Source organism: Salmo salar, chromosome 18, assembly GCF_965601325.2.
Source record: "Salmo salar chromosome 18, fSalSal1, whole genome shotgun sequence".
Lineage (NCBI taxonomy): Eukaryota > Metazoa > Chordata > Actinopteri > Salmoniformes > Salmonidae > Salmo > Salmo salar.
Genome location: NC_138308.1, coordinates 24876954 through 24949042, shown reverse-complemented (window position 1 = coordinate 24949042; position 72089 = coordinate 24876954). Strand labels below are relative to the sequence as shown.

Below are 72089 nucleotides of genomic sequence, written 5' to 3'. Positions count from 1 at the left end.
ACAGAGACCACACATGGACACACACACAAAAGCACAGTGAGACTTTTAGGCAGAACTCTGTGGCTCTGGTTGGTCTAATCAGTCCAAGTTATTTTGTTTTGTTGTTTGCGTTGCTAACCTGAACAAAATAGGACACTTAAACAGCTTAGCTGGACTTCTATCCCTGTCACAACACAAAAAAAAACGATTTGTTTCTTTCATTGAATTGTTTGTAATTGAGTCTAATGTGAAAATAGTGTGGGACCCAATATAGTGCCAGGAGGTACCCACTGCCATCTGCTAGCATTGGCAACTCACAATGGGATGTGTGTTGTCTGTGGACTGTGGCCACTGGCTACCACATAACACAATGGCTTACAAACATAGCAACTCTGGACCAGACAGATAGTATTTCAATTGACTACCACACTGAGCTGTCTCATGAAGATAATCTCAATCCAACTATGGATAAGAAAGTCATGATAGAACCACAGATAAATAACATTGTACTTTTAGATTTTTTTCGGGGAACTATTTCTAAACATCCACTTATTACTGTAGTCACAATACTGATTTATTTCACGGAGAGCATGCAATAAATTGTGAAAATGTGGATATTCCATGTGTCACAAGAGGAGACATGTCAGTATCACCTCAGAAACGGACCACAACAGGTTTCCAAGATATATTTTCAATTAACTCTTTCATTATGTCTATTCTAAGTTCTGTTCACGAGGTCTCACAGACGTGACCCTACGTTTCACTACTTACAAAGACTTGAAAATAATCTGTTGATTAGCAGGGTTGGCCATTTTTAAGAACTGCATTTCCTGTGTTATGTTGACATAGTTTTGGTAAAGAAAAATAAACGATGGCTGGAGAGATGATTTATTTTCTGGCAACTAATATGTAGCTGGGATTGCAACAATTTCAAGGGATGAACTAGGTGGAAAATACATAAAAGGTTCTCATGATTATCCTATTCATGCTGATTACAATTGATTTGTTATTATCAAGTGTATACACTACAGCACAAAGATCTTGTCAATATTATTGTGATTTTGAATACAGTATTACCGTATTTCCCCAGCTCCTGGAATAGCACTTAGAAATACAATAGACAATAGAAATACCAGGCAACTATATCATCCACATAGTCCTACTAATTAACAACTTGTAAAAAAAGAACCATGTCATCTGTGTTGATTTATTAAATGAGTCGAACAACTGTTAAATGGTTATATAGTACGGTATGTTTATTCACAGGTAGAATTTTGTATGCTGTGTTAAAGTTAAAAAATATACATCTGATACAAGTCTAGTGACTACAAATGAGCAATAGCAAATATTGTCTGTAGAAAATAAGATTAGTTTCACAATAAAATAAACACAAATAAATCTCTGCAGCCTATATTTAGGCTCTATATCACTTTATACAAAAACATTTTTGTTTACCTAGCAAAGAAGTAAGCCCGGATACAGAGGTGAGTTCATCAGCTTTGTCCCTTTTTTACCTTACAAAAACCTTACAAAGACTTTAACCTTCAAAAAAACTTACAAAGAATGAGCAGACAGAATGCCATCCCTCGGCACAATAATTCTCCACTGGCTCCATGTCGTTCACCTCTCCATCCCTCTCCTCTAACAACGGAGTCCTATCCTCTTTCTTCTCCTCTTTCTTCTCCTCCTTCTCTACCATTTCCGGATCCAGGGGCACTGGATCCTTCTTTCCTCCGCCTTTCCCCTTCTCTTTGAGCTTCATGTGCGACTCCATGGGGGCCTTGCATGAGCGGGTCTTCAGCACCTTTTCACCGTCGCACGCACTCCTCCTCTTCTTCAGCTTGCCCACCAATTGTTTCCAATGCCTGACCTGTGCTTTCCTGTCACTGTAGGCTTGGCACAGGTCTGGCTGTCCAGCATAGCGGCACCAGTAGGTCTGCTCCTCGGATCTACAGCTGACAAGCAAGTTCACTACGCCCTCCCCGGACGTATCCCAGGTACAGTTGTGGCCAACCTTTGTGCTGAACCCTCCTGAGCTGGGGACAGAGTTCTTGGGCTTCTTGTCTGCCGCTGGTGGTGGTGGGGGCAGCGACATCTTGTTGTCGGAGCTCTGGCGTTTGGCCTCAGTGAAGGGAAGGACAGGGAGGCACAGGAGGAAGAACAGAAGCCACAGGAACCTCATGACTCGGGGTGATTACTGCTACTTGAAGGGTTCTTTATTCAAATGCAGCCAAGCATCAGTAGCACGCCCGAATGAAACGAAAATATCGGACGCGCCACAATCAAAATACCTGCAGGGAGTGAAACAGGAGAGGCAAAACAAAGTGAAACATATGTGAATTAAACACACCTTACATAGATAACCCATTCTCTTTCTTTTCATAAAAACACGAGAAGTTTCACTACATTTTGATATGTTCCCTGTTTAGAATACCCCAAAAAGCTGTGCAAAAATGAGTAAATAAAAACACATTCATACCAAATGTTATGTTTACCAACTGTACAGCACATTTACAACATCTATGTTTGTTTTCAGTGCACCTTTTAAATTAATCATAATACAATTTGTTTCTTTTTTTACACCGCATTAAATCAATAAGGGAGGAAAGCTTCAGCTCTAAGCTATAGATAGCTGCGGGCACACTGTACCAAGGGAATCCTCTCTGGAGCAAGGCTGGTACACGGGACTAATCCGTATAAAAATCACCTCTGCAAACATTTTTGAGTAAGAATCAGCTCATGCTTTTTACACAGGACTAATCTGAAAATCCTTACTTTGAGTGTATCCTGCCCTGCGAAGGAAACCATATTGGAGTGATCAAATATACTGCTACAAAACAAAGACATGCACCAAAACAAACACCCCCAAGTCGGCTCAGAATTTTCTGACTTACAAGTAACATGAAAAAGAATTGCATGCACAGCAAGCATACAGTACACCTTCCTGCAAAAACAAAATGTACTAATCAATTTATTTCCAGTTTCAACATTTGGTATTTGGTATCTAAAGGTTGCACTTACCATGTGGAGACCCAGTGTTTGCTGCTATTGAAAATGTGGGGGCCCGGGACGCTTGCATAAAAAAGGGTTATAGAAGGATAAAGGAGAATGGGGAGGGGTAGAGAGGGGAGTGTTCAGGGCATAAATGGGTCTGCCCAGACCTCCCTTAAGCAGGCCCCCTCCTACTGTAACAATACCCCTCTCAACCCCCTGCCTAAAGACTGTATTATCTGTGTGTGGGGCTGGGGTGGGAGGTGGAGTTTGGGTCATGGCGTGTTGCCTCACACACACCCATACCCAACACACCCCCTCTTCACAGCTAAGAAGACAATGAAGACAATGTACACACTTGCCAACGTTTCCTCGCAACACACAGACTTCTTAAGCAGCTCTCACATTGAGTGACAGTACAGTGAACAATGTAGAGAGAATGTAGAGAATGCATTTGTTTGATTATGTTCAGCATAATGTATTTTTAAGAGCATTGAAGACCATGGTGACTGTACTGGGATAATGGCATTTTATTTTGTACAATAATTCAGTATACTTGTATATATACAGTATGTCGGCAGAGCCCACTCTACCAGCATACTGTATATATGATTTCATTCCAGGTCTTAATTCCAGGTCTTTTGACAAGAGGATATTCTCTGTTTATCAGTATGCATCCAGATTAACCTGGTGAGAAAAAGTCACTTGTGGGGACTTGGCAAATGAATGGCCAAAGGCTTAAAAGCTCACACTAAGTGATAATGTGTTCCACTCCACTGCCAGAGGCTGAGTCCATGCCAACCGGCCCTCGGTGGTACTCTGCGTATACTTTGTGCTCCCCTCTTTGCTGACACAGAATGAGAGGTGGCAGTTACGTTGGCGCAGAGAGAACAGCTATGTGGTTATTGTGTGTATGTCTACTGCGTCCACCCTAGCATGTACGATACATGATAATGTGTGTGTGCCCAATACAGTGTCCAAGTCCAATCCTTTTTCTAGGTGGCCAAATGTACACAACAAGAACTTGTTTGTACGTCCGTGAGCCCTTTCTTCCCCTCAGTCTCCTCATAAATCATTTGACACATTCTAATTGATGATTTTTATTTAATTGCTAACAAAGACATCTATCCAGTTCATTCAGTATGTAACATAGGCTATTGACTTTCCCCAATACTCTTTTCCTGTATTTGTCAACAACCAATAATCAGTCTTTAATCGAGAGATAGTGGGGGATAGGGAATAGCAGTATATGGCAGCTGAAGACAGAGCAACACTCACCCCCTCTAGTGGTGTGTTTATTCTTGAAAGGTGAAAGGGATTCAGTGTCTCAATATTCCCAAGCAAGACACCATATTGAATCGGGGAAAACAGCCACCGCTCGTTGACACACAGCAACACAGCTAGGCCTACACGTGTGGGTTTGAGGAGAGAAATTGCGGACGCCATTACTGCATTCACACGGTCACACGTCGGCAGAATTCTGCGAAAACAAAATGTGTGAACAGGGTTTTAAGTTGGCCTACAAGTTACGTTTCTCTAGAAATGTGATTCTATTAGCTTTTTATGTCCTTCCTTCAAGCTTAATCTTTCCCTTCACTCTGCTGATGACACTGAGAGAGTCCTTGACGAGGCGGGAGGATTGAGAAGACCAATCTCCATTAAATTGTTGTCGAGAGATGTTCGCAATCAATGTGCTGCTAGCTGACTGCCTTTAAGAAACCATTGACTGTGATTAGACACTGATTGAGGCGCCGAGCAATGCCTCTGTCGTCACCCCTCGGACCGTAATGACAGAGGGAATCTAATTGTGAAGCAGAGGAGAAGCACCATGCTCTGCAGCAAAGTTACCATAGTGTATGTAAATACAATGAAGATTGCCCTCAGCACCAATTTCCATTGCGACACCTAGTAATCAGTGTTTCATTGAATTGCATAAAGAACACAGACATACTGACTGATGGCCTGGCTTTGCTATCCTGTCACGCGTCTAGACAAAAGTGCACTGGTATGGTGGCACTGTCAATCCATTCTATGCTCATAACATGAGACACTTCACTTTGTTCTTTTTGAGTGTGTGTGTGTGTGTCAAGGGCGAATAAAAAAAAACACACTTCCTGCAGTTCTACACAGTTTGACATGACTTATTATGCCTCTCTTAAGGGTTATATGGAGGGGTATTTGAAAGAAACTGTATAAATGGAAGGATAAGTGGAAGATCCCTCAACCCCACCATTTTTTTTTTTAAATCAATATATTTTGGGTGAATTTTTATATGAACTGTAACTCTGCTAAATCATTGAAATTGTTGTATGTTGCGCATATATATATATATATATAATATATGCGCAACATACAACAATTTCATATATATACATATATATATATGTATTTATAATTCAGTATAATTTTGTGCTACTAAATACATTTTGCCACTAGGCTGAGAGAAAATGTTGCAGTTTTAAAGTATCTGTACAGTGAAAATCTCAATTTCAAAAGTTAATTTTCTGTTAACTCATAGCCAAATAATGTTGTTGACTCTTCCTATGTTTGTATTTGTGGCCATAGCATAAATTGGAGAAAAAACTACAACTTAAAAAAACCCTACCTCAAACTTCTCAAACAGACCGTTTCAAAAATGCTTGCTTTTTCCTCATAGAGGATGATGTCATCCTCCTGAAGAAGATGAGCTGGCCAATCAGCAGTCTACTCGCATGGATATTTTTAATGAGCGGTATGCGCCCACACCATACTGGTGTTGGGGTACGCCCACACCATTGCAACACAGAAAAGCTGCTTTTCAACATACCTAATAAAAACATGTGGGAAAGAAAACTATTTCACTCATATTCTAATTAATTATAGGTCATATTTCAGAGAAATCTGGAAACACTGGATAGTTACTTTAAAGGTCAACTTTGGGAAAAACGCACAAATAATGACTTTAAACTGTATAACTGATAAATGCACCATCATACCAGGTTATTCAGCATTTGAAAGGAGCCTTTGTGAGCATAGAGCCCTGGGAAAATGTAAAAATCTCAACAGCTTGAAAATATGTCTGGAAAATATATCATTTACAGATGTTGAAAATATGTATTTTTTGGTATAAATGTAAAAACAAACATTTGCAAAGCATGCTTGGTATTATTCTGATGAGCTCCGCCCCCAAACAAGTACAAATTTGGTCGGTGCAGACCAGATCCAAATCTGAACGAATCATAGACGTCTAGGCTATATTTTACAAGTTTGAACATCACACAGTTTAGTACAGTAGAGCACAGTATAGTACAGTACAGTACGGTATGGTACAGGACAATCTAGTTTTATTCAGTAGAGTAGATGGTACAGTACAGTAGAGTTTCATTCAGTAGAGTACAGAACAGTTTGGTTTAATTCAGTAGAGTAGTACAGTACAGTATAGTTTAATTCAGTAGAGTACATTAGGGTACAGTAGGGTACAATACAGTACACTATACTTTACTTTTCTTTACTGTACTCTACTGTGCCCTTCTGTACTGTTCTGTACCATACTTTACTTTTCTTTAATGTACTGTACTGTACTGTACTGTAATCTGCTGTGCTCTACTGTACTGTACTGTACTGTGCCGTGCTGTCCAAACTTGTGAAATATGGATGTCTATGATTGGTTCAGATTTGGTCCGGACTAGACCAAATCTGAACCAATTATAGATGTCTATGTTTGGGCCAAATCAAGGCTGGTCTGGACTGGACCAAATCTAAACCAAACATAGACGTCTTTGATTGGTTCAGATTTTGGTCAAGTACACCAACAAAAAATACCCCAAGAAACAAAAAAAGACATCCGAACAGGACCGAAAAAAACATCCAAATGACATCGCCGTCGATAAATGCTTAGTGGGGTTCCTGTTGATTCACTGAGTGTCAACAGTCTGAATGGCCCAGCTCTTACATTCTCCTTTATACATTATCTCAAACGCAGGATCTATGTTCATTTCAGGTTTGATGTATCATTAGAGTTTTATGATTGGAGTTCCTGAGTGCAAATAAAAGCATTGAACTTGGCATAATCACATGAGCTACAGGATCTTGTCAAGTTACGCTTGGGGTGAAATGTTACTAAATTAATGCAGTGTCTTTATTTAGAGATTCTTATTTATCTGATTAATATAAAACAGACTAGTTTTCCTGGACCCAGATTAAGCCTATTAAAGGACTACTAAAGCACAAATAGATTCTCCATTGAGCATACTCTTTAGTCCAGCAGTCCTTTAATAGGCTGGCCTCAGAGCCATATGAAGGATATTATTATACATATGTTTGTGTACCTCCAAGGTATGATATGTAGCCTACTAATGGTCTGGGCACAGTTTTCCCATATCATTTTAAAGTTAATTTCATCATTGAAACCTTCATAGGAGAATCGTTAAATCTCTGAGCTGTCTCCAAAAACCACTGTTACTAAAGTTGCACTTCAAAACGCTTGTTATTTACCTACCGACTGCCTCAAACCACTCGTAGAACAGCAAGTGCGTCGATCGATGCTTTTTTGCCCTCCTGCGTAATTTTACACACAGCAGATCTCCGCTAAATATAGAATCAAATGGTTTCTCTTTGTGACCACTGATAACCTCAGAACAAAGTTTGTTTTAATTGTATTTTTTACCCCCTTTTTCGAGGTATCCAATTGGTAGTTACAGTCTTGTCTCATCACTGCAACTACCAGTACGGACTCGGGAGAGGCGAAGGTTGAGAGCCGTGCATCCTCCAAAACACAACCCAACCAAGCAGCACCGGTTCTTGACACAATGCCCACATAACCCAGACCAATGTGTCAGCGTGCACTGCGCCCAGCCTGCCACAGAAGTCGCTAGTGCGCGATGGGACAAGGACATCTCTCCAAACCCTCCCCTAACCCGGACCAATTGTGAGCCACCCCATGAGTCTCCTGGTCGCAGCCGGCTGCGACAGAGCCTGGACTCGAACCCAGAATATCTAATGGCACAGCTAGCACTGCGATGCAGTGCCTTAGACCACTGCACCACTCAGGGGGCCCTACCTCAGAACAAAGTTGACTACAAATACAAAGTTGCCAATTCCTTTGCAAATGTTACAAACAAGCGTAGTATAAAAAGATGCTTGAAATTAAACCCGAGATGACTGCATTAAAATATACAGTAGGATAATAGGCTGTATAGGCCTATTTCAATCATACTGAAATCAATTTCACGTTCAATCAATTTAATCATATTTTGCAAATTGTAGGCTACTGTCTGTAATTTTTGCTTCAGCATATGTCATGATGTGTAACAACATGTGCGCAAAGATGTGCCAAATCTGTGATTAAGTGTATTATTATTTGGTAAGCATTAGAATAAGCCACCTCAATATTTGCAGTGGTATTAAGGGAAAGGGGGATACCTAGTCAGTTGTACAACTGAATGCATTCAACTGAAATGTGTCTTCCGCATTTAACCCAACCCCACTGAATCAGAGAGGTGTGGAGGGCTGCCTTAATCGACATCCACGTCCACGTCTTCGGGACCCAGAGAACAGTGGATTAACTGCTTTGCTGCTCAGGGGCAGAATGACAGATTTTTACCTTGTCAGCTCAGGGATTCGATCCAGCAAACTTTCGGTTACTGGCCGAATGCTCCTACTCGCCAGGCTACCTGCTTAACTCTTTAGAAGCAGATCCATCATCAGTATTGTGAAATAATTGTAATGTTAAAGTAAGATTTGAATGGTGAAAGCTGATTCGAGAGCAGCGCTGCCTTCCTTTCAATCCTATCAGTATCAACACACACTTCAATGATGCGCTTAAATAAGGTTCTCTCTGCATGTTTCACTTGTAAGCCTAAATTGAATCATTATCAGGAAACCGGGCCCTGATTACATAAGACAGAAATGAAAGTCAGAATGTTGGTCGAGGAGGATGAGTGTCCTAGCGGTTAAGAGTGTTAGGTCTGTAACTGAAAAGGCTGCAGGTTCAAACCCCAGAGCTGACAAGGTGGTTAAAACTGCTGTTCTGTTCTTGAGCAAGGCAGTTAAACCTCAACAACTTATTCCTGGGCAATGATGATGTCGATTAAGGCTGTCTAGCAAGCCAAAGGTCACCTGTTTGAATCACATCGGGGACAACTTTAGTTGATTAGCAACTTTAGCTAACCACAAGCATTTTGCTACTACTTAGAAAATGTTAGCTAATCCTTCCCTTAACATTAACCATAGTAGCCTAATCTGATATGTTAGTTTCACCTAACCTGCTAGCCACTAACATTATCCACAAATGCTAACACAACAAGCAGCCTGGCCTCAGAGCAAGACGTCCTCCATATTGTATGGTATTGTACGACCGGGTATAACGGATGATACTATACATCCTTCAATTCATATGACCGCTATTCCATTCATAATGTAACACAATGTAATATAACGTCACATAGCATCATACTAAATGGAGGGGCAGAAATAATGTCCCAAATCATACGAATTGTCCTGAGACCAGGTTGGCTTTACAGATATAATCAACCACACCCACTATCTCTTGTCCCAGCAGACCACCTGAGAAACAATTTGTCATCATTATGGAAACAGAATGAGGCTGGCCATAATTAGTGGCTAACAAGCCTCTGATTAACAGCCTCTGCGGGAGGTCACATGATGTAAATGTCAAATAAACATGACTGAAGTCAAAGATTGTGGATTATGAAGATTTCTCTAAATGGCCTTTTACCATTGAAAACAATGGTGACAATTCCAGTCTACATAACGGGTGTCTCTGCCATAGGCACCAATGCAATAGCTAATTCCTATTGGATTCCATAAAAATACGACACCTAGCGTTGAGGAAAGTAGGGCCTAGCTACCGGAAGTGTTGTTGAATCCAATGAGTCGCTTTAGAATTAGCTAGCCTAGCATGTGGACGAAAAAGTCAGGTTAATAAAAAAACTAGCAGTATTTTAATCTTCTCGATTCATCATTTTGGGATAATTAGGAGTACAGCTCCATCTCCCATCCCCTGATTGAGGTACATTTTCTGAGCCATATCTCGCACGGGCTCCGTGGTGTCCACATTCTGGCATAGCACCGTTCCGACTACAGAGAGAAGTAATGATTGTCTAGTCGGGGTCTTTTGGCTAGGAAAGGGGTTAATGCCCCTTCCCATTCTGACACGGAAAATAATGCACCAACAATGGGTTACAACAATAACGTCCTTTTGCAAGTTTGCACATCTAAAGTATAGTATCTATGGTATTTTATGGAACTACATTTTCTGATGAGGCAACGTATGCAAGTCTCTCCTCGGGCTGAAATCATGTCGCCCAGTATTAGCTGTGTTTGGTCACAACAGGGACCCTCTCACACATGGCAATTTCTGGACTGATGGAATTCAGTCAACAAAGCCATAATAATGTTGAATCCTTACTCTCCCTCAGGTATGGGTAAAATGTATGTGGATGATTGCCTGTATGAGTGTGTGCATGTGTGTCTAAAACATTTTCTACCTTGAAAACAGAAATTAAATAATGATTTCATACAGACAGTGAATGGTCTAGTTGATAACAAGATGAAAGAATATTTCTGGACAATAGTCACCTTAATTGTATTTTAGTCATCTTCCATAGAGCCAAACAGACTGAAAATAACATTGTGGCTGTGCACCATCGTGATGGACTGTCTAAATTGATACAACCTCATTCAGAGACATGATCAATACTTTGCATTCATGACTGGCCTGAGATGTTTCACCAATTAAATGTAACATTGTTCAAATGCACAGGCACTTTCAGAGTGTAACTCTACAGCTGATTAACCTTTGCAGCAAATAGCACTTTAGTTTCTATCCTCGGGCAGAATTTCAGCTCATTGATCTGTATGTCATTTCGGGGTGGGATGGTGGGGGGTCACCTTTTCTGATGCAGGCAGACATCCTGTGCTTTAGTATAGTAAACCTCAGACAGGTACCATGTGAGCTGTGTCTTAAAGGTCAGTGTTCTTGTGAAAAGATAGAAATATCACATATTTACAGTCAATGAAGAAAATGGAGTGAGAGAGAGCAAGAGAGAGAGAAAGTTTGGTGGTAACTGTTAAAATCACACAAAGGACTGGTTAATTTTAGATTTGTGAAATACTCAGGTTTATTATAACAATCATAAATTGGACCTGGATTATTTTGCAGATGTTTTTACAAATTATGTGTGTGTGGGGATTCATTAGACACAAATGGGCACAGAGAGAAGTGTGTGTATAATAATAATAATAATAATAATTTGGTGGGTGCTTATATTTGTCCTGTGTTTTCTGCATATCCCAACTCTCTCTTGAGACACACTCTGAGTGGGATCACGGCCAGGGTCAGCTATTATCAACAGCGACCCTGGAGCAATTTGGGTTAAGTGTCTTGCTCAAAGGCACATCGACATATTTTTCAACTTGTCAGCTCTGGGATTTGAACTAGCAACCTTTCAGTTTTGTATTTGTATTTATTATGGATCCCCATTAGCTTCTACCTAGGGCAGCCACTACTCTTCCTGGGGTCCAGCAAAATTAAGGCAGTTATACAATTTTACAAACATTACAATACATTCACAGATTTCACAACACACTGTGTGCCCTCAGGCCCCTACCCCTACCCCACCACTACCACATATCTACAATACAAAATCCATGTGTACGTGTCTGTATAGTGGGTATGTTATCGCGCGTGTGTGTGCATGTGTCTGTGCCTACATTTCTGTTGCTTCACAGTCCCCGCTGTTCCATAAGGTGTATTTTTAGCTGTTCCTTAATCTAATTTTATTGCTTGCATCAGTTACTTGATGTGGAATAGATTTCCATAGAGCCATGACTACATGTAGTACTGTGCACCTCCCATAGTCTGTTTTGGACTTCAGGACTGTGAAGAGACCTCTTATGGGGTATGCATGGGTGTCCGAGATGTGCGCCAGTAGTTCAAACAGATAGCTTGGTGCATTCAACATGTCAATACCTCTCATAAATACAAGTAGTGATGAAGTCAAGCTCTCCTCCACTTTGAGCCAGGAGAGGCTGACTTGCCTAGTTAAACAAAGGTTAAATTAAAAAAAAATATTAATGTTTGCTCTCTGTTAACATTCAAGGGCCAGCCGTGCTGCCCTGTTCTGAGCAATTTTCCTAAGTCCCTTTTTGTGGCACCTGACCACACGCCTGAACAGTAGTCCAGGTGTGACAAAACTAAGGCCTGTAGGACCTGTCTTGTTGATAGTGCTGTTAAGAAGGTAGAGCAGCGCTTTATTATGGACATACTTCTCCCTATCTAGCTACTGTTGTATAAATATGTTTTGACCATGACAGTTTACAATCCAGGATTACTCCAAGCAGTTTACTCACCTCCACTTGCTCAATTTCCACATTATTTATTACAATATTTAGTTGAGGTTTAGGGTTTAGTGAATGATTTGTCCCAAATACAATTATTTTAGTTTTACTAATATTTAGAACTATCTTATTCCTTGCCAACCACTCTGAAAATAACTGCAGCTCTTTGTAAAGTGTTGCAGTCATTTCAGTCGCTGTAGTAGCTGACGTGTATAGTGTTGAGTAATCCGCATATATAGACAGACTGGCTTTACTCAAAGCCAGTGGCATGTCGTTAGTAAAGATTGAAAAAAGTAAGGCGCCTAGACAGCTGCCCTGGGGAATTCCTGCTTCTACCTGGATTATGTTGAAGAGGCTTCCATTAAATAACACCCTCTGTGTTCTGTTAGTCAGGGCACTCTTTATCCACAATATAGCAGGGGGTGTAAAGCCATAACACAAGTTTTTCCAGCAGCAGACTATGATCGATAATATCAAAAGCCGCACTGAAGTCTAACAAAACAGCCCCCACAATCTTTTTATCATAAATTTCTCTCAGCCAATCATCAGTAATTTGTGTTAGTGCTGTGCTTGTTGAATGTCCTTCCCTATAAGCGTGCTGAAAGTCTGTTGTCAATTTGTTTACTGTAAAATAGCATTGTATCTGGTCAAACACAAATTTGCCTGATTGGTCAGCTATTTGAGCCAGTAAAGGGGGCTTTACTATTCTTAGGTAGCGGAATTACTTTTGCTTCCCTCCTGGCCTGGGGGCACACACTTTCTAGTAGGCTTAAATTGAAAATATGGCAAATAGGAGTGGCAATATCGTCTGCTATTATCCTCAGTAATTTTCCATTCAAGTTGTCAGACCTCAGTGGCTTGTCATTGTTGATAGACAACAATCATTTTTTCACCTCTTCCACACTTACTTTTTTGGAATTCAAATTACAATGATTGTCTTTCATAATTTAGTCAGATATACTTGGATGTGTAGTGTCAGAGTTTGTTGCTGGCATGTCATGCCTAAATTTGCTCATCCTGCGAATGGAAAAAGTATTAAAGTAGTTTGTGTGTGTGTGCACCCTTGTGTGGTGTGGCTATATACGCTCAGGTATACATGTTTGATCTATTTCTCTTTGCCTAAGTTCATTTTCCACATGCTCTTCCTAAATATAAAATATCAATGGTAATTCAAAATTTAAAAAAATGATTTTAAAATTCTATATTTTGATCAAGTCACTGCATGAGTCCATGCTAAAATGTCAAACTGCAAAATGGTAAAACTAATTACGGTCTCTGAAATGTCTCATTAAATGTCTGCAGCCATTTGGAAAGCTAAATGAAGGGGAGGTGAGAGGAGGATAATGTCATATTAATATGCTGAAATACCATCACTAATAACATGAGATGGTAGTATGACATTACAGCAACTGAGGCTTTTGGGGGGGAAATACAGGCATGCACTCAGACTAGCCCCCACCCAACCCCCCCACTCCACCACCACTACCATTGGCTAGCTTGTGTATCTATGAAACACACTCATGTGTGTGTGTCCAGTCCACTCCACACACCTGCCATGCGGTTCACCAGGTCAGCCTCCTCAGTGTCCTGGATACTGCTACTTTTGTTTCTCAACCCTTTGTCCTGTGAAGATGAAAGGGGCGCTGGTGTAATTTGATGCTCTCAGGAATCTGAAGTATTTTTTTTTTTTTAAACAGATGTGAAGTGAAATGTACTCATTTTGGAACAGTAGGCTACAGCGCCTATAAAGATAGGCCTATGTATTCATATTAGATTCATAGGAGGCAATGGCTTTGAGGGGAGATAATTTAGATCATATTCCAAATTGTATTTTGATAACATTTGGGAACATTGGAGTTTGGATTAGGGCTCACTATACTATTTTCTATCTCCCAATACTGCAGAGCAGCTTAAGACACTAAAATAATCATAAAATAAAAATAGATGCAATTATCAGAGGGGAAGATGTGGTTCAGTTACCATGGGTTACATGGTGTTGTCAGGAACTATACAGAAGACAGATGCATCATACAATTATAGTGAAGTGACTTGGCAAGAACATAATCTGTTCTACATATTTTTTCGAATTATATTAAATTTACAAATGTTGTATTTTATATTTTGTCATTAATTTTCTCTAGAGTGTTTTGAGACATTGTGAAATGCACTTTAAATAAAATGTGGCTTGCCTTGACTTTAGTAAGAGGTAAAAAGGTGGCAAAGAGATTGCAAGACATTTTTACAGCTATTTTCACAACATAATAATGTCAAGTTATGTTTCCAATATTATATATCTGATTAAACATTTCAACTTATACCAAAATCATTGCCTTTTTATGAATAATGATTTTACCAATATTGCAGATAAATAGATTACTCCCGTGTTTGAGAGCTACTTGACTACAGAAATACCACCACCATTCTCATGAATTAAAGCAAGTATTTTTGCATGAATATAAAAAGCATTCACAAACAAAATGTCATGGATATCCTCTCATACAATACACAACATCTCTTATTCATTCAATTGTGTCCCATAATTAGAAATGTGTGTACTGGCAAGACTAAAACAAGGCTAACATTTCTTTGTGAATTCCTTCATTTATCAAGACATGCCTATTTAAAAGAATCACAGCATAAATGTATCGATGACGATCAGTGAGATAATAAAGATATTATAACATTACGCACGGACTTACGCACGGCATAAAATAAGTTAATGATCTTACAATAAAATATAATTTTAAATAAACAAATCAAGAATGCAATACTTCAATTAATCATAACCTACAATTAATTGGGCAAGATTCTAATCGTGGATTTGACCAGGGATTGAGTCGCATTCCATGGCTCCGGCTGAAGTAAATGGCGTTATGGTATCCAGTGATATTTCCCCGTCACACTGGAATTGGACGATGGCTGGCAGCAACGTGTTCTTGTGATTGCGAGATGCGTTTGAGATAAGAGAAACTTTGTCGGACAGTGGGGTTGTGTCCTCTCCCACGTTTGGGATTGCGTGAGGATGCTGTGTAGCCATCAAGACTTGTGCGTCTTTTTGGAGCGTTGTGTCGTGGTGATAGGAGACCAATTCATTGCTGAAATTAACAGCCTCCACTGTATTGCTTGAGCAAATTTTATTGCAGCCCAGAATAGTTGTAAAGGCTTTTCTGAAATCCGCGTTAAATGCGTAAATGACAGGGTTTAACGAAGAGTTGGCCCAACCAAACCAAACGAAAATTGTAAACGTGGTGTCGCTTACGCACGGAGGGTCACAGAAAGGTACCATGCAGTTTAGGACAAAAAAAGGCAGCCAGCAAAACACAAAAACTCCCATGATAATGGAGAGGGTCTTTAGCACCTTTGTTTCCTTTTTAAAAGCAGTTTTTAATGCGTTTTCGTGCGCGCAAACGTTTGGGTGTTGGTTATTTTGCGCTTGCTCCGCGGCTCTTTCCAAGGAGGATATCCTCCGTATCTGCGTTTGCGCAATACGGTAAATCCTCGTGTAAGTGGCAACCATGATAACCACTGGGATATAGAAACTGATCAGTGATGAGGAAATAGCATAGGTCTTGTTCAAGTTTGCTATGCAATTCTCAGAGTGGTTGCTAAAGTCTCCCGCTGACGTCTCCTCCTCGGCCATGTGCCAGTTCAGTTGGACAGGTATGAAGGAGATGAGAATTGACAGCGTCCACGCCACTCCAATCATGATAAATGCAACTCTGTGGGTCATTTTCCGTTCATATCTAAAAGGACTAGCTATAGCCCAGTATCTGTCCACGCTTATGATACACAGATTAAGAATAGATGCCGTCGAGCACATTATGTCAAAAGCTATCCAGATGCCACAAAATCTACCAAACAGCCAGGTGCCAGTCACCTCAGATATTGCCTCCCATGGCATCACGAGCACGGCAACGAAGAGGTCAGACACTGCCAGAGAAATCACGAAAAAGTTGGTTACCTTGGACCGGAGGTGCCTGAATTTAACTACGGCAGCGCACACGAGCATGTTCCCCAGCAGTGTCGACACAATGAGGAGAAACAAAATGCATCCAATTAGCGCGCGCACGCCATTCCCGCCGGTCTCCTCGTCTGTGCCGTCCGATTCCGAACGAACTTGAGTTTCATTTCCAGTATAGTTTTCCATTTGCACTTTTCTGTCTTTGGGTAGAAACGCTTCGATTTCACATTGAACCATGTATTTGTTCACTGTCTTTATTTTCATATAGCGGACAGCTTCCAAACCCGGATCAATTCAAATGGTCTAAAGGAGGCTACAGAAAACGTCCAAAACTATCGGTTGCTTCCCTCTCTCGTGATAGGCTATGATTCATAGAAGGTGAGACAATTGAAAAGTCTAAACGGTATCCTTGAAACGTCACAACTCTGACGTCACCCGATTGAAGTTGAAATGTAAAGGGGGTTGGGTATGGGTAAGGATGGACATCTCAAGGATGACACTAACCGTGAGACAAAATTAGCAGCAGTGGTCAGCTCATCCAGTAAATTGGCAGACATATCTGTAGCCTACAACAGGTTTCCCAAACATTTCATGCAATTCTACATCATTTTACATATTAGCAGAATCTCTTTTAATACCACACAAATTATCGAAATTACAGGCTAAGACTGGACAGAGAGATAGGCCAATGTGTTCATCTTATCATATTTCTCCAATGCAAAATCAGTGTGTCATGTTTGCAATGAAACTGTCCCTGTAGGCAAATAATTACATTTGAGAAGTCATTAGGAATCTAACATTCAAAAGGTAGGCCTACCCTTTCACCCCAGACAGAGTAGGCCTACCAATGAAAAAAGATGTAAGCTTTAACTGCTAGCTAATCTTCGTCTGTGGCTTAACCCAACGAGAGAAGGTCACACGTGTTTCCCTAAAAGCTGTCTGGGTTTTGACATCTTCTATTGTACAGAAAGTGAATAGCTTAATCAACTGATAGGGACAGAATTAGATGACTTTCCAAGCAAAGTCAATGTATTTGTCTCCTCGGATATAGAAGGTTGTAGCTCAGCCTCTGAATGTCAAAGAAACTAACTAATTATCCCCATGCATCTGAGTCACATCTTTCCCTGGTATTTTACAGCTTGTTTCTAGCATAAAGCATCGCGGGCAAAGGTGCTGTTAAAGATCACTTTATATAATCAGAACTCTAAATCTGATAAGGTGCAGGTGTCTTCTTCTTTTTAAGTCCATAACCATGTGTGTGAGGTGTATACTTTTGTTTCAAAGTAGATAAGTTTAAGACTACCAAGAAACACTGTGTGAACCTGATTTGGCCCACTGCAGTTAAGGTTAAATTGGAAGAAATAGTCTCCAACACAAAGCCCTCTTGTGGTTAGTAAAGTCTAATTAAAAGGAAGATGGTTGAAATTAATTATTCTTACTCATATTTGCCTACTTTCAGCACCATGAGCTGTTCATTTGATTGTGCTGTGTCTTTTTTATTTAACTAGACAAGTCAGTTAAGAACAAATTCTTATTTTCAATGACAGCTTAGGAACAGTGGGTTAACTGCCTTGTTCAGGGACAGAACAACAGATTTTTACCTTGTCAGCTCAGGGATTCGATCTTGCAACCTTTCGGTTACTAGTCCAACACTCTAATCACTAGGCTACCTGCCACCCGAGTTTCAGCACCACAATGTAATCTGGTTTATTGTAAGGTCAATAACTCTGATAAATGCACGATGGGCAAGAAAGATCAAATCAAATCAAAATGTATTGGTCACATACACAAATTTAGCCGATGCTATTGTGGGTGTAGCAAAATGCTTGTTCCTAGCTCCAACGGTGCAGTAGTATCTAACAATATACAAACATCTAAAAGTAAAAGGGAATTAAGAAATATATAAATATTAGGACAGAATTGTTTTTAATAAAACATATTGTTTTTAATCAAATCAATTATTGTAGTAGCAAGTTATCAAAGTGAACCTCCGGGTCCTCCTTCTCATCTTTGTACTCTCATTCTCAAACTGAACAGAACAGTGCTTTTTTGCACTAGGCATAATCAAAAATTATTTTCGGAAAAGAAGCCTCCTGAAATGCCACTTAAGGCTTATACAGCACAGCTATTGGTTAGGCAGCATACAACTGTTTTTGATCAGCAAAAGCAAGGCAGGACGGGGCTCAGGGTTGGAATATTTTATTTACACCATTCAAGCAGCTATCTTAGAAATATAACTGTGCTTCTCTGAGCATGCACTTCATAGCCTATAGGCCAGGGGTGGGCAACTCCAGTCCTCGGGGCCTGATTGGTTTCACACTTTTTCTCCATCCCTAGCAAACACAGCTGATTTAATCAAATTGCATTCTAAACTGAAGATCATGATTAGGTGATTATTGTAGTCAGGACTGGAATTTCCCAGGCCTGCTATAGGTTATGGATCATTTGATTAAGACCACATGCCGCCATTCACATCGACAGGGCTGTAGTGGAGCGGATCGAGAGCTTCAAGTTCCTCGGTGTCCATATCACTAAGAAACTATTATGATCAACAAAAATTAATTATACAGCTGCACCATTAAGAGCATCGTGACTGGACTCATGACTGAATTTTTTTAGGGCCTTCCTCTGACACGGCCTGGTATAGAGGTCCTGGATGGCAGGGAGTTCGGCCCCAGTGGTGTACTGGCTTCACCGCTTGGTATGGCAACTGCTCGGCATCCGACCGCAGGCCGCTACAGAGGGTAGTGTGTACGGCCCAGTACACCACTGGGGTCAACCTTGATGACAGCTTTGCCCACTCTTGGCATTCTCTCAACCAGCTTCATGAGGTAGTTACCTGGAATGCATTTCCATTAACAGGTGTTCCTTGTTAAAGTTAATTTGAAGAATATCTTTCCTTCTTAATGTATTGGAGCCAATCAGTGGTGTTGTGACAAGGTAGGGGTGGTACACAAAAGCTAACCCTATGTGGTAAAAGACCAAGTCCATATTACGGCAAGACCAGCTCAAATAAGCAAAGAGAAATTACAGTCTATCATTACTGTAAGACATGAAGGTCAGCCAATGCATACATTTCAAGAACTTTGAAAGTTTCTTCAAGTGCAGTCGCAAAAACCATCAAGCGCTGTGATGAAACTGCCTCTCATGAGGACCGCCACAGAAAAGGAAGACCCAGAGTTAACTATGCTGCAGAGGATAAGTTTATTAGAGTTACCAGCCTCAAATTGCAGCCCAAATAAATGCTTCACAGAGTCCAAGTAACAGACACATCTCAACATCAACTGTTCAGAGGAGACTGCTTGACTAAGGCCTTCATTGTCGAATTGCTGCAAAGAAATGACTACCAAAGGACACCAATAATAATAAAAGACTTGCTTGGCCAAGAAACATGAGCAATGGACATTAGACCGGTGGAAATCTGTCCTTTGGTCTGATGAGTCCAAATGTGACATTTTTGGTTCCAACCGCCCTGTCTTGGTGAGACGCAGAGTAGGTTAACAGATGATCTCCGCATGTGTGGTTCCCACCGTGAAGCATGGAGGAGGAGGTGTGATGGTGTGGGGATGCTTTGCTGGTGACACTGTCTGTAATTTATTTTGAATTCATGGCACACTTAACCAGCATGGCTACCACTTCATTCTGCAGCGATACACCATCACATCTGATTTGCGTTTAGTGGGACTATCACACCTCCAGTCTGTGCACGGGCTATTTGACCAAGAAGGAGAGTAATGGAGTGCTTCATCAGATGACCTGTCCTCCACAATCACCTGACCTCAACCCAATTGAGATGAGTTGGACCACAGAGTGATTGAAAAGCAGTCAACAAGTGCTCAGCATATGTGGGAAGTCCTTCAAGACTGTTGGAAAAGCATTATAGGTGAAGCTAGTTGAGGGAATGCAAAGAGTGTGCAAAGCTGTCATCAAGACAAAGGCTGGCTACTTTGAAGAATATAAAATATATTTTCATTTGTTTAACACTTTTTTATGGTTACTTCATTATTCCATATGTGTTATTTCATAGTTTTGATGTCTTCACTATTATTCTACAATGTAAAAAATAGTAAAAATATAGAAAAACTCTTGAATGACTAGGTGTGTCCAAACTTTTGACTGGTACTTTAGGCCTAGTGATGAACATTATACTAGCTTAAATTATTGGACATTATTGCTCTGGACAGTAGCCTAATAAGAAAAATATTTGCATATATAACGTGTGAATTGTGAGATATTTGGCAAAACATTTTCAAGCAGGTAGAGAACCTAAATGGACAATGAGTTTCATCACAGCTTGTTTCTTTTTGGAGAAGTTCAAGGGGTTAAAATGGCCGCTTGTTTTAAATGTGCCTCGTCACCACTACTGGCTGTGAAAGATTTTCAGATTTTTGTCCTATATATAGAATGTATATGAATAAGCATAACCTACAGTGCATTTTTAAAGTATTCTGTCCTGTTGACTTTTTCCACATTTTTGTTACGCTACAGCCTTATTCTTAAATTGATTATATCCCCCCCATCAATCCACACACAATACCCCATAATGACAAGGCAAAAAAAAGGTCTCTGCAGAGATGTTCGATTGGGTTCAAGTCTGGGCTCTGGCTGGGCCACGCAAGGACATTCAGAGACTTATCCCGAAGCCACTCCTGCATTGTCTTGGCTGTGTGCTTGGAGTTGTTGTGAACCTTCACCCCAGTCTGAGGTCCTGAGCTCTCTGAAGTAGCTTTTCATTAAAGATCTCCCTGTACCTTGCTCCTTTCATCTTAACCTCGATACTGACTAGTCTACTGCTGCTGAAAAACATCCCAACAGCATGATACTGAGTACAATTTTTTTTTTTTTATTAAAAAACATTTAACCAGGTAGGCCAGTTGAGAACAAGTTCTCATTTACAACTGCGACCTGGCCAAGATAAAGCAAAGCAGTTTGACACATAAAACAACACAGAGTTACACATGGGATAAACAAACGTACAGTCAATAACACAATCGAAAAATCTATGTACAGTGTGTGCAAATGTAGTAAGATTAGGGAGGTAAGGCAATAAATAGGCCATAGGGGCAAAATAATTACAATTTAGCATTAACACAGGAGTGATAGATTTGCAGATGATGATGTGCAAGTCGAGATACTGGGGTGCAAAATACTGTTGTGTCTTTGGCTATGCCGGATTAAGTGATATGACATGCTATTCTATAAAATAATTTCTCTGTAATTAATATTACCTGACTAAGCTAATCAGGTAAATGTAATTAACTAGAAAGTCGGGGCACCAGCAAAGAATATTTATAGAGCTGTTATCTTCCGAATAAACTCTTAAAGACCTAGTAATCTTTTACATCAGTAGCAGTCAATATGTAATCCTCACCTTATTCAGTCTCATCTGAAAGTTATAAATTCTTGGTTATTTTCACGAACCCTGGCTAACAAGTTGAATCAGCAATACAAAATTTGGTTTAATTATTTATTTACTAAATACCTAAATAATCACACAGAATTATATCTACACAGAATGGATCATACATTGATTACAAATTATGTCATAAAGGAAAACGTCCCTAGCGGACGGAACAGATATGACGGCTGGTTACACAAAGAAAGGGGGTTGGGTTTTGAATGAACGAGTGGGAAGACTGAGTAACAAAGGGAGAAGCTATGCTATCATAAATACAGAATCTTATGCATTCTAAATAACCGGCCATTTGGAAAAGGAAAATGCAAGGAATATTTACTCTGAGCTGCGCTTCAAAAGGTTGGACGTAGATGGAAGGCCAGGTTGCCCAGCAGGGATCTCTTGTCCTCTGAAGAATGTCTCTGGTGGTAAACAGGGTACGTTGTAGTATCGTTGTGTGTGTTAGACTGGATACGTCATCCGTCCTTTCCTAGCCCACGTTTACAGCGGCTGCTGCTAACTCAACGGCTAGGGGGTATCACTTCTAGAGTGAATAAGAGTTCAAAGTTCATACCAAGTTGCCATACTTTTAAGCTTGTGCTATATTCTGGCTGGTATAGTTGAAATTCATCCTTTCGGCGTGTCGATCGTCACCTTCACATTGAACACGATGCTAATTTCGTTAGGTTATTATCTGAGCCCTTTTAACGTTGGACCGTCGTCCTAACGTCCTCGGAACAGAAAGTTGGATTTTCGTCAACGGACTTATATCGGGGTGAAGAGAAGGGCGTGTTTCATAGTTTACAACCAATGTCTGTTCACTTGGGCGGGGCCTCTGAGTGAGCAGAGTTTCTCTATGACAAACCGTTCTCTCATTTAAGAAGCTAAAATTACATTTCATCTTTTCACAAATAGTTTCATATTTAAACATTTAAATTGCACAACAATTCCATGTGAATCTGATAACTAGAATGTGTCGACTTTCCAAGATACAGTTTATGTCATCCTGTCATTAGTAGTAATGTCTCAGACAACAACTGATCTGAGATCATATTCATTAAGTACAAACGCATATTTTCAACTGGTTGGATTACCGAAATATGGTTCCGTTTCCCACCTTTTGATGTTACCGGACTCTCTATGGGCAAGTTGCTGCGGGGGGTGCAGAGCTGTTGGCCGGGATATGTGTAGCCAGGTGGAAAGCATGGCCAGCCTTAGGAAAATGCTTATTGAAATGATCAATTATCGTACATTTATCGGTGATGACAGTGTTTCCTAGCTTCAGTGCAGTGGGCAGCTGGGAGGACGCGCTCTTATTCTCCATGGACTTTACAGTGTCCCCAAACTTTTATTAATTAGTGCTACAGGATGCAAATTTCTGTTTGAAAAAGCTAGCCTTAGCTTTCCTAACTGACTGTGTATATTGGTTCCTGACTTCCCTGAAAAGTTGCATATCGCGGGGGCTATTCGATGCTAATGCAGTATGCCACAGGATGTTTTTGTGCTGATCAAGGCCAGTCAAGTCTGGGGTGAAGCAAGGGATATGTCTGTTCTTAGTTCTACATTTCTTTGAATGGGGCATGCTTATTTAAGATGGTGAGGAAAACACTTTTAAAAAGCAACCAGGCATCCTCTACTGACGGAATGAGGTAAATATCCTTCCAGGATACCCGGGCCAGGTCGATTAGAAAGGCCTGTTAGCTGAAGTGTTTTAGGGAGCATTTGACAGTGATGAGGGGTGGTCGATTGACCGCAGACCCATTACGGACGCAGGCAATGAGGCAGTGATCGCTGAGATCCTGGTTGAAGACAGCAGAGGTGTATTTAGAGGGCAAGTTGGTCAGGATGATATCTATGAGGGTGCCCATGGTTACAGATTTAGGGTTGTACCTGGTAGGTTCCTTGATCATTTGTTTGAGATTGAGGGCCTAGTTTAGATTGTAGGACGGCCGGGGTGTTAAGCATATCCCAGTTTAGGTCACCTAACAGTACAAACTCTGAAGATAGATGGGGGGCAATCAATTCACATATGGTGTCCAGGGCACAGCTGGGGGCTGAGGGGGGTCTATAGCAAGCGGCAACGGTGAGAGACTTATTTCTGGAAAGGTGGATTTTTAAAAGTAGAAGCTCGAATTGTTTGGGCACAGACCTGGATAGTATGACAGAACTCTGCAGGCTATCTCTACAGTAGATTGCAACTCCGCCCCCTTTGGCAGTTCTATCTTGTCGGAAAATGTTGTAATTGGGGATGGAAATTTCCGAATTTTTGGTGGCCTTCCTAAGCCAGGAGTCTTGGAATCATCAGACCAGAGAATCATGTTTCTCATGGTCTGAGAATCTTTAGATGCCTTTTGGCAAACTCCAAGCCCACTGTCATGTGTCTTTTACTGAGGAGTGGCTTCCATCTGGGCCCCTCTACCATAAAGACCTGATTGGTGTAGTGCTGCAGAGATGGTTATCCTTCTGGAAGGTTCTCCCATCTGCACAGAGGAACTCTGGAGCTCTATCAGAGATGGCATCGGGTTTTTGGTCAACTCCCTGACCAAGGCCCTTCTCCCCTGATTGCTCAGTTTGGCCAGGCGGCCAGCTCTAGGAAGAGTCTTGGTGGTTCCAAACTTCTTCCATTTAATAATGATGGCCACTGTGTTCTTGGGGACCTTCAATGCTGCAGACATTTTTTGGTACCCTTCCTCAGATCTGTGCCTCTACACAAGCCTGTCTCGGAGCTCTACGAACAATTCCTTTGACCTCATGGCTTGGTTTTTGCTCTGACATGCACTGTCAACTGTGGGACCTTTTATATAGACAGGTGTGTGTCTTTCCAAATCATGTCCAGTCAATTGAATTTACCACAGGTGGATTCCAATCAAGTTGTAGAAACATCTCAATGATGATCAATGGAAACAGGATTCACCTGAGCTCAATTTTGAGACTCGTAGCAAAGGGTCTGAATACTTATGTAAATAGGGTATTTCTGTTTTTTATATTTTATACATTTGCAAAAATGTCTAAACCTGTTTTCACTTTGTCATTTTGCGGTATTGTGTGTAGATTGATTAGGAACATTTTTAATTTCATACATTTTAAAATAACGCTGTAACGTAAGAAAATGTGGACAAAGTCAAGGGGTCTGAATACTTTCCGAATGCACTGTATGTGTAAGGCTATGAATAAAGGGCAACCGATTACTGAGGATAGTAAATAGAGGATTGCGGAAAGTGTCTTTGAAGGGGTGAACTAAAATTGGGGGGTGGAGTAGCGAGATGACGGGTAGAGTGATGAGTTAATAAAAATGGAGGCAACCAAAACAATAGTAGATACTCTGTGATAATAGTGAAGCCTTCTTATTGCTAAAGCAAAGTTACCTATTTTTGGGGGGTATTTTTTTTTTCAATGTTTATGGAACCGGTTCCATAGGTTAAGTCATACACTCATTGTGTACAGGGTTTTGCTTCAATGTTATTGTCTTGGTGTCTATGTTCTGTGTTACTAAAAGTAGGCAACAGAGTCAAGGTTCATTCATAGAATGTGAAGCATTTATTGTATGCATTGCAATTTTGAACTCTAAAAAGGGGTTTATTTTGTGTAAAAGGAACCCACAGTATTGTGATTACATTATTACCAACTCTAACCATTCTATTCATTCCAAAAACAAAAATGGCTCATGAAAACAGAAGAGTAAATAAGCCAAGATACTGTGAGAACCTCTTGTATTGATGTACTAAAATAATTACACCCTTACATATGCCTAACACTTAGAATGTTATATGGCAGGGTTCCCCAACTGGCGGCCCGTGGTTGTATTTGGCCCCCAAAGTATTCTGAGCACCAACAAAAAACATTTTTTTACATAAGACTGTAAAAACACCAGGAAATCAGCTCCAAGTGATTTTCATGTAACTGTTCCCAAGTATTCCCATGCATAATAGAGAGACAAGTGAACAATGCAAATGTAAGCACGGTTTGAAATTATTGTTTTTGGCAAACATTATATTTGTTTGGGCTTCTTGCGGTCAATTTGCATTCTACAAATGATTTGTAATTATATTCTGGCCCCACGACCATCTGCTGAAGAAAAAATAGGCCCGTGGCTGAATCTAGTTGATGATGCCTTCTAAACTCAGCAAAAAAAGAAACGTCCTCTCACTGTCAACTGTGTTAATTTTCAGCAAACTTAACATGTGTAAATATTTGTATGAACATAACAAGATTCAACAACTGAGACATAAACTGAACAAGTTCCACAGACGTGACTAACAGAAATGGAATGTGTCCCTGAACAAAGGGGGAGTCAAAATCCTCCCAGAGTGCTAAGACGGAGCTGCTCTTCCTCCCGGGGAAGGACTGCCCGTTCCATGATCTCGCCATCACGGTTGACAACTCCCTTGTGTCCTCCTCCCAGAGTGCTAAGAGCCTTGGCGTGACCCTGGACAACACCCTGTCGTTCTCCACCAACATCAAGGCGGTGACCCGATCCTGTAGGTTCATGCTCTACAACATTCACAGAGTACGACCCTGCCTCACACAGGAAGCGGCGCAGGTCCTAATCCAGGCACTTGTCATCTCCCGTCTGGATTACTGCAACTCGCTGTTGGCTGGGCTCCCTGCCTGTGCCATTAAACCCCTACAACTCATCCAGAACGCCGCAGCCCGTCTGGTGTTCAACCTTCCCAAGTTCTCTCACGTCACCCCGCTCCTCCGCTCTCTCCACTGGCTTCCAGTTGAAGCTCGCATCCGCTACAAGACCATGGTGATTGCCTACGGAGCTGTGAAGGGAACGGCACCTCCATACCTTCAGGCTCTGATCAGGCCCTACACCCAAACAAGGGCACTGCGTTCATCCACCTCTGGCCTGCTGGCCCCCCTACCTCTGAGGAAGCACAGTTCCCGCTCAGCCCAGTCAAAACTGTTCGCTGCTCAGGCACCCCAATGGTGGAACAAGCTCCCTCACGACGCCAGGACAGCGGAGTCAATCACCACCTTCCGGAGACACCTGAAACCCCACCTCTTTAAGGAATACCTAGGATAGGATAAAGTAATCCTTCTAACCCCCCCCCCCCCCCCCCCCCCCTTAAAAGATTTAGATGCACTATTGTAAAGTGGTTGTTCCACTGGATATCATAAGGTGAATGCACCAACTTGTAAGTCGCTCTGGATAAGAGCGTCTGCTAAATGACTTAAATGTAAATGTAATGTAAATGTAAAATCAAAAGTAACAGTCAGTATCTGGTGTGGCCACCAGGTGCATTAAGACTGCAGTGCATCTCCTCCTCATGGACTGCACCAGATTTGCCAGTTCTTGCTGTGAGATATTACTCCACTCTTCCACCAAGGCACCTGCAAGTTCCCGGAAATTTCACGGGGGAATGGCCCTAGCCCTCACCCTCTGATCCAACAGGTCTCAGACGTGCTCAATGGGATTGAGATCCGGGCTCTTTGCTGGCCATGGCAGAACACTGACATTCCTGTCTTGCAGGAAATCATGCACAGAACAGGCAGTATGGCTGGTGGCATTGTCATACTGGAGGGTCATGTCAGGGTGAGCCTGCAGGAAGGGTACCACATGAGGGAGGAGGATGTCTTGAGATTGCCTGCAATGACAACAAGCTCAGTGATGCTGTGACACATCACCTCAGACCATGACGGACCCTCCACCTCCAAATCGAACCCGCTCCAGAGTACAGGCCTCGGTGTAAGGCTCATTCCTTCGACGATAAATGCGAATCCGACCATCACCCCTCATGAGACAAAACCACGACTTGTCAGTGAAGAGCACTTTTTGCCAGTCCTGTCTGGTCCAGCGACAGTGGGTTTGTGCCCATAGGCGACGTTGTTGCCGGTGATGTCTGGTGAGGACCTGCCTTACAACAGGACCTGCCTTACAACCTATATGCCCTCAGTCCAGCCTCTCTCAGCCTATTGCGGACAGTCTGAGGACTGATGGAGGGATTGTACATTCCTGGTGTAACTCAGGCAGTTGTTGTTGCCATCCTGTACCTGTCCCGCAGGTGTGATGTACCAATCCTGTGCAGGTGTTGTTACACGTGGTCTGCCACTGTGAGGACGATCAGCTGTCTGTCCTGCCTCCTTGTAGCGATGTCTTAGGTGTCTCACAGTACGGATATTGCAATTTATTGCCCTGGCCACATTTGCAGTCCTCATGCCTAAGGCATGTTCACGCAGATGAGCAGGGACCTTGGGCCAGGGGCGAAAATCTGATATCAACTTTGGAGGGGACAATTACATGAAATTTTCTCAAGAGCAATTCCTGAGGGGGACACCAAAAGTAGTGCTGTAACACATAGCCTACATTGTAATATGGTAAATGTATATTGAGGAACCAAAGAAATAAGGTGTTTGCCGTACTCCTAACTACCGGTACCCAAAACTACACAACTAATCACAACAGCAATACCATTGCCTTTAACAAATCTTAGTTCAGTCACCAGTTTAAGTTGAGAGTGGGGGTATCCATGGCATTTTCCAATTATGTTCCTATTTTACAAGTCAAAAAAATTGAGAACCTTTCATAATGTTGCCAAACAAAGACTCAACAAACTTACCTGAGACTCCCTGTCTCTGCCAGTCTGTCCCTGCATATCTGTCCCCAACTCTGCTGTCTGTGTGCCATCTGTTGCCTGCTCTGCCTAATGACATCATTGTGAAACATTTCCATTAGAATTTAATTTCTTTCTTATGAACATTTTATCAACTAGTCTTTGAGATATTAGGCTACCAGGGTTCTTACTATGCGTTTTGGTGTATTGAAAAATACTCTGATGTCCGTCTTTTATTTTTCTGCCATTTTTCTACCTGGCTGGCTGGCTGGCTACACACACACACAGTGTGTAGGTTATTTACAGTAGGAGATGGGCTTCTATCATCTTCTATCATTTTATTTGGGCTTCGATCTAAAAGGTAGCTAGCAAATGTGAAACGGATTAAAATGACAAGAGTTGACAGCTGTATGAGTTCACCATTTACACAACATATGCTGCAACCTTTTGTAATTTTAATAGTTTGTTTCATATTGGCTGGCTTCCAACAATAGCTGAATTTGCAAAGCTAGCGAGCACCAATTCAGTTTCAGTGGTGTTTGCTATAATCTTTGCTACCCGGGTTAAATAAAGGTGAAATAAAATAAATAAATAAAAGTTCCCTTGCGACAATTTAGCTTTTGCAACGAGACCATTAAATATATTTAAGACAATGGTAGAAGAGAATGTAGTTCTGTTCAGTTTGGACTTCAGTTTATCGCTAACCTTATCACAGGGACTTTGAAGCACTAACTTACATCATCTGCATGCTGATCTTGGAATAAATTGACGATAGCAAAGATTCCATCTTTGACGACGCCACATAAATGGAATAGGTACTAGCTAGCTTAATAGTTAATATTTGCGCGCTAGCTCTGCATATTCAGCTAGTGTGTGTGCGCGATTGACTAGATTAACCTCACGTCAGTTACGTTCATTGAGTGCCTTTCAGACAGTAGACACGACCCCTCTGTTACCTTGCCAACTAAGGAACTGGCAGTGGATCAAACCATTGTGAGGCAAAGGGTGGGGGGGTCGCAATCTTTTGAAACTTAAAAACGCGCTATTAAGTGTCTATAATCAGCACAATTGCTTTCATTGTGTATTATTAATATTATTTAAATTACATAGTTATGTTTCAGTGATATATTGGGGGGGACAAATCATATTTTTCCCAGGTCGTCCCGTCCCCCCCGGGATTTCCGCCCCTGCCTTGGGCATCTTTCTTTTGGTGTTTTTCAGAGTCAGTAGAAAAGCCTCTTTAGTGTCCTAAATTTTCATAACTGTGACCTTAATTGCCTACCATCTGTAAGCTGTTAGTGTCTTAATGACCATTCCACAGGTGCATGTCCATTAATTGTTTATGGTTCATTGAACAAGCTTAGGAAACAGTGTTTAAACTCGTTGCATTGAAGATCTGTGAAGTTATTTGGATTTTTACGAATTATATTTGAAAGATAGGGTCCTGAAAAAGGGACGTTTCTTTTTTTGCTGAGTTCATTTGGCCTAGGCCTACTGCACTTTGTGAATACAATGGTCGTATAAGTCGTCTTTCAAGCGTGGTCACAACGTCCTCTGGCGGTTCCACCGAGAACTTGAGCATGAGAGAGACATAGCAAACATGGGCAACTTTCAGACGATTAAATTGGTATCACACACTCAAATACATAACTCCCTTTTCCCTCTATAAAATAAAAATACAATCCAGCCTAAATATGGCCACTATTCAACCAAAGGGTTATTGTCTTTGGTTCAACTATTGAAAAAGGTAGGCTAGCTATATCAATACGCTATCACAGAAACATATCATGCAAATGTATTCCACAGAGTATGTAGACTATGGTTTATTCCTAGATGCAATTACGCTTTCTCAAAAGAAGATGTCACTTCGTATCCAAGACATCTGACTTTTGGGTTTAGCGAGTCGGGAAAGACGTGACGTCATGAACACTTCAAAATGGCTACTGGTTGTGGTATTAGTGCTGCTGACTGGTACATAGGGATTGCATTAATCTGTTACAGCACAGGCCCGATTGAAATGTTATTTTGACCAAACGTTCCTCAAAACAGCATGCTGTTTTTGTGGGTCTGCCAGATTAAAAACGACAGACTACAAAACATGGTCACGCTCTCAAAGAACAACGAAGACTGGGAGCTCAGACGTCCGAGGTGGCGACGCTGCAGGATTTTATGTCCGAAGCTGTAACTAGCTTCGCGGAGGGTACATGAAATGGAAACAGCAGAACATGGAGATGTGGTTCTTGTTTTGCCCGTCGATGTCAACGAAAACGAAGAGGCAGGTAAATCTTACGGTTCACATGCCGACTGTAATATAATAGCAACGTCTCGCCCATTGGACGACAACGGAAGCCGAGTATGCGTGTCGGATGAGGGTCAAACGGGGAAAGGTTATGTTTATATTGCCAGCAATAGGAAGAATCCAATCGTTGACTGTGTCGTGTTACCATCGCAGAACGTCCGAGTTGGGAATACAATAATGCGGGATTTGGTTGCAGAGTGTCTCCCCACTCAGATGAATGAAAGCTGTGTAATTTCAGACCTGTGCAACGACCCACCGCACCCGAACGACCACAGACTTAATGGATTTACTGAGTCATCGGTTCAGCTGATGGTCGGGTCGGAAGATGACGGAGGGGGGAGCGGGGGGCTTTTTTCCTGCTCAGACACAGCTGCAAGCGCCTACAGACACGAGGAGGGGAACGGAATGTTACTGCAGCTGGCTCGTGTTTCACAGCGGGGAAAACTGGATTATGAGGGGGAGACTCAAGATTCCAACTCGGGTACACTGAACGAGGGGGATTCTAATATGGAGTCAGGGCCACAGCCGCCATCTCTCTCTCCATTGTCATGTAGGCCTACAGACAACCATCAACAGAATTACACTTTCACAGACACTGTTGATTTGGACATGAAGATGGCCAACGGGGATATGGATTGCTATTTATCAAATGATGATTGGTCTACAGATGTGGATACTGATTATTGTAGCCAGATGGACACATGCAACCGACTGCTATGCCAAGAACTTGACTGCTCTGTCATGGAAGTAAATGTAGCAAATGGTGGCCTGCATACTGTAAACACTGAAGCTACATGTGATTTTGATGCTGTTTCCTCAGAAAGAACCACAAATGTTCCATTTGATGTCGTCGTGGTGCACACTTCTAATCTGCAGCGCCAAAACATCCAGTCATCACCTGCATTATGTGAGAGAAACAGCGGGGGTTTGAGGCATGGCAGCCCAGAGAGAGCTCCCCCAGCAGCTGCCAAGCCCCCCGACGCAGCGAGTAGTGTTCCGGACTCTGAGGGTGTCCCTTCAGAATCGAGTGCCAAACTCCCGTCTCCCTCTCCGTCAACACTTTCTGAAAACACCAGCAACAGTCCAAACACAGAACCCAGCATGAGAGAGGATTTGAGTGAGTGCAGTCTCCCAGTTAGGCCTCTCAGCCTCAGGACTAACCCAAACATCACAGTCTCTCTGAGCTGTGATGCCACCCCTCTCAGCCCGGAGGATGGGGACATGTTATTTGGAGATGAGGGTGGTGCTGACGGCTCTAGAAACACTTTTGATATCGGTCGTCGTCAAAGTGCCCCAGAGAAACTCCCCGACGGGTCGACAGCTCTGTCCTCTTCTAAGAAGTTTGGAATCTCAGATTTTTTCACCAGGTAATATGAAAAGCGTAACCATCACTGCACTTGCTCACACACACACACACACTCCCTCACCACCACTACAACAAACCCACGCATACACGTGTTGGAAAACATCTTATTTGTGAATGCTCTATGTTGAATTACCATAGTGAACATGTGTTGAGAGTAGTAATGGATATTAGTCAGTTATTGTGGTAGTAAAGGATATGGTAGACTAAGCAATAGTTCAGTGAGGCCTATCTCCGTAGGGGTTAGACTTCCGATGGCATCCACAGTACCATTTATAGTTAATGAGACTGATGGGCTACCCTACAAGCAGCCAACTACCCTATTCCAGCAGCTCATTACTGTAGCTGGTTATCCATAATGACCATGTTTTGTAATGACTCTGCCCATACTGTAGGGTTGCAAAATTCTGGTAACTTTCCCTAAATAACCGGTTTTCCAGAAGTCCTGGGATTATGAGGTGATGAGCAGGAAATCCTGTATTTCTGGAAAAACAATTTTTTTAAAGTTAATGGAATTTTGCAACCCTAGGCCCATGCATAATTACTGAGAGCATCTATTCAAGCACCCGCAGGCCTGGTCAATGTCATTGTTTATCTGGTGCGTCTTCATGTTCGTTACAGTGCAAGGCAGCAGACTAGAGAAAGCGATCACAACTCCTCATGATCATCATCCTGCTAATGTGGGTTTGACAGGAGGGCGGATGTGTAGCTTGTGAATGAAATGAACCCATATCATCCAACTTCTACAGATGAACAGGTTGATGAAGCACAAGGCAGCTGGTTCATTGTTTTGTTCCATTAAAGTAAAAATGCTTGAACAGCAAAGAGACTTTAAACTCAGGAAGCATTTTAATATCAGCTAGGATAAATAGAATCTGAAGCCTGACAGCTGGAGAAGACATCCTGTACAACAAAATGTCTACCTGTAACACTATTCCCTCCCTGTGTTGACTTAATGAGATTTGCAGGCCTCCAGTTTCTCCTGCAGCCCAGGGTAATGTTGGAGAGAATTGCGGTGTTCTACCTTTTTATTGCCTGGATTTCATACTACAACAAGCAATGAGACTGCAGAGAAAATGTTTTCTATCTGTCTCGATCTCTCTGCTACCCCCCCGCCTACCCCACTCTCACCCCTATAAAAGTACTGTACGATTGGAGCTGAATCAATTCAATTTCAGAGTACTGATTTTGAGTTGCTTGCAATGCCGTGGAGACACACTCTTATTCTAGAAAGTTGTCACTGCTAGGCCTAGCTATATAGGATAGGCCTTTGTATCAGTTCTCCATTAAAGCTTATTATACACACGGCATAGTCCTCCTGAACTAAAATCTCCAAAGCAGTTTCTTCGTCCTGTATGCAGACCAGACCGTAACAAACTGAACCCCCTCCTTAACCTGTGAGGATGCTGTCTAATGACAGAGAGCTGCTTGTGACCGGTGCTGTGAGGAGTGTTGTGGCTGAGCCCTGTGCTACCCAGCCCCTAGATGTTTTATCCATGGCCCGGAGACATGGGACCTGTCATTTGGTGAGGCGCAGGGACAGGGTTGCTAGCTACAGTACTAGGTAAAGTTATACCTCCATTAGGTTACAGGCTGCGTAAGAAGCATTGCCACAGCACGTCATTCAATTATCCTATGTTAACTGCAATCGATACTGAGCTCAAAGGTTCCTGTGAGCACTGCACACACTCATAACTTGTGGTGTTGCTGGTACTGTGTGCCGTGCACTCCTTGACAGTCAAGGTTGCCATTTAGTCATTATGAGGAGGCATAGGCTAACACCTAGTACTACGCTGAGCTAGCAACGAGCACTCAGCGGTTGTCAACGTCATCATCCAACCAGAATCCATGTTTACAGATGGAATGAACTTTTCTGTACCACACTGTTGATCACTTTGAAATGAATGACAAGTGATCTACGGCTCACTGTGTCCCACTGCCTGTGTGCACAACATTAGAGGAAATACTGGTTTGTGGTACCGGTTTGTTATGTTTGATTCCACTGAGGTGATTATGGTTGGGATGACGATGATAATCTTCAGGTGTTTGGGGATGCTAGATGATGGACAGTGTCCTTGATCACTTTTGTATAAGAGTTGTCACTGATGTACTGTATCCAACCATCCGTAGCAACACAAGACCTTGGGGAGGGTGCCTTTCAGAATTCCTTCACAACGAGGGAAGAACAAACATGGCCGACCTGGCCCCCACTGTACCACACACTCACTCCACCCAGCAGACAGCCAGAAACTCTCTCATATCACTGCAGCTTCGCTGATGGCCCAACCCAACTCTTCACATACCTACGGTACACAGGGCAGGATAAAAGCCTGGAAACCTCAGGGGACTGTGTGTTTGTGCGAGCATGTGTGTACATGTTATCTTTTCATTGCTCAACACCTTTCTTTCCATCCTCTACTTGCCTGAGATTTGTACCACCCTCTTTCACCATGTACATTTTCCTTCCAGATTTCTGTCTCTCTCTTCTTTTTAAATATTTGTCACTCTCTCCTCCAGGAATCTGTTTTCTAGGAAGCCCAAAGAGCCAAAGCCACCTTCCCAGAATGCTCCTGGGTGGAGGTTGTTTGGAAAGGTCCCCCTGAGGGAGAACACTACTAAAGATCCTAAAGACTCCTTCACCATCCAGCAGGTTAGTATCACTCGATATCAGACTCAACCACAACCCGACGGACTCAACCACAACCTGTTTGAGTTCTACCCATAAAAATTAATGAAGATCAAGATATATTTGTGTTGGTCTAGTGTCATATAAATGATCTGGTATCCAAACTCTGGAACTCTAACATTGTAGGAACTGCCAACTCAAACTAATGGGATGGAAATGTCCATTTAATGTCTGTTGTAATGCTGCTGCTCCTGGTGGTGGTGTGTATGTCTGCAACAGGTGGGAATTGAGGCAAAAGGACAGGAGTGGGTGTCTAGATGGAAGGGCGGGGGGTGTTCTTGGTTAAACCACTGGTGGTGGTGGGGGACGGTGTGTAGCTGTCTCTCTGCTCTGCTGTTGCAGTCTGCAGCTGAGGCCCCAGCTGGCTACTCTGCCCCCCCAACCCCACTTCTGCATGCGGTGTCTCTGACAGCTCACCCCCCCCCCCCCCCCCCCCCCCCCCCACTCCGCACTGGCCCTCTTCCTCTGACTGTTATGGAGGATGTGCACCCCGGCACTGCGCTGAGTGGGTTAGCATTCCTACCATGCTCACGTCAGGTGGGACTCTGAGCTGCTCTAAATGAGATTGAGACAGACACACACTGGGCACTTGTTTACAGCAGCGGTCAACTGAGACTGAAGCTCAATGAATAATGATGAAGGCAAGCAGTAGGATGTTACACTTAGACTATTCCCATTCCACAACAAAGTAGTAAACTACAATATACTGACAAAAATCTTGTTTTTGTTTCATCAGGATCATAATCCAGACAGTTGAGTCTGAATCGACACCTAATCACATTCTCTTTAATCAAGGGCTATGGGAAGCCTTTTTTCTAAATCGCATATTATTCGCCATCTTGCATGGAACTATAGAAAATATGTTTCACCCATCAGACCACCAGATGTGAAGCAGGTAGGCAGAATTACATGACCATAGAAGCATTATCCATGACTACACTAACTGTGGGAGAGGGAGAACGTCACGCATAGATGAACCAACTCCATCGTGGTGGGGGTGATGAATGATAACTATGTCTCATCCGGACTAACCCCATAAAGGATCTGTTGTCCTGTGGTTAACCCGGGTCTATGAATGAGGTTTTTATCACACGTACGCACACACACACACACACACACACACACACACGGCAGAAAAGGCATAGGACAAAGTAGACACTATTAAGCCTACAGAATGTCCCTAGCCCTGACGGCCCTGCCTCCCATAGCCATTAGGCTGCCTTCTACAGGAGCAAAGATGGGCCATAGTTGATGGATGAACACTGGTGTGTTATGTACAATAACTGGTCCAGCCACACATAAAGGGAGTCGTAGGCTGTTCTCTGCTACTGCACGGCAAGCTGTACCAATGCACCAAGTCTAAAACCAACAGGACCCTGGACAGGTTCTACCCCCAATCCATAAGACTGCTAAAATAGTTAGTCCGGGTAGCTATTGGTTAACTATTTAACTGTCTGCATTGATCCTTTTTTTGCAATAATTCTTTTGACTCATCACACGTTGCTGTTACAGTTTATTATCTATCCTGTTGCCTAGTCAACTTTATCACTACCTATATGTACATGTATACCTCAATTACCACGTACCCCTGCACATCGGACTCAGTACTGCTACCCTGTGTATTTAGCCAAGTTCTTACTCATTCCTCGTGTTATTAATATTTATTTATTATTTCATTTTTTTTCTCTGCGTTTTTGGTAAGGGCCCGTAAGTAAGCTTTCCACTGTTAGTCAACACCTGTTTACGAAGCACGGGGCTATTTGATTTGATTGTAGACCACAGTGAAGAACAGCCTACACGTGGGTTTTAAACCTCATTGTAAACATGTTTTTGTCCCCTTGTTTCCTGTGTGTCTATGTAAAGGAGTACCAGGTGAAGGTTGGACCAGCTCCAGGCCCCCAGGTCCAGCTCTCTGCAGCGCGGCGGAAGAACCTGGAGTTTGAGCCGTTGTCTACCACAGCTCTGATACTAGAGGACAGGCCACCGTGAGTGTTTAAAATAAAATATATATATCCTCCGGTTGGCTGCTCCCTCGGTACACATCCCGTGTGTGTGTGTGTGTGTGTAGAGCAGAGCCCTCATACAGGGGGATGGCCTGTTTTCCTGGAATGCACACTAATCTTATCTAAGCACCATGCACATGTAATTCCTGATACTCTGTATGGCCAGTGTGTATGCCCAAACCACACGCCTCTCTCTGAAGGCATCTATCTCGTCCCCTCTGTTCAGGAACCTTCCTGCCAAGTCTGTTGAGGAGGCCATGCGTCACAAACAAGAGTATGACGAGATGGTGGCAGGAGCCAGGAGGAGAGGTATGTGCTAACCACAGTTTTAACTGTCTACACACACCCAGAGGGTGACTGTGTGCCTGTCAGGGAGCTCTCATCAACAACACCCAAAGGGGTGTGTCCTCTCACCGCTCCTCTATATCCTGTACACTGTTGATTGTTGATTGTCATAGCCAGTTAGAGAACCGATCTTGAAGTTTGAGGATGACTGTAATAGTCTGTCTCCTTCATGCCAATGAAACTGCCCACAGTCCTGTTGTTGACGATTTAGTGCATTGGTGTGACAGTGCATTCTCACAACTGAATATGACAACCAAAGATTTAGTATGTGTATTGATTTCAGAACACTAAGGGCCAGGTGGTAAACACTATAGACAACTACAAGTATCTTGGCAAAATTATTGATAATACATTGAACTTTGAGTGTAACACTGACGTGTATGAAAGGCCAGCAGTGCATTTTCTGTCTCTGGAAACTGGCAAAGTTCCCTGTCGACAGGACCTTGATGACTGTTTTATAAGTCATACATAGTCTGTATTAACATTTTCTATGATTTTGCTGGTAAGGCAACCTTGGTGTAAAAGCAAAAAATATCTATCTAGAGTAGTGAAAGTGGGCAGTAAGATGACGGGAGTCCAGCAGAGGAGTCTGTCTGATCTGCACAACAGACAAGTGGTGAGGAAGACCGAATCCATCCTGTCTGACTATGCCCACCCCCCCGTACACCATGAAGTCCAGGGACCAGTTGCATAAAACATCCAATCAAATGTACTTAAAGCCCTTTTTAAATCTCTGCTTCCGAGTGGCGCAGCGGTCTAAGGCACTGCATCTCAGTGCAAGAGGTGTCACTACAGTCCCTGGTTCAAATCCAGGCTGAATCACATCCGGCCGTAATTGGGAGTCCCATAGGGCGGCGCACAATTGGCCCAGCGTCGTCCGGGTTTGGCCGGGGTAGGCCGTCATTGTAAATAAGAATTTGTTCTTAACTGACTTGCCTAGTTAAGTAAAAAAAAAATAAAAGTGCTTATACAGAAACCCAGCAGCAATGCAGATTTAAGGGTTATCCTTAAGGAATTATGTTCCCTTACCTAAGGGAATTTTTAAGGGTGTTGCGAAGAGCAGCTCAAACGTTTCCTTAGGTAAGGGCATAACCTAAGGGTTTTATGATACTTTGAGGGAATGTACAGCAGAAAGAGTCACTGGTTACTATGGAGGTGACCTGATTCACTGACTGAAGGTCTCATTGAAGAGATCACATTTATTTTGCAATATCGAAAAATAGAGCTTCTGCATTTTAAGACAGGCGAAACCAATTGATACAGAAGATAATAACACTCGTTGTAGCCATGGATTGCGTACTTTCCATTGTTTAGCTAAGTAGCTAGCTAGCTGGTGGAGGTTTTCCTTTCGTAACCAGGGCAGATGAAAGCAACATTCGCCTCCACAAATGCTGTTTACATTGATTTCCATACCGAATGAAGCAGTTAAAGGACCTCATGGCCACCCTTAACTGTTTCACTTAATTTAAGGGGGAAAATTCTCCTTAAAAGGTTTAGTGCAACTGACTTACAGTTAAGGAAACTTTAAGGGATAAGATAAGGGGGACGTTACCTTAAGTTTTATGCAACTGGCCCCAGGTCCTAATCTCTGGCTCCCAGTTTAGAGCCCCACTGTTAAGACTAACAGGTACAAGCACTCCTTCGCCCCTATGGCCATTGCCTTTTTAAATACTGGGAAGAGACTGCGGTAGGCTAGGGATGAGGACGAGTATGACGGTGGTAATATGTTGCTGATTTTTTTTGTTTTGTTTTTGTCAGCACGTTGTTGACCAGATGATCTAAGAATGCAAAGAGCACTTTAGTTATTAAGCAACTTTGGCTTGTCATACTTTTGTGCTGTTGCTAATGTCGGTCACTAGTAGGCCTACTGTACATGTGTATTGATAGCTGTCTGCCCTAAGACTTAAAGTACTAGCTAGCTCATTGTATTCACTATAACTAGGTCATTGTGAGCCATGTGAATTTTACAGTTGAAGTCAGAAGTCTACATACATTTAGGTTGGAGTCATTAAAACTCGTTTTTCTACCACTCCACAAATGTCTTGCTAAGAAACTATAGTTTTGGTAAGTCGGTTAGGACATCTACTTTGTGCATGACACAAGTCATTTTCCTAACTATTGTTTACAGACAGATAATTTCAATTAAAATTCACTGTATCACAATTCCAGTGGGTCAGAAGTTTACTAAGTTGACTGTGACTTTAAACAGCTTGGAAAATTCCAGAAAATGTCATGGCTTTAGAAGCTTCTGATAGGCTAATTGACATCATTTGAGTCAATTGGAGGTGTACCTGTGGATGTATTTCAAGGCCTACCTTCAAACTCAGTGCCTCTTTGCTTAACATCATTGGAAAATCTAAAGAAATCAGCCAAGACCTCAGAAAAAAATGGTAGACCTCCACAAGTCTGGTTCATCCTTGGGAGCAATTTCCAAATGCCTGAAGGTACCACGTTCATCTGTACAAACAATAGTACGCAAGTATAAACACCATGGGACCACGCAGCTGTCATACCGCTCAGGAAGGAGACGCGTTCTGTCTCCTAGAGATGAATGTACTTTGGTGCGAAAAGTGCAAATCAATCCCAGAACAACAGCAAAGGACCTTTTTGAAGATGCTGGAGGAAACGGGTACAAAAGTATCTATATCCACAGTAAAACGAGTCCTATATCGACATAACCTGAAAGGCCGCTCAGCAAGGAAGAAGCCACTGCTCCAAAACAGCCATTAAAAAAGCCAGACTACGGTTTGCAACTGCACATGGGGACAAAGATTGTACTTTTTGGAGAAATGTCCTCTGGTCTGATGAAACAACAATGGAACAGTTTGGCCATAATGACCGTTGTTATGTTTGGAGGAAAAAGGGGAGACTTGCAAGCCAAAGAACACCATCCCAACCGTGAAGCACGGGGGTGGCATCATGTTGTGGGGGTGCTTTGCTGCAGGAGGGACTGGTGCACTTCACAAAATAGATGGCATCATGAGGGAGGAAAATTATGTGGATATATTGAAGCAACATCCCAAGACATCAGTAAGGAAGTTAAAGCTTGGTTGCAAATGGGTCTTCCAAATGGACAATGACCCCAAGCATACTTCCAAAGTTGCTGCAAAATGTCTTAAGGACGACAAAGTCAAGGTATTAGAGTGGCCATCTCAAAGCCCTGACCTCAATCCTATAGAAAATGTGTGGGCAGATCTGAAAAGGCGTGTGTGAGCAAGGAGGCCTACAAACCTGACTCAGTTAAACCAGCTCTGTCAGGAGGAATGGACCAAAATTCACCCAACTTATTATGGGAAGCTTGTGAAAGGCTACTTGAAACGTTTGACCCAAGTTAAACAATTTAAAGGCAATGCTACCTAATACTAATTGAGTGTATGTAAACTTCTGACCCACTGGGAATGTGATTAAATAAATGAAAGCTGAAATAAATAATTATCTCTACTATTATTCTGACATTTCACATTCTTAAAATGAAGTGGTGATCCTAACCTACCTAAGAGAGAATTTTTACTAGGATCAAATATCAGGAATTGTGAAAAACTGAGTTTAAATGTACACTGCTCAAAAAAATAAAGGGAACACTTAAACACAATGTAACTCCAAGTCAATCAGACTCCTGTGAAATCAAACTGTCCACTTAGGAAGCAACACTGATTGACAATAAATTTCACATGCTGTTGTGCAAATGGAATAGACAACAGGTGGAAATTATAGGCAATTAGCAAGACACCCCCAATAAAGGAGTGGTTCGGCAGGTGGTGACAACAGACCACTTCTCAGTTCTTATGCTTCCTGGCTGATGTTTTGGTCACTTTTGAATGCTGGCGGTGCTTTCACTCTAGTGGTAGCATGAGACGGAGTCTACAACCCACACAAGTGGCTCAGTTAGTGCAGCTCATCCAGGATGGCACATCAATGCGAGCTGTGGCAAGAAGGTTTGCTGTGTCTGTCAGCGTAGTGTCCAGAGCATGGAGGCGCTACCAGGAGACAGGCCAGTACATCAGGAGACGTGGAGGAGGCCGTAGGAGGGCAACAACCCAGCAGCAGGACCGCTACCTCCGCCTTTGTGCAAGGAGGAGCAGGAGAAGCACTGCCAGAGCCCTGCAAAATGACATCCAGCAGGCCACAAATGTGCATGTGTCTGCTCAAACGGTCAGAAACAGACTCCATGAGGGTGGTATGAGGGCCCGACGTCCACAGGTGGGGGTTGTGCTTACAGCCCAACACCATGCAGGACGTTTGGCATTTGCCAGAGAACACCAAGATTGGCAAATTCGCCACTGGCGCCCTGTGCTCTTCACAGATGAAGCAGGTTCACACTGAGCACATGTGACAGAGTCTGGAGACGCCGTGGAGAACGTTCTGCTGCCTGCAACATCCTCCAGCATGACCGGTTTGGCGGTGGGTCAGTCATGGTGTGGGGTGGCATTTCTTTGGGGGGCCGCACAGCCCTCCATGTGCTTGCCAGAGGTAGCCTGACTGCCATTAGGTACCGAGATGAGATCCTCAGACCCCTTGTGAGACCATATGCTGGTGCGGTTGGCCCTGGGTTCCTCCTAATGCAAGACAATGCTAGACCTCATGTGGCTGGAGTGTGTCAGCAGTTCCTGCAAGAGGAAGGCATTGATGCTATGGACTGGCCCGCCCGTTCCCCAGACCTGAACCCAATTGAGCACATCTGGGACATCATGTCTCGCTCCATCCACCAACGCCACGTTGCACCACAGACTGTCCAGGAGTTGGCGGATGCTTTAGTCTAGGTCTGGGAGGAGATCCCTCAGGAGACCATCCGCCACCTCCTCAGGAGCATGCCCAGGCGTTGTAGGGAGGTAATACAGGCACGTGGAGGCCACACACACTACTGAGCCTCATTTTGACTTGTTTTAAGGACATTACATCAAAGTTGGCCTGTAGTGTGGTTTTCCACTTTAATTTTGAGTGTGACTCCAAATCCAGACCTCCATGGGTTGATAAATTGGATTTCCATTGATTATTTTTGCGTGATTTTTGTTTTCAACACATTCAACTATGTAACGAAAAAAGTATTTAATAAGATTATTTCATTCATTCAGATCTAGGATGTGTTATTTTAGTGTTCCCTTTATTTTTTTTAGCAGTATATTTGGCTAAGATGAATGTAAACTACTGACTTCAACTGTATGTTCAATGTTGTTTTTATGCTCCTTTGCTGCCAAACCAATTGGGACAATAAAGTTGAAAAATGAACTTTAACACACACTTAACCCATTCTCTCTCTTTTCCCTGTCAGAGCTGAAGGAGGCCCAGAAGAAGAAGCGTCAGATGAAGGAGAGGTTTAAACAGGAGGACAGCATCGCCAACGCCATGGTCATCTGGAACAATGACATCCTGCCTAACTGGGACTGCATGTCAGTATTCCCTACACTGAGGGGATCAGTACCGTTTTAATGCATTTTATCATCCAGCACAAGCACTTGATACTATATAATATATGCCATTTAGCTGACACTTTTATACAAAGCAACTTATTAATGCGTGCGTACATTTTACATATGGGTGGTCCTGGGAATCGAACACACCATCCTGGCATTGAAAGTGCCATGCTCTACCAACTGAGCTACAGCAGACCTCTTGATTTGTCACAAATAATCCTCCTGAACATTATTTTCATTTGAAACAAATGACTACCAGAAGCTGAAATAGGTTGTGGTGTCAAATGTACATAGAACAGTGGAGGCTGCTGAGGGGAGGACAGCTCATAGTAATGGAACAGAATAAATGGAATGGTATCAAACACGTGGCTTCCATGTGTTTGAAAACATTCCGTGCTCTCCATTCCAGCCATTATTATAAGCCGTCCTCTCGACAGCCTCCACTGACATATATAAATGACTATTCAGGTACTTTACCATAGTTTTAACACTGTTAAAGTTCCTCTGGAATGATAGACGTGTGTTGTTGTGTCCTGGCAGGCGTAACACGCGTCGAGTCAGAGAGCTCTGGTGGCAGGGCCTTCCTCCCAGCGTCCGAGGACGAGTCTGGAGCCTGGCCATCGGCAACGAGCTCAACATCACCCCCGGTAAAAACATAACACTCTACTTAACGCTGTCTATCCAACCCCCCCCCCCCTCCGTTCTCACAGCCGGTCTGCTAATATTCACTGTTACAGCAGCTTTAATGTATACAATCTAAGCAGTAGCAGTATATAATCTGGATAAACTATAATGAAGCGATAATTAACCACAGTATTGTTGATTGTGTCTGATACTGTAGAGTTGTTTGAGATATTTCTGTCTCGGGCCAAGGAGAGGTGGAAGAGCTTCAGTGAGACCAGCTCTGAAAATGAGATGGAGGGTAGGTACCATGGCAACACAAAGACCCAGAGCAAGAATTAGCCCTATCATTATTTCAAATAAGTTAGAAACACATTTTGTGCTTTGTTTATCGATCATTATAAAAAAGAGAATTGTATGTTTGCATGAAAAAAGTCAATTTGTAATTGTTTTTCTCCAAAGCAGACTCTGGATCATTGCAGACAGATAGAGAGTCAAGTCTGGACCTGATAAAGCTGGACATCTCCAGGACCTTCCCCTCTCTCTTTATTTTTCAGAAGGTACAGTCAAAAGTTTAGACGCACCTACTCATTCAAGGGTTTTTCTTTATTTTTACTATTTTCTACGTTGTAGAATAATAGTAAGGACATTAAAACTGAAATGACACATTTGGAATCATGTAGTAACCAAAAAAGTGTTAAACAAATCAAAAATATATTTTATATTTGAGATTCTTCAAAGTAGCCACCCTTTGCCTTGATGACAGCTTTGCACACTCTTGGCATTCTCTCAACCAGCTTCACCTGTAATGCTTTTCCAACAGTCTTGAAGGAGTTACCACATATGCCGAGCACTTGTTGGCTGCTTTTTCTTCACTCTGCGGTTCAACTCATCCCAAACCATCTCAATTTGGTTGAGGTCGGGTGATTGTGGAGGACAGGTCATCTGATGCAGCACTCCATGACTCTCCTTCTTGGTCAAATAGCCCTTACACAGCCTGGAGGTGTGTTGGGTTATTGTCCTGTTGAAAAACAAATGATCGTCCCACTAAGCGCAAACCAGATGGGATGGCGTATATCACTGCATAATGCTGTGGTAGCCATGCTGGTTAAGTGTGCCTTGATTTCTAAATAAATCACACAGTGTCACCAGCAAAGCACCATCACACCACCTCCTCCATGCTCCATGGTGGGAACCATACATGTGGAGATGGAACCAAAAATCTCAAATTTGGACTGATCAGACTAAAGGACACTGGTCTAATGTCCATTGCTTGTGTTTCTTGGCCCAAGCAAGTCTTCTTCTTTTTATTGGTGTCCTTCAGTAGTGGTTTCTTTGCAGCAATTTGACCATGAAGGCCTGATTCACAGTCTCCTCTGAACAGTTGATGTTGATGTCTGTTACTTGAACTCTGTGAAGCATTTATTTGGGCTGTCATTTCTGAGGTTGGTAACTCCAATGAACTTATCCTCTGCAGCAGTGGTAACTCTGGGTCTTCCTTTCCTGTGGCGGTCCTCATGAGAGCCAGTTTCATCATAGCGCTTGATGGTTTTTGCGACTGCACTTGAACAAACTTTCAAAGTTCATGAAATGTTCCGTATTGACTGACCGTCATGTATTTAAGTAATGATGGACTGTTGTTTCTCTTTGCTTATTTGAGCTGTTCTTGTCATAATATCGACTTGGTCTTTTACCAAATAGGGCTATCTTCTGTATACCACCCCTACCTTGTCACAACACAACTGTTTGGCTCCATCGCATTAAGAAGGAAAGATATTCTACAAATTCACTTTTTACAAGGCACACCTGTTAATTGAAATGCATTCCAGGTGCCTACCTCATGAAGCTGGTTGAGAGAATGCCAAGAGTGTGCAAAGCTGTCAAGGCAAAGGGTGGCTACTTTGAAGAATCTAGAATATATTTTTATTTAACTAACACTTTTTTTTGGTTACTACATGATTCCATATGTGTTATTTCATAGTTTTGATGTCTTCACTATTATTCTACAATGTAGAAAATAGTAAAAAATAAAGAAAAGCCCTTGAATGAGTAGGTGTGTCCAAACCTTTTACTGGTACTGTAGGTCTCTCCTGTCATCACCAATACAGTACCTGATCTCAGAGGCTTGATATCTCTGTGGTTGTTACTATAGAAACAGAACCCTCATACTGTCCACGGCTGTTATTATCCCGGTGTTGTGGTGTGTGGAAGCTTTTGTTCTTTAATGTATTCTCATTGTATTGCTGGATTTGTTGGTGTTGACATTGAATGTGCTACTGTTGTTTGGTCAGTGTTAGGTTTATTTGAACATCTTGGTACATATGCAAAAGCAATATAAACCTCAAGTAAAAAGTTATGGCATTAATTTGACTAATACTCTCCCTATAGGGTGGGCCCTATCATGACCTCTTGCACAGTGTTCTGGGGGCATACACGTGTTATAGACCAGACGTGGGCTATGTAAGTAGCAAACGCTTCATTTATCGAAGATAATTGTGTTTTCTCTCAATCCACGTTGACTAAATGTTTGTCCCGTGAACTGATTTCTCCCTACGTCTGCAATTAAATTTGATTCTGTTCTTAATGGAACTGTTTATTTTGGTGAAAAATGAATTGATCTAAGACATGTGTTCCTTGTGTTTTCCAGGTCCAGGGGATGTCCTTCATCGCTGCAGTGCTAATCCTGAATCTGGAGGAAGCTGAAGCCTTCATCGCCTTCGCCAACCTACTCAACAAGCCCTGTCAGATGGCCTTTTTCAGAGTGGACCACGACCTGGTACTGACACACGCACACCTTTGTCTTGAGAGAATTAAGCAATAAGGCCTGAGGAGGTGTGGTATATGGCCAATATACCACGGCTAAGGGCTGTTCTTTCACTCAAAGCAATGTGGAGTGCCTGGACAGTCCTTAGCCGTGGTATATTGGCCATATATCACAAACCCCTGAGGTGCCTTATTGCTATTATAAACTGTTAACCAACGTAATTAGAGCAGTAAAAATAACCAATCAGCATTCATAGCTCGTAACACCCAGTTTATAATGCTGAAGAAATAATTGTTATTTCCATGGTGTAAACCTTTTTTCCTCTTGTTTTCAGATGTTGAAATACTTCGCTGCTTTCGAGGTGTTCTTTGAAGAGAACCTCCCACGGCTGTTCAATCACTTTCAGATCAACAACCTCACCCCTGACCTTTATCTCATAGACTGGTGAGTACAGGACAACATGAAACTTCAGTGCTTGCCCTCATTGAACTAAAGTAAAATGGTTTGAGACTTTGTCCATTTCTATTCATTGTCAGTTTATAAAGTGACCTTTGCATGTGCTTCGCTTCACCTCGCCAATAAACCGTTGTTGACCTCTGTGTGTGTCGGTCCATTCCTGCAGGATCTTCACCCTGTACAGTAAGTCGTTGCCATTGGACGTGGCGTGTCGCGTGTGGGACGTGTTCTGTCGGGACGGGGAGGAGTGTCTGTTCCGGACAGGCCTGGGCATCCTGCGCCTTTACCAGGAGGTCCTACTGCAGATGGACTTCATCCATATGGCCCAGTTCCTCACCCGCCTGCCTGATGACATGGCCGCTGACAACCTGTTCAGCTGCATCACTGCCACACAGATGCTCAGCAGCAACCGCAAGTGGGGCCAGGTCAGTTAGACCCACTGTCTGATTCTATACTCTGACCTGTGGAGCAGAAGTAAACTGGAATTCCAATTCAATATTTGAAAAGTGGGCATCTATTTAATGACTTATAAAGTGGGGCCTGCTGTGGATGGGTTTTATCAGTGCTAAGATGGGGTGGTGTCAGTGCTCTCCAAAGGCTTCCTTTCCCCTTCATCTTCCCTTCATGACAACCGATAGAGAGCAATAATAATGGTGTCTTACTGTAGGCACTAAGAGGCAAACTCCTCAATGGCTTGTTGGCCAAAGTCTATGGGAAAAGTAATGGGTTTTTGGGATAAACTGCGAAAATAATGTCTGAACACAGGTTTAGATCTTCTACGTTTTGGTTCTAGATATAATCTTCATCAGCTAACATCACGTTTTGTGAATTTTTATGTGTTGATGTAATGAAAACAAGCACATAAAGGCATCATAATTCATAAAGGTCATGTTAACTGACTGATATTATCTCAGAACAAAACGTAGAAGATCTAAGCTTGTGTTAACTTCAAACCTTATTTTCTGCGTTTATCCCAAAAGCCCTCATTTCCATTTTTTTAGGACTACAAGCTGGCGCGCTCTATAGGGGAGAGGACTCCTGGGTAGTTTTTACCGTCTTCTCTTAAAGTCTTTAAATATTAGTGGTTTTGGAGGAAAACGGATGAGGAGAGGGAAGCTTGTATGTTTTTTGCTTTGTTTTTGTATCAACAGTACCTTCTGTTGTATATGTGGAACTACTCTATGTATTTAATTTTACATGTACATATTTCCATTAGGTCTTCTCTGCATTGATGAAGGATGGCAGTAAGGAAATAGCCAACCACAGTCCGGCTCCAAGAAGCTAACGGTTTAGACACACGAACCCCACTACCCAATGTGTTTCTGAATCTGTGACACACACACTTGGATTTCTTCTGGGGACTGTTGCTAAGGCAACAGGAATGCTTTGCTTGGTTATTAAATGGACACCAAATGGATGTAATACTGGGAGGTGGCAACACATCCCTACATATCTCTCTCCACACACACACACACACACACACACACACACAAACACAAAAATGGCATCAGAAGTGTGACTGAAGTGAATGTTGGTGCATCAGAGAAGCATTAGCAACTATGAATGATGAAATCTGGTAGAAAATACTTTAGGCCGGGAGAGTTCTGTTATTGCGCATACGGCAAGTGGCTATAAGGAGTTCCCAAAACTCCTATCAACACTCCATTGGTTTGCATACACTACACACATTAATTATATGTCCATTTTCATCCCTACATATATCTCCACATACACACACTCACATAATAACAGCATTATAAACAGGCCTTAGGTGGACCGTGAAACCACTGACTCACCCATACAGTCTGGTCAGAAATATGTTATACTTTCAGATTGTAAAGCTGTTAAATGTACTTGTCTCTTTGTTTTTAGGTTATACCAAATTTCTCCACGACTAAGTGTTTGTAAATATGAACTTAAACATATGTACCTATATTTGTATGTATTAATGTATGATATACACATACAGTATTTTCCTCGTGTTTACTAATTCAACAGGACCCTTGGCATACAGTGATTCTGGAATAGGAAATACCAACGGTAAATCAAAGAGCGACTTGGTGAAATCTTTTGGAAAAATATTGAATCTGAGTGCTCTTATGTTAGTTTAAAGGTCCAATGCAGCCATTTTTATCTCAATATCAAATCATTTCTGGGTAACAATTAAGTACCTTAATGTGATTGTTTTCAATTAAAATAGTCAAAAAGAAACAAATAGCTTCTTAACAAAGAGCAATTTCTCAAGGAAGAATTTTGATCGCAGTGTCTGGGAGTGGTCTGAATGAGGGGAAAACGGAATAGTAGATGTTATTGGCAGAGGGATTTGGAACTTTCTTATTGGTGTATTAACAAATTTACTGCCTGGTGATGTCACCAGGCAGGCCAAAACTCCATCCCACCAGAACAGGTTGACATTTCAGGCTGTCTTTTCAAACAGCTCTAACACTAAAAGGGCATTATCGTAATTATCACAATATTATTCCAACCTCGTAGTGTGGAAGCATATATAAAAAACAGGCTAATCACGTTTTTTGCTGCACTGGGCCTTTTAAATAAAGCCCTGAAGAGGAGAGGGGGGGGGGGGGTCATTTTGAAATAAAAGTGCATTATGAATCTCAAGGGCCCCATGATGATGCAGTGTTTTTGGAGAAACATGTTTGAGTAACTGCTTTATGTTGAGTTAAATCTACAGTTGGTGATGTCTGATAGTACAGTGCTTTGATTAAATATTTAGAAAGTAGTGGAGGAGAACAACATTCTTGCAAGATGTTTGATTTATTTTAAGATTGACATTTGGTCTGTATGCATACTATTTAAGTTGTAGCATTGCTTCATGTAAAATAATCATTCCGCTTGTTTTTGTCCAATTTACAATTGTACAGTTTTCATACGCCTTACTGGTACTGTATATGTAATGTAAAAAAGATCTATTTCGTAAATGGCCACTAGTTAAATGTGTAAATAAATATCTGGGCAACAGAATTGCTGAGTGGGGTTTGTTTTTACTTATTTTTTTCTAAGCCAAACTTTTTTTGTAAGACACTACACTATCTGATCTAATTTATTTGAAAAAATGTATTTGTCTGGCAACTGTAACCAATGAAATGGAAAGGCCATGCAAGTATAAGGTAAGGCAATTCTATGTAGTGGTTGGATACATCCACCAGGGGGAGTATAACATAAGAGCCGGCCAATGTCACTGAACATCCCCTGCATGACAAAAGTAAGAAGATATTCACACCCCTTGACTTTATCCACATTTTGTTACAGCCTGAATTTTCAATATAAAATGTTCACTGGCCTACACACAATACCCCATAATGTCAAAGTGGAATCATGTTTTTCCCAAATTAATAAAAAATGAAAAGTTAATGTCTTGAGTCAATAAGTATTCAACCCATTTGTTATGGCAAGCCTAAATAAATTCAGGAGTAAATATTTGCTTCACAAGTTGCATGGTCTCACTCTTTGTGAAACGATAGTGTTTAGCATGATGTTCTAACGACTACCTCACCTCTAGCCCACACACAATTATCTGTATGGTCCCTCAGTCGAGCAGTGAATTTCAACCACAAAGACCAGGGAAGTTTTCCAATGCCTAGCAAAGAAGGGGACCTATTGGTAGATGGGTAAAAAAAAAACGAACAGATATTGAATATCCATTTGAGCATGGTGAAGTTATTAATTACGCTTTGGATGGTGTATCAATACACCCAGTCACTACAAAGACACAGGCGTCCTTCCTAACTCAGTTGCCGGAGAGGAAGAAAACCGCTCAGGGATTTCACCATGAGGCAAATTGTGACTTTAAAACAGTTAGAATTTAATGGTTGTGATAGGAGAAAAGTGAGGATGGATCAACAACATTGTAGTAATTGTGGGGTATTGTGTGTAGATGGGTGAGAAATAATATACATTTAATCAATTTTGAATTTATGCTGTAACAGAAAAATTTATAATAAGTCAAAGGTTATGAATACTTTCTGAAGGTACTGTATGTGCATACCTGCGCTTATCTCCCAGTACTTCTTAAGTATGTTTTTGGATGACTAAATGTAATTGGCAAAAGTGTAGACTACTCTGAAAATAAAGTGATACCACATACAATGTAATGTTTGCCACATGCAGGCTGCCTTTCGTCTCCTTCTTCTTACAGTAACAGTCATACACTCACTTGGAGCTGTTGGGGAATATGTCTCTCCAGTGAGGGGTTCCAGTGAGATGGGGTAGACTGGGTAGGGTAGGGGGGCAAGGCCACAGCCCGCTGCCCTGCCCTGGGGAGAGCCTGGAGATGAGTGATCCACCCAACCCCTGGGGACAGGAAGGAGAATGTTGACCATTAATTAGTCTACTACCCCTCCCTCTTGGCTTCTCTCTCTCGCTCGCACACACACTGCTGCTCACTTTTCTACCTCTGACCAGCCACCAATCTGTTGTTGATATAAATGTGTTTTGGTTTTGTATATGGGGTATATATGGTGTGTAGATGTCCTTATAGTTGGTCTTTCCAGGCAGTCGGGACTCATGTAGCATAAGCTATACTGCAAGCTGGAGCATAGGTACAGTTGAAGTCGGAAGTTTACATACACCTTAGACAAATACATTTAAACTCAGTTTTTCACAATTCCTGACATTTAACCCTAGTAAAAGAATGACCGGTCTTAGGTCAGTTAGGATCACCACTTTATTTTAAGAATGTGAAATGTCAGAATAATAGTAGAGAATGATTTATTTCAGCTGTAATTTCTTTCATCACATTCCCAGTGGGTCAGAAGTTTACATGCACTCAATTAGTATTTGGTACCATTGCCTTTAAATTGTTTAACTTGGGTCAAACATTTCGGGTATCCTTCCACAAGCTTCCCACAATAAGTTGGGTGAATTTTGGCCCATTCCTCCTGACAGAGCTGGTGTAACTGAGTCAGGTTTGTAGGCCTCCTTGCTCGCACACGCCTTTTCAGTTCTGCCCACAAATGTTCTATAGGATTGAGGTCAGGGCTTTGAGGACTTTGTTGTCCTTAAGCCATTTTGCCACAACTTTGAAAGTATGCTTGGGGTCCTTGTCCATTTGGAAGACCCATTTGCGAGCAAGCTTTAACTTCCTGTCTTGGGATGTTGCTTCAATATATCCACATAATTTTCCTCCCTCATGATGCCATCTATTTTGTGAAGTGCACCAGTCCCTCCTGCAGCAAAGCACCCCCACAACATGATGCTGCCACTCCCGTGCTTCACGGTTGGGATGGTGTTCTTCGGCTTGCAAGTATCCCCCTTTTTCCTCCAAACATAACGATGGAAATTATGGCCAAACAGTTCTATTTTTGTTTCATCAGACCAGAGGACATTTCTCCAAAAAGTACGATCTTTGTCCCCATATGCAGTTGCAAACTGTAGTCTGGCTTTTTAATGACGGTTTTGGAGCAGTGGCTTCTTCCTTGCTGAGCGGCCTTTCAGGTTATGTTGATATAGGACTCGTTTAACTGTGGATACAGATACTTTTGTACCTGTTTCCTCCAGCATCTTCACATGGTCCTTTGCTGTTGTTCTGGGATTGATTTGAACTTTTCGCACCAAAATACATGAATCTCTAGGAGACAGAAAGCGTCTCCTTCCTGAGCAGTAAGACGGCTGCGTGGTTCATGGTGTTTATACTTGCATACTATTGTTTGTACAGATGAACGAGGTACCTTCAGGCGTTTGGAAATTGCTCCCAAGGATGAACCAGACTTGTGGAGATCTACAATTATTTTCTGAGGTCTTGGCTGATTTATTTTGATTTTCCCATGATGTCAAGCAAAGAAGCACAGAGTTTGAAGGCAGGCCTTGAAATACATCCACAGGTATACCTCTGATTGACTCAAATGATGTCAGTTAGCCTATCAGAACCTTCTAAAGCCATGACATTTTCTAAGCTGTTTAAAGGCACAGTCAACTTAGTGTATGTAAACTTCTGACCCACTGGAATTGTGATACAGTGAATTATAAGTGAAATAATCTGTCTGTAAACAATTGTTGGACAAATTACTTGTGTCATGCACAAAGTAGATGCCCTAACCGACTTGCCAAAACTATAGTTTGTTAACAAGAAACTTGTGGAGTGGTTGAACAACGAGTTTTAATGACTTCCACCTAAGTGTATGTACATTTCCGACTTCAAATGTATATTGGCTGATGCCCCCCCCCATAATGGAATGGCTTTTCCTCCTCAGGCTTCATATAGATGTGTGTGGTCTGACTTGTGCGGTGATCATCTTTATGGTTGAGAGGTTTTGCCTTTCAGCTTATTACTTTGAAGTCGGACGTCAACTCCAAGAGTGGAGGTGATCCCCAGTCAAGGCCTTTGAGTTGACATCAAGGTGTTTGTTAAAGACAGTTGGACCAGACAAATTGACGTCCATGACTGAAAAAGAAAGTCTGTTCTTGGAACCACCCATGTGGCTAATGTGGAATAGTTTGAGAATCTGTTTCTCAGTTTTCTGTAGAATCAAAGATCATTGCACTACTATAATTGGTATTTTATTATGTCACAATTTGGGCTGTAGACATTACATTGACTAGGCTATTACTTAACTGTGGCACTTGTTATGACAAGGGTTTTGCATGTGTAATTTGTTCAATGATTTCTATTACGTGACTCATTCATGGGTATTACTTTCCTGTTTTATTATGTCCTATGTGACATTTTCCAATACAAACACGCAGTTTAATTGAGAAACTTGATACATACTATACACCAATCCACAGTGTGACGCACAAATGCAGGAAATATGTCACTGCCATTAAAGCTGTTGTTGACACCATCGCAAAGCTGGTAGTCAACGCTGACGTTAATGGTTGAAGAAAATGAGACAGGGTTGCTATGTGTTTGTGTGTTTCAGTTGTCATGGATGCCCCTCTTTACTCTGATGGGAGATCAATAGGTAGATGATTCAGAGATGGTGCATGTCTTTCCTCTGTGCTCAGGAACATGAGGCTGAATGAGAGTCAGAGGCTTAAGAGGAGGCGTCGGCCGAGCAGCACTCAGACCTGCCGCTTTAAAGGCTTTAATCAGCTTATCCTTCACTCTCTGTCATACCAACCAGATACACACACACACACACACACATTCAAGTTTAAACCCCAGAGTTGGTGCAACCATGAATTTTCTATGCATTTTTTTTCAATGCAATTCAGTATTAGTTGGGGAGTTCTATGTGTGTCCTCTGTCATAGCCCAGTGTCTTTACGTGTTCCATTAGTCTTCTTTGTGCCTTGTCAGACAGACAGACCGCTCGATAGGGCCAGCTCTGGGCTTCGACGGACTGACTGGTGTGAATCAGAGAGCAGATGATGAGATGGTTGTTGTAGGGCCCAGAGGTCAGAGCAGCCTCCCCTCCCTCCCCTCTCCTCTCCACCTTCCCATCCTCGCTTTTTAGGAGTCTTTCCCTAATCTGAATGGTAACCATGTGAGACTTGAGAGCTCAGCATACCTCTCACGCTGAGGGTGGGGGGCACTGTGCCCTGTCTTTCCTCAGACTAACCCTCTTAATCCTCCTGCTTTAATACCCTGAGCCCCTACCAGAGAGGTGCTATTAGATTCCTCCCCGTCCACGAGTCCACTTGCCCCCTCGGCTCCCCCTGACCCCCTACTCAAGGACGGAGCTGACCAGCCAAGGCCTCCGCAGGATTAGCATTCATATTACCAGGGGAGAGAGAGGGGGGTCCTCCCGAAATCACGCTGACACGCACAGCGGCAGACTACCGACAGAGAACAAGGCGTAGTGGTGGGGCATTATCGGGTGGAAGTGTCAACGATTTTAGAAAGTCAACACAGTTGCAACCCCTTAAATCCATAATTTAGAAATAATTCCCTTCACAAAATTGGTATTCAGATACATATACTTTATTGTGGAATACAGAATGCACCACTGAGCTGCAAAACATGGCAGAGTTTCTGCTTCACTCGCACACATATCATGGGGAAAGGAGTGGGTGAGGTCCAGGCCAGTTCTCTTTAGCTCCCCTTACACTTGCACGGGTAAAATATGTGCACAGAATGGCGCGGAAGTAGTTAGCTCAAAGTTGCAATTAGACAGGCATTATATAAAGGATATTCAGATAACAAGGGGGCAGCTACGGCATCAATTAGGTCACTGTGCGTCTTTGTTGAAGAAATAATGAGATTTTTTTGATAAAACAAAATGTGCTTCCTTATTACGATGACCTAATGAGTTGTCCAGTATGTGGGAAAGTCTGGGGTCGCGCGGTCCCCCCTGCACCTGCGGCTCTGCTCTGCTACAGTGCAGTGGAGGTCCCCACATTTGATGTGAATCAGCCACCCGGTGTTTGTATTCAGCGGGAAATGAATGTTTAATTACCAGAAAAGGCTATCAGCATTTTGCCTCACACAATGAATGGCACATAGAGCTCATTGAGGTTATCAACAAGGGGCCCACTGGTCAATTGGGTCATTGATTTGAATTGTTTGACAGACCCGGAGGAGCAAGTAAAGTTCAAAAATCCCAAGTAAAATTGAGAAGTTTGTCACAGAATCTGTTAGAAAGGGCTGTCAGGAGTGATTAAAGTGCATGAAAGGGCCCAGCGATCAAACGGCCAAGTACCCCGCTGCAGATTTAATTTGAATTTGCATCCCTTTGTTCCTGACTCCTCATGAAGCATGATCTGATTACAAGGGTGAACAGTTACAACGGGGAATTGTGTGCTTATTTGTCTAATAAAACTGATCTTATTTTTTTCCGTCCATGTTATAGATACCAATCAAAGTAAAAAAAAAACAAAGGGCATGGTTAGATACACTTTACATTGCTTTACATGTAGTTTTATGTGACATGAACTTTTAGTGGAGTTAGTTGAGTTTGTTACGTAGCTGAGACAGTGCCGCCTCATTAATTGCGAGGCGCCTAGCCCTCTGACCTTGCTGATGTAGGGTGACAGGCCAAACGGGAGGAGGTGATTGGCCAGCAGGTTCAGCGGTTGAACGTGCCACCACTGGTGTCTCCAAAGAGAAAAACATACAGCCCTCCTCCCCGTTGTCAGATCCACTCATTCCATGGTCCTCAGCGCTCCTCACGCGAAAGCAGCTTATCCCTGGTCCTTTCCACTTCATTTCTGGGGAAAAAAAGCATATTTGCCCCATCCAGGGCTGGCCCTAGTCAATAGCGCACATAAGCCGTCGCTTAGGCCCCTGGCTGCTTTTAGGAACTCAGTCTGGGTCTCAACTTACTGTTGAGAGTTAGAATACAATATACAAGTTGCAATTTCAAAATTCGAAATGTGGTTTTGCATCAGCAGTTTTCCTGTTATGTTAGCCCATGTCAGCTAACATTTGTTGGATTGATAAATTAGTCTAGCCAGCTATCTAAACTTATAGTAATCATTACCGAATTACCTACTGAACACGAAGAGCATGTGCCAAGGCAGAATTTTCTCTATGTCCATTGGCAAGATCTGTGGAATTTAAGGAAATTAACTTTAAAACGTAAAAATGTTCTCTTCCACATCAAGGGGTGGGGCACTAAAATGCTTTGCCCGTGAGGTGGTGGGGCCCCCAACCAAATCTTACTTACTGTAGGGTCCCCGAAAGGCTAGTGCTAGCCCTGGTCCCATCACAACTTTAACATTTATGGTTAACTTACAGCAAATGTATCACATTATTGTATTGGGTACAATCAATAAATCCTTTAAATGGTGGATTATACATAAAAAAGAACACTCATGAAATTACCATGCATTTTTATTTACATTTTAGTAAATGGAAATGTGTTCAATTGTCATTTTTGGAGGAACTGTAGTCTACAGAGTCGTCTGAGGTCTGAACACACACGTCTTCTTTAAATGTCATTTTGTATTTCTCAAACCTTTAGAACATTTCCATCAGCCTCAATTGTTTCTTAATTTCCCACTTAGGATGGCTAAGAGAGAAATGACAAATGTTATATTTGTGTTTTCCTACAACATATACTGTAGTGCCTTCAGAAAGTATTCACACCCCTTGACTTTGTCCACATTTTGTTGTGTTACAGCCTGAATTTAAAATGTATTAAATGTAGATGTTTTTTCTCTGGCCTACACACAATACCCCAAAATGTCAAAGTGGAATCATGTTTTTTCTTTATTTTGCAAATTAATAAAACATTTAAAGCTGAAATGTCTTGAGTCAGTAAGTATTCAACCCCTTTTTTATGGCAAGCCTAAATAAGTTCAGGAGTAAAAATGTGCTTAACAAGTAACATAATAAGTTGCATGGACTCAGTGTGATTGCAATAATAGTGTTTAACAGGATTTTCTAATGACTACCTAATCTCTGTACCCCATACATACAATTATCTGTAAGGTCCCTCAGTCGAGCAGTGAATTTCAAATACAGATTCAACCACAAAGAACAGGGAGGTTTTCCAATGCCTAGCAAAGGGCACCAATTGGCAGATGTCCGCTGAAGCAGACATGGCTTTTGGTCACCTGAAGCCTCTGTTTACCTCGGCTCCCGTGCTGGCTCCTCCAGATCCCTCTTTGGCGTTCATAGTGGAAGTGGACGCGTCCGAGGCTGGGATAGAAGCCGTGCTCTCTCAGCGCTCGAGCACGCCACCAAAGCTCCGCCCCTGTGCTTTCTTTTCGAAGAAGTTCAGCCTGGCGGAGCGAAACTATGATGTGGGGGACCGGGAGCTGTTGGCTGTTGGCTGTTGGCTGTTGTCAAGGCTCTGAAGGCATGGAGACATTGGCTTGAGGGGGCTAAACACCCTTTTCTCATCTGGACGGACCTCTGCAATCTGGAGTACATCCGGGCGGCAAGGAGACTGAACCCTCGCCAGGCAAGGTGGGCCATGTTCTTTACACGTTTTGTTTTCACTCTGTCCTACAGACAAGGTTCCCAGAACGCTAAGACAGACGCACTGTCCAGGATGTATGACACAGAGGAGCGGTCCATGGATCACACTCCCGTACTTCTGGCCTCTTGCCTGGTGGCATCGGTGGTGTGGGAGTTGGAGGCGGACATAGAGCGGGCATTACGCACAGAGCCCACTCCCCCCCAGTGTCCAGCTGGACGCCTGTACGTTCCGTCTGCTGTCTGCGACCGTTTGATCTATTGGGCCCACACGTCACTCTCCTCTGGTCACCCTGGCATTGGTCGGACGGTGCGTTGCCTTAGTGGGAAGTACTGGTGGTCCACCTTGGCCAAGGACGTGAGGGTTTATGTTTCCTCCTGCTCGGTGTGTGCCCAGTGCAAGGCTCCCAGGCACCTGCCCAAAGGGAAGTTACAACCCCTACCCATTCCACAACGGCCGTGGTCGCACCTGTCCGTGGACTTCCTGACAGATCTTCCTCCATCACAGAGCAACACCACGATCCTGGTCGTTGTGGATCGCTTTTCTAAGTCCTGCCGTCTCCTCCCTTTGCCCGGACTCCCTACGGCCCTACAGACTGCGGAGGCCCTGTTCACTTACATCTTCCGGCACTACGGGGTGCCTGAGGATATAGTCTCTGATCGGGGTCCCCAGTTCACGTCCAGGGTCTGGAGATCGTTCATGGAACATCTGGGGGTCTCGGTCAGCCTCACCTCAGGTTTTCACCCCGAGAGTAACGGGCAGGTGGAAAGAGTAAATCAGGATGTGGGTAGGTTTCTGCGGTCATATTGCCAGGACCGGCTGGGGGAGTGGGCGGCGTTCATCCCCTGGGAAGAGATGGCCAAAAACTCACTCCGCCACTCCTCCTTTCCAGTGCGTACTGGGGTATCAGCCGGTTCTGGCACCATGGCATCAGAGCCAGATCGAAGCTCCTGCGGTGGACAAATGGTTTAAGCGCTCGGAGGAGACCTGGGACGCCGCCCATGTGCACCTGCAACAGGCCGTGAGGCGGCAGAAGGCGAGCGCCGACCGCCACCGCAGTGAGGCCCTGGTGTTCGCGCCTGAAGACCGGGTCTGGCTCTCGCCCCAAAACCTGCCCCTCCGCCTGCCCTGACGGAAGCTGGGTCCGCGGTGTGTGGGGCCATTCAAAGTCCTGAGGAGACTGAACGAGGTATGCGACAGGTTATAGCTTCCCCCAGATTACCGTATTAATCCCTCGTTCCATGTGTCTCTCCTCAAGCCAGTGGTGGCTGGTCCACTCCAGGAGTGTGAGGTGCGGGAGGTTCCTCTGCCCCCTCTGGACATCGAGGGGGCCCTAGCGTATGCTGTTCGAGCCATCCTGGACTCGAGGCGTCAGGCGAGGGGCCTTCAGTACCTCGTGGAGTGGGAGGGATACGGTCTGGAGGAGAGATGCTGGGTGCCGGTGGAGGACGTCTTGGACCCTTTGTTGCTGTGGGAGTTCCACCGTCTCCATCCGGATTGCCCTGCATCTCGTCCTCCCGGTCGTCCCCGAGGTCGGTGTCGGTGCGCTACTGGAGCCGCGCGTCAAGGGGGGGGGGGGGTACTGTCATGACTTCCGCCGAAGTCGGTCCCTCTCCTGGTTCGGGCGGCGTCCAATTTTCATTTTCCATTTGTTTTGTCTTTGTCTACACACCTGGTTTCAATCCCCCAATTACCTGTTCATTATTTAACCCTCTGTTCCCCCATGTTTGTTTGTGAGTGATTGTTTCTATGTAGGAAGGTCCGTTATTGTGGGCTCTGTTTTTGTATTGCATTTATTATATGTTGAGTAAAATACGGTTATTTACTCCTATCTGCTGTCCTGCGCCTGACTCCTATACACCAGCTACACACAGACTTCCTTACAATCAATGCACGCAGTCACTACAAAGATACAGGTGTCCTTCCTAACTCAGTTGCCAGAGAGGAAGGAAACCGCTCAGGGATTTCACCATGAGGCCAATGGTGAATTTCGAACAGTAATAGAGTTGAATGGCTGTGAGAGGAGAAAACTGAGGTTGGATCAACAACATTGTAGTTACTCTGCAATACTAACCTAATTGACAAGAGTGAATAGAAGGAAGCCTGTACAGACTACAAATATTCCAAAACATGCATCCTGTTTGCAACAAGGCACCAAGTAATACTACAAAAAATGTGGCAAAGCAATTAACATTTTGTCCTGAATAAAAAGTGTTAAGTTTGGGGTCAATCCAATACAACACATTACTGAGCACCACTCCAAACTACTTTCAAGCATAGTGGTGGCTGCATCATGTTATCGGTATGCTTGTAATCGTTAAGGACTGGGGAATTTTTCTGGATAAAGAGTAAATGGAATTGAGCTAAGCACAGGCAAAATCATACAGGAAAAGCTGCTTCCCACCAGAGACTGAGAGATGAATTCACCTTACAGCAGGACAATAACCTAAAACACAAGGCCAAATCTACAATTGGAGTTGCTTACCAAGAAGACAGTGAATGTTCCTGGGTGGCTGAGTTACAGTGTTGACTTAAATCTACTTGAAAATATATGGCAAGACCTGAAAATGGTTGAATAGCAATGATCAACACCCAATTTGACAGAGCTTAAAGAATTTTGAAAAGAATAATGGGCAAATGTTGCACAGTCCAGGTGTGGAAAGTTCTTCAAGACTTGCCCAGAAAGACTCACAGCTGTAACCATTGCCAAAGGTGCATCTACAAAGTATTGACTCGGGGATGTGAATACTTATTTAAATGAGATATTTCATTTTCATTTTCAATCAATTTGCAAAACATTTCTCAAATCATGTTTTCTTTTTGTCATTATAAGGCATTGTGAGTAGATGGGTGAGAACAAATCAATTTAATACATTTTGGATTGAAGTAACACATCAAAATGTGTGTAGTTTCATGAGGGGAAAAAACGATTTAATCAATTTTAGAATAAGTCTGTAATGTAACAAAATGTGAAAAAAGTCAATGGGTATGAATATTTAGCAAAGGATCTGAATACTTATATAAATAAGTTGTTTCTGTTTTTTATTTTTAATACATTTGCAAAAATGTAAAAACCTGTTTTACGCTTTGTCGTTATGGGGTATTGTTTTTTTATATACATTTTTGAATAAGGCTGTAAGGTAACAAAATCTGGAGAAAAAAAAGGTCAAGGGGTCTGTAAACTTTCCGAATGCACTGTATAGATATATAATATATATATATATATATATATATATATATATATATATATATATATATATATTGAAGTCGGAAGTGTACATACACCTTAGCCAAATACATTTAAACTCAGTTTTTCACAATTCCTGACATTTAATCCTAGTAGGAATTCCCAGTCTTAGGTCAGTTAGGATCACCACATTATTTTAAGAATGTGAAATGTCTGAATAATAGTAGATAGAATGATTTATTTCAGATTTTATTTCTTTCATCACATTCCCAGTGGGTCAGAAGTTTACATACACTCAATTAGTATTTGGTAGCATTGCCTTTAAATTGTTTAACTTGGGTCAAACGTTTCGGGTAGCCTTCCACAAGCTTCCCACAAAAAGTTGGGTAAATTTTGGCCCATTCCTCCTGACAGAGCTGGTGTAACTGAGTCAGGTTTGTAGGCCACCTTGCTCACACACGCTTTTTCAGTTCTGCCCACACATTTTCTATAGGATTGAGGTCAGGGCTTTGAGATGGCCACTAATACCTTGACTTTGTTGTCCTTAAGCCATTTTGCAGCAACTTTGGAAGTATGCTTCTTCATTTGGAAGACCCATTTGCGACCAAGCTTTAACTTCCTGACTGATGTCTTGAGATGTTGCTTCAATATATCGACATAATATTCCCTCCTCATGATGCAATTTATTTTGTGAAGTGCATCAGTCCCTCCTGCAGTAAAGCACCCCCACAACATGATGCTGCCACCCCCGTGCTTCACGGTTGGGATGGTATTCTTTGGCTCGCAAGTCTCCCCCTTTTTACTCCAAACATAACGATGGTCATTATGGCCAAACAGTTCTATTTTTGTTTCATCAGACCAGAGGACATTTCTCCAAAAAGAACGATCTTTGTCTCCATGTGCAGTTGCAAACTGTAGTCTGGCTCTTTTAATGGCGGTTTTGGAGCAGTGGCTTCTTCCTTGCTGAGCAGCTTCAGGTCATGTCGATATAGGACTCGTTTTACTGTGGATATAGATACTTTTGTACCCGTTTCCTCCAGCATCTTCACAAGGTCCTTTGCTGTTGTTCTGGGATTGATTTGCACTTTTCGCACCAAAGTACGTTCATCTCTAGGAGGCAGAACGCGTCTCCTTCCTGAGCGGTATGACGGCTGCGTGGTCCCATGGTGTTTATACTTGCGTACTATTGTTTGTACAGATGAACGTGGTACCTTCAGGCATTTGGAAATTGCTCCCAAGGATGAACCAGACTTGTGGAGGTCTACAATTTTTAGCTGATTTCTTTTGATTTTCCCATGATGTCAAGCAAAGAGGCACTGAGTTTGAAGGTAGGCCTTGAAATACATCCACAGGTGCACCTCCAATTGACTCAAATGATGTCAATTAGCCTATCAGAAGATTCTAAAGCCATGACATCATTTTCTGGAATTTTCCAAGCTGTTTAAAGGCACAGTCAACTTAGTGTATATAAACTTCTGACCCACTGAAATTGTGATACAGTGAATTATAAGTGAAATAATCTGTATGTAAACAATTGTTGGAAAAATGACTTGTGTCATTGCCAACGTAGATGTCCTAACCGACTTGCCAAAACTATAGTTTGTTAACAAGACATTTGTGGAAGGGTTGAAAAACAAGTTTTAATGACTCCAACCTAAGTGTATGTAAACTTCCGACTTCAACTGTATATAAAACAGTGTGCAAAGCTGTCATGAAGGCAAAGGGTGGCTACTTTGAAGAATCTCAAATTTAAATTATATTTTGATTTGTTTAACACTTTTTTGGTTATTACATGATTCCATATGTGTTATTTCATAGTTTTGATGTCATCATTATTATTCTACAATGTAGAAAATAGTAAAATTAAAGAAAAACCCTTGAATGAGTAGGTGTGTCCAAACTTTTGACTGGTACTGTATATATATATATATATCTATATATATACACAGTATAATAACCTTTCTATCTTGTATTCTAATAATATACATTTGAAGTCAGAAGTTTACGTACACTTAGGTTGGAGTCATTAAAACTCGTTTTTCAACCACTCCACAAATTTCTTGTTAATAAACTATAGTTTTGGTAAGTCGGTTAGGACATCTACTTTGTGCATGACACAAGTAATCTTTCCAACAATTGTTTACAGAAAGATTATTTCACTTATAATTCACTGTATATTCGCTTAGTTTAAATGTATTTGGCTAAGGTGTTTGTAAACTTCTACTTCAATTGTCCTCCAAGACATTTTTATACATAAAGACTATAGACATTTCTACATATATATATTTATAGTATTAGAAGTTAAGTTTGTTTGGTGTTCTTTATGTATACAAATGTCTTGGAGGACAATAATCTTTTGTATAAAGGAACCATTATTATTCCATTTGTTGAATTTGGCGGTATTTTTGTTTGATCGTGAACTCGTAAACTGCTTGTCTTGTACTTTTCTGCATGTTGCTTGTTGCTTGTTCATAAACAATTCATGTGTATAGAATATTGGCAAGGTTTTATGAAGTCAAATTGACAAACTTGACGTCAAGATTACGGAAGTTGAAATGATATGATTTGATAAATTAAAATGGTTCATTGAGGCGGAAAGAGCCTTCTGTTGTGAAGTACACTCTGAACTCTAAAATAATGACCCTTCCTTCTTCATAAGCGTCTGCTTAGTCAGTCATAACACATCAGAAATGAGTTTAGTATTCCATCGCAAGACAATTGACCTTGTGTGTGCCCTTCTTCACCATAGAGCTGTCACAAGGCTTCATCCAAATTGAGGCAATTAGCGGCGATGTGTCTCTCCATTAAGCTGAGTCTCCACTGTGCGCTAATGACGGCGCCGGGACATGGCCTAATCAGTCTCGGATTCCCCCAGAGTTCACAACCATCTCTGACTGGCTCAGAGAGGGGCCAAGCATACCGCTCTCACAGCATCCAGCCCATTCAGGCCAGGGCAGCACGTAGTTCAGTGCTGTAAGCTTGTTGAAGAGCCCCTAGTGGACTTTTGGCATTTGAAATTGTATTTAGTTTAGCTACTGAGCCAGTAGCCTCCATGAGTTTTCAAGTCTTGTCATTCACAGTTTAATATAAATTGTTTTGGAATAGTGTTTTCCTGCCATTTTTCGGAGAGCATCCTGTTGGAGGAAATATGTCATTAAACCCCAGCTGAAAAACACTGCTTTGACAGTAGGCCTCACACTCTTGTGATCTTGTGTGGTGGTGTACTTTTGAACCAAGCACACACCCTCTTGCTTTATACATGTAATCTTTGGGGATTTGTCTGTCTGGGCCACAAGGGCGGAACAAGGTCGGGGCAAGGTAATGTTCCCCTCTGCCTGCTGGGTAGGACCGCCACTGTCTCCTGTATGTCTGAAGGAGTAGGGGTTAACAACAAAAGTAATGCAACTCCATATACGACTCCACCCTTTAGATATAGACACTGGTACACCTGACTGGGACTGGCCTCAGTGAATAAGGTCGAGTCTCTCTTATTAGAACTTGATTATTTGTTGCCATAGTCTAAATCTGTGTAGTAGTGAAACAGAAAATCGTTATGATACATGTTGATTTGCATGGCTTTATGATTAGACTATCGTCCTTAAATATCACAATGTAATAACATTTAGGTGTATTTTGAGTACAGGTTTTGCGCATTACTCAGTTTGTGGTAACATTGAAATATTGCATATTCAGTGTTGTGACTTAAAGCCGCGTAAAATCAACCTCAAAGGAATGATCAGCTGTAATGTTTTCAGACACTTTTTTGTCTTTAATTGCATTTATGAATTTATAGTTTTATGTTTTTACTACATCTTAAGCAGCCTGCTTTAATTGAATAATCCGTTTGCTAAGAATTCTAACTCAGAGCCAAAAAAGTATTTTTCAAAATGGAGACTGTTTAAATCCTGACCTGTAGCTGACCTAGAACAAGGCCCACATATTTTGGGCAAGGACCTGGCCTTCAGATAGATATAATTACTGTGAATCTGAGCTGGACAATAGTAATACTGATTAGCTTACTTGACACAACTCACACAGATAAGCCCATCTGTATAATTCAAATTAAAACTTTTGATATTGATAAAAATGTTTATGCCTTCTTGCGGATTTAGAGTTCCTCTTTCGTCTGTGCGCCTCTGTAAGAAGCGATAAGGGTGCAACCTATATGCAGAGCCATACGCCTATGGTATTACTGAACCAAATCTGTGGAGGCCTCTGGGTTGGGGGCTGAGGGGGTGGGGTAGCGGTGGGCATGGGACGTCTCTGTTGGGGGCTGAGGGGGGTGGGGTAGCGGTGGGCATGGGACGTCTGGGTTGGGGGCTGAGGGGGGTGGGGTAGCGGTGGGCATGGGACGTCTGGGTTGGGGGCTGAGGGGGGTGGGGTAGCGGTGGGCATGGGACGTCTGGGTTGGGGGCTGAGGGGGGTGGGGTAGTGGTGGGCATGGGACGTCTGGGTTGGGGGCTGAGGGGGGTGGGGTAGGGGTGGGCATGGGACGTCTGGGTTGGGGGCTGAGGGGGGTGGGGTAGTGGTGGGCATGGGACGTCTGGGTTGGGGGCTGAGGGGGGTGGGGTAGGGGTGGGCATGGGACGTCTGGGTTGGGGGCTGAGGGGGGTGGGGTAGAGGTGGGCATGGGACATCTGGGTTGGGGGCTGAGGGGGGTGGGGTAGGGATTGGAATGGAATGGGGTGAGTCTATTACATCTTACATTGGTGAGGGATAAGAGTCTTTCAGTTCAACCAGAACATTCATTTCATTTTTTCTTGGGTTTAAGGCTTAGGCCCTGTATGGGAAGGCACTGACACGCTTTCCAGAGAAAGTGGTCTATTTTTCATCTGGCGTTTCCAATTGACCCCTTTTCTTTGTTGTCAGGTATGTTAGCAGCAGAAATTAGAATGAAAATACATGTGACATTCATACTCTGAAGATATTGTAAAAAATCTTCAGAGGTGTTGCTAGATATGGAGAGAATAGTTTATGTAGCTGTTTTTACTAAATAAATCATATTGGTAAAATATGTTTTCAATACCTTTGAAAACACGTATTTCATGTTTTATGGCAATCAAGACCTTTCATGGCAAGCTAGTTCTTTGTTCTACCAAAAGTAATAAAACACTCTCACACTCTCAAATAGGTATGGAACATTTTCTAAATCCATTGACACTACAGTTGACCCCTTACTCTCCCTGATCAATATAATTACCAGCCATTGTTTAGAAGACCCCTTTTGATTTGCCTGTTGTATAAGGTCATTACGTTACATAAGCTGCAGCTTTCCACTGTTTTGGACAGAAGTCTCAGCAAGGCTGTAAGGCTGAATTAAATCGTTTATTCAGCACAGGACTTTACTCTTTGTTTCATGCCATCCTCTAAGCCCAGTGACTGTTGTGAATTATTGAAACGTGTTCTTTAATACTGCAAACAGTTCAGAGTCTAATAGGTTTGACCTGTCAGTAACCTCTGGCAGGAGAAATAAAGAATGAAAAAAAAATGAAGCTTCTGTATTCATCTTGTGCACGAACTGCACTGCGCGGCAGATGAGTCAGCGTTGTGCTTCGGTGAAAAAGGGGGTAATAGGGGAGGGGAGGGGGGGCTCCCCTCAATAGAGCCATTAATGAGAATACAGAGAGACAGAGAGGGAAAGAGTTCAAGAGACCAGTAGAATGTATGAGAGAGCGACTGAAGGAGATAGGAGACAGAGAGGGAGAAAGTGAGAAAGAAAGAACAGGAGAACGTCTGGGACAAACCAATGAGGTAGAAAAGGTAAATAAGAGAAAGGAGGTTATACGTTTGTACATCATTTCAAGTGGCACTAAGGTATAATTATGCTCACAACAGGGGCAGGGTCTGATGACCACTGTCTGTTTTTGGTTGAAGCTTAATAAACCCTGTTCAATTTACATTCCGTCAGCAACATGAGCCTGACGTAAGGGTGTGGCAGTCAACCCACTACTACAGTATTATTTTTTTAAATACCTGTTGCTAGTGCAACATTTGGGCGAGGCTTCAACAGAAAAATACTAATGATTAGGAAAAATGTGTTTTCACTTGTCTTTACGAAGTACGTTGATGGTCAGAGTTAACTCTTAATTTTTAACCACTAGAGGCCACCACACACAAAACCCTGGCACCCCTACTGAGAGTTGAACTGCATTTACTAGACTAGTCAAGAAACCAACCGGATAAATATTGGACATGCATCTACAAGGTGGCAAACTACTTTTGTTGTGGTTTGGAAAGTTGCTGTTCCCCAAATAGCCACACTCATACCAGATCTGGGAAGAAAAGACATTGAACATTTCATCCATTTTAATTCACCATGAGGTAATGGATAGAGTATGACAACAGTTTAATTACAGCTGCTGTTATGGAGTGTGCATCAAATAATACTCTCCTCACTGTTGCACCCTGGGTGTGGCTGGGTACTGGATTCTCACTTGAGTCTTCTTGAACTCTGCAGCAAAAAAGGTTTCTGCAAGAGGGAAAAGACATTCCAACCGAGGTGAAATGTAACTTTTAGGCCCCATTTGTGTGTCTGTCCTCACTCTGTTGATGGCTGAGGGTTAAAAGGGCTCCTGAAGGTAGACATGGAGCTCCAACATCTGTCAGAGACATCATGGCCTGACCGAGGCCTCATGACTTTCCCTAAATTCTGTGTGGTGTGGTCCGGCACTGGGGTTTATATTTCAGCCACCTCTGACAAATGTCAGCTCCTCCTGACCCTCTCCTTCAGTCTCAAGGCTTCTTCTCTCTCTCTCTCTCTCTCTCTGTCTCTCTCTCTCTCTCTCTCATTTTCTTTCTCTCTCTCTGTCTCTCTCTCTCTCTCTCATTTTTTTTCTCTCTCTCTCTCTCTCATTTTCTCCCTCTTTCTCCCACACCCTCTTTACGGTAAAAAATGAAACTTCCTGTCGATTAGCAGGCTCTGTTCCAAGCCAAACAAAGTCTGGGAACTTTTCACCCCAAAGCCGACAAATAGTGAATTACGCATCTATGGAAAAAGAGCACTAGGCAGGAGAAGGAATGGTTTGGCTTCTGTACCATACCAAGCTCCATTTGTTGCTTAGTATCTAACACATATGTGTTTGCTACTAAGCAACAAATGGTTAGAGTTGGGTATCTGTAAGGGTAAAGAAGCCTCTGGTGAAAATAGAGAAAGATTTGATAGATTACTTGATTAGATTTACCCTTAGAAATAATGAGCACATTAATATATGTGTATTGTATTTTTGTATTTATAATGGATCCCCATGTATTATGGATGCCAAGGCAGCAGCTACTCTTCCTGGGGTCCAGCAAAATTAAGGCAGTTATACAATTTTTTAAAACATGACAATAGATTCACAACAGATTTCACAACACATTAAGTGTGAGCCCTCAGGCCCCTACTCTCCTACCACATATCTACAACACCAAATTCATGTGTATGTGTGTGTATAGTGCATATGTTTTTGTGTGTTTGTATGCATGTTGGGTATACATATCATTCCACTCAATCTAACATGGACATACAGCTCAACAAAGTGTTTGTCTTCTCCAGTAGCCATTCATGTATTTCAGTAGAGGAGAAGGACAACTTATCTGGCCTGTGTTGGCAGATCCCAGGTGACCTCAAAGAGAGGCTGATGTGGTTAAGAGCCATTGTAAAGAGCTTCACTCACTTTGTATACAATAACCTATCATATTTTCTGACAAAGCTGATACTGTATCCAAGAATGTTTATAGCCCTGAGATTTCTAGAGCAAAGGCAATGCTAAAGCAGCCAACTCAAGCCGGCTGTACGCCTACTTCCAAAGAAAGGGAGCAGAACTCTTAAAGCAAATGGCAAGCATTAAGGGGAAGCCACAATGCCGTGACTGCTAGGTTTAAGAAGAGGAGGGAAACCAGTGTAGGGGGAGCAGTTTACCAGTGTGGCTACCTAATGAACTGGAAGCATGGCTAGTGAATGTGTAGTGTTTGTAGAAATGTTTGACATGTTATTTATAGTCCTTCAATCTTGACCTTTACTTACTGTAAGTATTTCCTATGTTAGTGTGTTTTTGTTGCCATGTGTTCCACCTACCACTGCCTTTGTTAGCCATTAGCTTAGTACCTAATCATTTATCCTTTTATAGCACATCTAATTAGGCCATCATCAATGTGTGATATAGTCTTTCCACTGTACGTGTGACTAAGGTCAACGTGTGACAGGTGCATTTGTTGCTTTAATTAACATATTATTTATCTTTGCTTGCATGTTAATTATAGTATTAATATGTCACTATGTGAAACCCATTACCTGTGAAAAGCCCACCTGAGGCAGAGATTAAGAGGTCATTGGTGGTTCAGCACAAAACAGGAGGGCAATTCCACGAAAACAGAGTGACAGACAGATTCTTCACTTTAAAATGTGTCAAACAAAAAACAATGGCTGCAAAGTTAAACAAACTCTACAATTCTATGCACAATGACTACTTTTAACACTTTCCACTGAACATTTTACAAAAACACACTAACTTAAAGAACAGTGCAGATTCATAATGTGCTAACAGAATGACGGTTTGTGCTGTCATTCTGTTACCAAACTTTGCAGCTGCACTGTTCTTCAAGTAAATGTGTTTTTGTTAAATTCTCTGTGGAAATTGTTAAAAGTAGTCCTTGTGCATAGTTATATGGTTTGTTTAACTTCGCAATCATTGTTTTTTGTCTGACATACATTTTAAACGTGTAAAATCTCAGTGTCACTCGTTGAGTCTCTTCCCAAAAAGCAATAATCCATTAAGCTCTCTCTCCTGCTCTCCTCCCAGTCAGAAGATGCCAGAAGGTGGGAGATACTGTCGGGTGTCCCGCTCCCACAACTATTTCCTCAAACTCCTCCACAGTGATTGTCATCATCTACACCAATCTCTCTGCAGAATGGGCCAGTTCAACAGTGCAACCGACTCCACTCAGCACTTCAACAGGTCAGAAACCTCAATTCAGAAGCTCCATAAATAACAAAACCAGAACCATCATGACAGCACTGACCATAATCACTAATCTGACCACAGAAATCAAGGCAGTACTGACCACTCCAGCCCAGTATGTGTCCCCAGGAATGTACCATGTAGAAAAACCACATGAGTACCACTTCATCCTGGATGAGCCGGAGAAATGCCTGGAGCGGAACCCCTTCCTGATTCTGATAATACCAGTGGCGCCCTACGACATGGTGGTTGGTGATAGCGCCCGCAATACTTAAAGTAATGCTACAGGTACTGGGGAAAGAGGTCTGTTCTTCCTCCAGGAGAAAGTGCTGCAAGAGAGCAAAGAGCACTAGGATCTGCTGCAGAGCGATATCAAAGACTGCTACAAAAACCTGACCATGGTGATGCTGGAGTGGCTGAGCTCTCACTGCCCCAACGCCTCCTGTGCCTTGAAGATCGACGCCGACGTGTTCCTCAAGGTGCACAACCTGATCAACATGCTGCTTAACGCTTCAAAGTTGAACTAAGTGACTGGACAGGTGATCTATTCAAATCCTGTTATAAGAGATCTCAACTCCAAATAATACATTCCCAAGGAGGAGTTTCCTGAGACTGTGTACCACAGGAGGCTGGTGGGAGGAGCTATAGGAGGACAGGCTTTGTAATGGCTGGAATGGAATAAATGGAACAGTCAAACAAAGGAAAGAGAAAGGGGGATACCTAGTCAGTTGTACAACTGAATGCATTCAACTGAAATGTGTCTTCCACATTTAACCCTCTGAATCAGAGAGGTGCGAGAGGCTGCCTTAATCCACGACCACGTCATCGGCCCCTGGAGAGAAGTTGTTGTTGGGGGTTAACTGCATTGCTCAGGGTCAGAATGACAGATTTTTACCTTGTCGGCTAGGGGATTCGATCCATCAACTTTTCGGTTACTGGCACTATGTTTGATACCGTTTCATTACAATGAGCCCGTCCTCCTTTAACTCCTCCCACTAGCCTCTTCTGCCTAATGCGCAACTAATACTGTGGGCCACAGCTATGTCTTCTCCATGGACCTCCCCAGGAAGCTTGTGGAGGCGTCCAAGCATGTTCAAGCCCTCTTCTTAGAGGATGTCTATATAGGACAGTGTATGAAACACCTGTGCGTCCCACCAACTGACCCCTCCACTGGCCCCAGTGGTGCCCTCTTTCAGGAGGTTACAGGCACCCAGAACCGCTGTTTCTACAGCTCTGTCATCACAAGCGTCCTGGATCAGCAGCCACTGGACATACAGACAAATTAAACCACCTCATCCAGGTTTCCCCCACCGCTTATAATCACTGCAGCTACAGTACACCAGCCTGAGCGGTCACTGGTCAGAGTGTGTATGCTGACCCATGTGCTCCCAATTGAGAGCTTGTTAATTGCGTTACATTTTGAGAAATGTGATGGGAAGGTGCAGGTGACCTGGAAGCTGACGTTTGTGTTGAGAGGTAGCATCTCTTTTGTATGCCTTAGTTATGCCAAAATATGTATTACTTTGATTGATTGACCTGAGTTAAAGTTCATGTTGAATCAAATTGTAGTTTTTTCAAATTGCTGCTTGGAGCTAGAATTGGGATCATGTATACTGTGCTAATACAGATTAAAAAATACAGAGAACAAGCTACAATACAGTTAACTTAGAAAACGAGGCATTTGTGGTATGTGTATAGAAGCCGCCATCTTTATGCACGTCTGCCATTAATAAACATGAAGTTCAATTGACCCCAAACTTGAGACGCGCTCATATACAATTATTGCTGCAGTCAGTGTTCATAAGGGTCTGACTGAGCTCATTATTAGATCAGGAGAACTTAATGAGCCGATGGATCACCGCCGGCTCATTAAGTTCTCCGAACAAATTTTTTTACAAAATAAACTCCTGTTTCTAACCCTACTGTTGCTAACCCTACTGTTGCCAGTCCTACATTTCTTTTCACCACTTCACACATTTTTCAAAAGGAAGCGATGAGAGGACGGAAGAAAGTTGCAAGGAGTCACGAAATCCAATTGAGAAGAGGCCCATGGAACCTGGAAATAAAATGGGCGCCTGCCTCCTGGGCTGATCACCTCTTTTGCTTTTTGTTTTAATTAACACATGGTTTCATGGTTACTAAAGTAAGAAGTAATTTTATACAACTTAAAGAATTAAGAGAATCTGAATGGAGAATGTGCTGAGAATTGATTGCAGTTATGAAAATAACCTTGCCTTAAAACTATATGTTTGAAACTGGTATCATGTTTACCTGACATTTATTGTTAATGAAAAACATTTAATCACATACAGCAAAAAGATCACTCAGTCATACAGGTCCACAATGTGTGAAAGCTGCACAAAGGCTATGCCCTTGCCCCAACAATAGCTCAATTCCAGGATAGGGAATACCAATCTAGTCTATGCTGTGTTAGTGAGTACTTAGCAAGTGAACTGTTAACAGTGGGAGTGATTGTGGTCAGTGGAGAGACCTGCGCCCAGAGCTGCTGCGACGTGTCACAGCCAGACCTTTCCCTATTCAGCTCAGTGATTTACACACTATCCCACACTGTCTGCCTTCCAGGCAGGTTGTGTGTGTGTGTGTGGGGGGGGGGGGGGGGGCAGAAAGCAGGTCTGGGTGTCAATGTTTAACAAGGCAAACACACAGGCCCCACAGTCGCAAATCAACCCACAGACGCTTCTGTGGTAAAGGGTGGCTTTTTTCGGAGTGTTGTCAGAGACTGTGGGAAGAGTTTTTATTTCTTTCTACATTGATTAATAATGGCTTGTACACATCTTGTAGGGGTTGCAGTGAGGGGTGCAGCATTGATGAGGGTGTATCTAATGGAAACGATAGCAGTATATGTGTGTTCCTCAACCCAGAATCTCTTTCGCTCTTTCTTTCTCTCTTTCTCTTTTTCTCTCTCTTTTTTTCTTTCTTTCTTTCGCTCTCTCTTTCTTTCTCTCGTTCT

At 42.5% G+C, this 72089-nt stretch overlaps 3 protein-coding genes across 5 annotated transcripts; 1 reads left to right on the top strand and 2 right to left on the bottom strand.

Annotated features, from left to right (window-relative positions):
• Positions 1 to 1209: 1209 nt before the first annotated feature.
• fgfbp3 (fibroblast growth factor binding protein 3) lies at positions 1210 to 3170 on the bottom strand. Of its 2 annotated transcripts, XM_014154891.3 has the most exons (3): positions 3001 to 3170; positions 2755 to 2771; positions 1210 to 2270 (listed from the first exon to the last, which is right to left on the bottom strand). In XM_014154891.3, exon 3 carries the CDS (start codon positions 2159 to 2161, stop codon positions 1517 to 1519), a length of 645 nt encoding a protein of 214 aa, XP_014010366.1. In that variant the 5' UTR covers positions 2162 to 2270; positions 2755 to 2771; positions 3001 to 3170; the 3' UTR covers positions 1210 to 1516. The 2 variants fall into 2 exon arrangements, with proteins under 2 accessions (XP_014010366.1, XP_014010365.1); XM_014154890.3 differs by lacking the exon at positions 2755 to 2771 and having other exon boundaries at positions 3001 to 3146.
• Positions 3171 to 15256: 12086 nt separating this feature from the next.
• On the bottom strand, positions 15257 to 16487 carry LOC106577152 (D(1C) dopamine receptor-like). The gene is given in 2 exon segments (XM_014154952.3): positions 15257 to 15399; positions 15401 to 16487. Coding segments are annotated over 2 exon segments (1110 nt in total). The 5' UTR covers positions 16457 to 16487; the 3' UTR covers positions 15257 to 15345.
• A 13649-nt stretch (positions 16488 to 30136) lies between these two features.
• Positions 30137 to 49152, top strand: LOC106577134 (TBC1 domain family member 12). 2 transcript variants are annotated; one of them, XM_014154893.3, is made up of 13 exons: positions 30137 to 31888; positions 34402 to 34534; positions 36434 to 36555; positions 36800 to 36882; positions 42188 to 42305; positions 42870 to 42976; positions 43171 to 43251; positions 43416 to 43510; positions 45339 to 45410; positions 45598 to 45726; positions 46049 to 46158; positions 46337 to 46595; positions 47387 to 49152. In XM_014154893.3, exons 1-13 carry the CDS (start codon positions 30432 to 30434, stop codon positions 47453 to 47455), a joined length of 2835 nt encoding a protein of 944 aa, XP_014010368.3. In that variant the 5' UTR covers positions 30137 to 30431; the 3' UTR covers positions 47456 to 49152. The 2 variants fall into 2 exon arrangements, with proteins under 2 accessions (XP_014010368.3, XP_014010367.3); XM_014154892.3 differs by having other exon boundaries at positions 43413 to 43510.
• Positions 49153 to 72089: the final 22937 nt, after the last annotated feature.

Excerpts from the sequence above, each read along its gene's own strand:
- fgfbp3 (XM_014154891.3), bottom strand. The coding sequence starts at position 2,161 with ATGAGGTTCCTGTGGCTTCTGTTCTTCCTCCTGTGCCTCCCTGTCCTT.
- LOC106577134 (XM_014154892.3), top strand. The coding sequence starts at position 30,432 with ATGGAAACAGCAGAACATGGAGATGTGGTTCTTGTTTTGCCCGTCGAT. Across the intron at positions 36,883-42,187 it reads GGCAGGAGCCAGGAGGAGAG|AGCTGAAGGAGGCCCAGAAG; the intron begins GTATGTGCTAAC and ends TTTCCCTGTCAG. Across the intron at positions 45,727-46,048 it reads TCAGAGTGGACCACGACCTG|ATGTTGAAATACTTCGCTGC; the intron begins GTACTGACACAC and ends TCTTGTTTTCAG.